The sequence below is a fragment of the Patiria miniata genome, unplaced genomic scaffold, assembly GCF_015706575.1.
Source record: "Patiria miniata isolate m_02_andy unplaced genomic scaffold, ASM1570657v1 HiC_scaffold_29, whole genome shotgun sequence".
NCBI lineage: Eukaryota > Metazoa > Echinodermata > Asteroidea > Valvatida > Asterinidae > Patiria > Patiria miniata.
Genome location: NW_024037068.1, coordinates 2,960,077 through 3,031,771, shown reverse-complemented (window position 1 = coordinate 3,031,771; position 71,695 = coordinate 2,960,077). Strand labels below are relative to the sequence as shown.

The 71,695-nt window shown below is 39.7% G+C and overlaps 2 protein-coding genes, 2 long non-coding RNA genes and 1 other non-coding gene across 5 annotated transcripts in view; all 5 read left to right on the top strand.

Annotated features, from left to right (window-relative positions):
• Positions 1-16,766: 16,766 nt before the first annotated feature.
• On the top strand, positions 16,767-23,608 carry LOC119735871 (T-cell surface protein tactile-like). The gene is made up of 5 exons (XM_038209814.1): positions 16,767-16,797; positions 17,049-17,339; positions 21,248-21,562; positions 22,312-22,635; positions 23,559-23,608. The coding sequence occupies exons 1-5, from the start codon at positions 16,767-16,769 to the stop codon at positions 23,606-23,608; spliced, it is 1,011 nt and encodes a 336-aa protein (XP_038065742.1).
• Positions 23,609-24,312: 704 nt separating this feature from the next.
• Positions 24,313-25,528, top strand: LOC119735366. Its single transcript, XR_005272153.1, has 2 exons — positions 24,313-24,602; positions 24,893-25,528. It is a non-coding gene; the product is annotated as an uncharacterized LOC119735366 (long non-coding RNA).
• Positions 25,529-30,034: 4,506 nt separating this feature from the next.
• LOC119735367 lies at positions 30,035-31,243 on the top strand. The gene is made up of 3 exons (XR_005272154.1): positions 30,035-30,053; positions 30,637-30,722; positions 31,127-31,243. It is a non-coding gene; the product is annotated as an uncharacterized LOC119735367 (long non-coding RNA).
• Positions 31,244-37,103: 5,860 nt separating this feature from the next.
• On the top strand, positions 37,104-37,176 carry Trnal-uag. The gene has a single exon. It is a non-coding gene; the product is annotated as a tRNA-Leu (tRNA).
• Positions 37,177-62,137: 24,961 nt separating this feature from the next.
• LOC119735870 (fibropellin-3-like) overlaps positions 62,138-71,695 on the top strand; it is a 19,265-nt gene continuing 9,707 nt past the window's right edge. The window contains exons 1-6 of the mRNA XM_038209813.1: positions 62,138-62,158; positions 63,059-63,212; positions 64,143-64,256; positions 65,357-65,530; positions 66,110-66,198; positions 66,417-66,564. Of these exons, the coding sequence (XP_038065741.1) occupies positions 62,138-62,158; positions 63,059-63,212; positions 64,143-64,256; positions 65,357-65,530; positions 66,110-66,198; positions 66,417-66,564 (700 nt within the window). The remainder of the gene's footprint in view (positions 62,159-63,058; positions 63,213-64,142; positions 64,257-65,356; positions 65,531-66,109; positions 66,199-66,416; positions 66,565-71,695) is intronic.

Sequence of the window (71,695 nt, the reverse complement as noted above, 5' to 3'; positions counted from 1 at the left end):
ATTTAACGTCAGAATTTGACATAACAACAACGTCACAATGTAGTAGGAATTTGGTCACAAATAATACGTAACATAGTTTCAACCATGATATGACGTTGTTTTGTCAACGTCTTTACAACGGCCTGAAAAACAACGTTGTATTATTGTCATTATTATGGTTCCCTTCAAGACGTCACAATTATGTCATGTTTTCAACCAAGATATGACGTTCGCTTTCTAACGTCGTTTCAACAAATCAAAACACGACGTTGAATTGTGGTTGGCCGTTGGTTATAATATCTGACGTCGTACATATGTCATGCTTTCAACTAAAATGCAGCGTCCGTTTTTTACGTTTTTTCAACTACTAAAAAATTGACGTTGAATTATGGTCGGCTGCTGGTTACAATATTTGAAGTCGTTATGAGGTCATGTTTGCATCTAAGATATTACGCCCGTTTTCTAACGTCGTTTCCGCGATTCAAATAACGACGTTGAGTTCTGGTCAGGGGATGGTTAAAATATTTAACGTCGTTATTATGTCATGGTTTTCACCAAAATATAACGTCCGTTTTTGACGTTTTTTCAACGACTCCAAAAGCGAAGTTGAATTGTGGTCGGCTGCTGGTTATAATATTTGACGTCGTTATTAGGTTATGTTTTTAACCATGATATTACGTCCGTTTTATAACGTCGTTTCGACGATTCAAATAACGACGTTGAATTCTGGTCAGGGGATGGTTAAAATATTTAACGTCGTTATTATGTCATGGTTTTCACAAAAAATATAGCGTCCGTTTTTGACGTTTTTTCAACGACTCCAATCGAGGTTTTATTGTGGTCAGCTGCTGGTTATAATATTTGAAGTCGTTATTATGAGGCCATGTTTGCATCTAAGATATTACGTCCGTTTTCTAACGTCGTTTCCACGATTCAAGTAACGACGCTGAGTTCTGGTCAGGGGGTGGTTAAAACATTTAACGTCGTTATTATGTCATGGTTTTCCCCAAAATATAACGTCCGTTTTTGACGTTTTTTTCAACGACTCCAAAAGCGAGGTTTTATTGTGGTCAGCTGCTGGTTATAATATTTGACGTCGTTACTAGGTTGTGTTTTAACAATGATATTACGTCCGTTTTCTGACGTCGTTTCCACGACTCAAATAACGACGTTGAGTTCTGGTCAGGGGATGGTTAAAATATTTAACGTCGTTATTATGTCATGGTTTTGACATTTTTTTTCAACTACTCGAACAGTGACGTTGGATTATGGTCGGTTGCTGGTTATAATATTTGAAGTCATTATTAAAGGTCATGTTTTCAACCATAGTTACGTCCGTTTTCTAACGTCCTTTCGACGATTCAAATAATGACGTTAAGTTCTGGTCGATGGATGGTTAAAATATCTAACGTTGTCATTATGTCATGGTTTAAACCAAAATACAACATCCAAACGTACGTCTTGGCTCCGAGCCAAAATTCGTGCCCCGCGCGCCAAATGACCAAAACATCGCGCGCGCACCGCGCGTGCGTGAGCATTATTTACGCCCTGTGTGTGACCTCTTGCATTCCATCCAATGCTACACGAGTCTAGCAACTTCGAAACAGCTCAGTTCGGGAAAAGACGTGGTGGGTCAAATGTCGAAGTTTTGTGGGCACATTGCAACAGTCATTGTCCTACAGTATATGCCACTTGATGACAAGATCATGTTCCTGCTAATCTTAACTTCAAGTCAAGATACGACATCAGGATGTATGGGACAAGCACAAGATTCGATTGAACTGCAATTATCAAGATTAGTACGCAGGCGTACAATATGGTCGGCTTTTGCAATGTACCGGTCTGAAAAACGGTAAGTTTCTAATGCGATTGTTTCCGAGTTAGGGATTTGAAATTTCTTTTAAGGACGGGATCGAGTAGTCTTGAAATGTTATCCTGACAGTGATATGTACAATGGGTTCCCTTCTGTAGGCCTACTTACTTGTATAACATAAAAATTCAATGGAAAAATACTTCAACTTCTCATTGTTGAAAGTTGTTAATGTTTGACGCTATTGTCAATTCTTATTTCAAATTCAAAGTTACACTTACGGTGCCCTTTATTTAAACATTGAAATCTAGACAAGCTAAGCTAATCAGCAGTCATGCATGTTCTGCCCGCCTTCCATCATCATGTCCAAGCTGCATTTAAGCCTAAAACTGCTGTCATTTAACGCACATGTCAACATGAGACATATTTCCTACACTATGTTGATCGATAACTTAAATATTCCAAATCTCACTACCGCACTAACTCAAATGAGGACCTTGTGATGCTTGCAGTTTTTAAAATTTTTATATTCTTCGAATTTTTAAGTTTTGTTCATTTTCTTGGAATCGCATGGAACTGCCCAGTATACTTAAAATATGCATGTCTTCTTCATAAGAATAATTGTTTTCTTCGGATCTCTGAAAATAAATTTGCCGCTGCACTTAAATTGGCTTACATAAAGAATCTATTTTGTTTTAATTATTTACGAGTCACAAAAAAATATTTTTGAATGTGTTGGTATTCAAGAAAATTCACAATTTCATTCATCTCCTTTTAATTTTCCAGCTCATCTCTGCTCTTTGCAATTGATGGAGAAGAAACATACTACCCAAGCCCTACCATACGTGTCAACAATCATCAGAGAAAACATCAAGATCGACGGCCTGATGTCTTCTACCTCCACACATATTCAAAAAAGAGATTAGATCTCATGTCTGTGTTTTAGACGTCTAAATAAATTACACTTTCAACCATTAACTGACCTAAATTCAACAAAGAATCTGACGTCCTGTCGACGTCCATTTAACCAGTTAATCATGGTCAGACTGACGTCATGATTTGACCATATGCGGATGTTAGATTTTGGTCATGTTTTCAACGTCTAAAAAACTTTCAAAATCAATCATTAGATGACCAAAATCTGACCATGAAATCAGACGTCAGATTAACGTCAATCAAACCAGTAGGATTGACGTCACAACCCGACCATAAACAGACGTTATTATTTGGTCAGATTTCAACGTCTAAATAACTTACAAAATCAATCATTAGATGACCAAAATCTGACCATGAAATCTGACGTCAGTTTAACGTCAATCAAATCAGTAGGATTGACGTCACAACTCGACCATAAACAGACGTTATTATTTGGTCAGATTTCAACGTCTAAATAACTTACAAAATCAATCATTAGATGACCAAAATCTGACCATGAAATCTGACGTCAGTTTAACGTCAATCAAATCAGTAGGATTGACGTCACAACTCGACCATAAACAGACGTTATTATTTGGTCAGATTTCAACGTCTAAATAACTTACAAAATCAATCATCAAATGACCAAAATCTGACCATGAAATCTGACGTCAGTTTAACGTCAATAAAACCAGTAGGATTGACGTCACAACTCGACCATAAACAGACGTTATTATTTGGTCAAATTTCGACGTCTAACTGACTTTCATAATCAATTATAAAAGGACCAAAATCCAACGTCAGTATTGGTCAGAATCAAACGTCGCTTGGACGTTAAACCGACCAAAAATGCCTGCTGGGATGTTTAGCCTAAGGCTAATGCATATGACTGAGGTCATGGAGGTAGGCCTGCCAACTAACTCAGCAATGCTTTCTTTTACTTTTTGTGTTAAATAACCATGAACCGTTTCACAACACTCAGCATCAAATACTTCAAGTCAACCCCCATCCATATGATAACAAACAAATTAGGCCTACACTGGAGTGGAGGCACATGGGCCATGCACTGTGATGCAGCATAGTACGCGTTATGACATGCCTATAACTTAAGGCCTCGTACATGATATGTAGGCCTAGTAATTGTGACCCACTCATTGATACACAAACTTAATTCGCCCATTCCGAAAAAGCCTGTATCAGAATAAAATTCAGGTTAAATAATACAAGGTACATAATGTACAACAATGCAGTTCATATCTTGGGCAACTCACCGTATTTTCCCTTCAGGGCAATAAACTTTCTGAGACTGTATTCCTCTTTCACTGCACTTTTTAATAGAACTTAACTCGAGTAGCTTAATTAAACTGGCGCCAGTTGACTTGCACATTTGTACTGCATATGTTTACACACATAATTGACGCTGGCAATCGGGGCACTATACGCATAGCCTAGCGACCACACTGAGGCACATGTATAAAGCGCGCGTCATGCAGTGCCTAGCCTAAGCTTACATACACTACAGGGTCTGACCGTAAGTATAGCGCGGCAATGCCAAAAAAAAAATTAAAAGTAAAACTAAAAGTCGCTAAAAAGCTCGGGTTTTCAGTGGAAAAAGTCAAAGTTTCTAAAAAAAAAAACATGTGGTTTTGTACTTTTTGAAAATTTTCAAGATTTCGTGCTTTTTCATTTTTTTTTTTCAAGTTTTCAAGTTGGGTCTAAATTTTTCAAGATCTTGAAAAATTTTTCAAGCAGTGGCCACGCTGCATACAATATATCACTTAGCAGGATCTGATTAACTCTTGAGCATGTTAAAAGCTCACTTCAAAAATGTATACATTGTAGTAGTGGCAGGTTAATGTAATTCTCCAAAGGGATTAGCACATGGTAATGAACTTAGAAGTAATGAAACATGGTTAAAGTGCAGAGCAAAAGCAAACGCCTTGTGGTGAAGATGCTTGAGTCAAACATGTAAGTTGATGTTGATGTAGCACAGCCTTCAAGATCTACAATTTGGCGACATAAAATTAAGAACAAAAATCCAGAGTGGTAGGAACATGTATAATTATGTTTACTAATTGTTTTCTTAATTTGTATAATATTTAGGCAGATTTTCACGCATATTAATGTTAATTATTATTAGGTATGAAGAGCTGAAAGAGAAAGATAGAATATCCGTCAAGACGCAATACCACCAAATGAAAAAGGACAAAAGCAGAGCGGGAAGGCACAAATGAAAGAAAATCAGGGACAGGTAGCAGCTCGTGTTCGTTCATTTAGAGCCCGACTCGGAGAGAGCCTCAAGCAAGCCAAGAAGACCAACAAACAGGTAATGATGGTAAACGAAAATCAAGAAAAGAATACATGATGGACTATATGCATCAGAGACGGGCACATCTCTTAAGACAAAAGAAGCATGACTTAAAAATCAAAGATCGGCAACGGACCTCTCTCCAGTTCGTGTATCACAGCCACTAATTACTTCCACTCCAAGCTCATGTTCGTCTGGATATGCAGGTAGGAGTGCAGCGACAAAAAAGGCCAACAATGCGCAATCCTCAATGCCAGGCAGTCCTCACTAGTATGCTGATGTCCTGCAGTCACTATTTGACATTTCCACTCCAAGGAAGAGAACAATCTCACGTTAAAGGGGAATACTGCATAGAGCATCAAGGAAAAGACAACACTTACTGGCACAGCTTGCAAATGAAACTCAGCAGACAGCAAATGCAGTACGAAGAGACAGCAGTACACCATCCCGCATTGTAAGAGCAAGAATCTCACGATCTGTGGCCAGGATCGTAAAGAGGAATTACAAATACAGGCATGACAAGCGCTGTATTACCTGGAATTATGCAGCAAAATATCTCAACTTTCATCGGAGAAGAAAGAGGATACAAACAACAAATACGAACCCTCCAAAACGCAACAGACTAATAACAATTTGTCGGAAGCAGCGCAAAGATGCAGTTTTGCTACACCTTAAGAATGAGGTTGAAGCATTTTATCGTTCACCACAAGTCAGTCAAACAAGACCAGACAAGAAACTCGTGGAAAGCGGTACACCTACTTTTATCATGGAGAAGAGCTTCATGATAGCTTTAATAACTCAACTTGGAAATCAGAAAATCGAACATCAAAGCTTGGATTTACTAAGTTATATGAACTGAAACCTAAGAACGTCAAGTCGCTGTCACATTCAAGACACATAGCATGTTTGTGTGTTCACTGTGTCCATGTGAAAGAAAAGCTCTGGGTCGTAAACAATAAGATCAATGTTCTTGTCCAAAATTTACAGGATAAAGGTCATCTGTTGAATTGGAGAAGGCCCAATGATGAGACAGAGTACATGGAGATGCTGATGTGTGAATAATCCCATGCTAACAGATTTTATGAGCCAAATGCATCCAAGGCAGCTGCTCAGCATGTGGAAATCTGGAAGGCACAATCCTAGACTTTTATGATGGTTTCGTTGAAGCTTTTGGAGCCTCGGACGTAACCTGGTTGAAATGGGAACGTGAAAAGGTAACTTTCTCCAAGAAGCAAAATGCCAAAATTGTTGATGTTGAGGCCACGAGAAGGGCTCTGACACACAAACAAGAGACAGCTACGGATCTTATCGAAGATCTAACAAATGACAATGTTTCTCCAACAGTTTTGAAGTCATATGTTGGCCCATCTCTTCACAGCTGGGTGCAGTCCTTCCAAGTTGAGAAAGTTCTGAAAGAAGCAGTAAGAAATGAAGTTGTCCCTGGTTTGATGATGTTGATAACAGATTTTGGTAGAAATTTGTCGGCCAAATATCAGGATGAAATCAAGTCTGCTCATTGGGTGAAGAAAGAAGTGACCATTCACCCCATCGTAGCCTCGAACGGCTTGCCACAACGGTGCAGGTGACATCACCTTAGCACTACCCCTGAAATTCAAAAATGTACAATCAAGTCCCGTAAGATCGAAAAATAAACTGTTTGAGTCCGAGTCACCTCTCTCGAGTTCGAATCAGAGTCCCCAATCATGCAGGTTGAGAAACATGACAGCCGCACATGCTGTGTATATACAGTACTTACATGTTCATGTACACGTAGATGCGTTTCTTCCGTCCCCCCAAAAATGTATGGCTTCCTTACGAAAGAAACGTCTTCTTAATACAAATTTATTGTTGCAGCTTCTGCGGGACTGCTGACGAAATAGCCCTCTGTGGTCATCGACGCACCCAAATATGACAGATGACACATGACACAAATATGCCTGTCACCAATTGGGGTGTTGACTTGCCGTTTAATCTGTGTATAAATCAATAAAATGTTTTTGACATAAATTCTGAAGTGTCCGTGATACAATAAATCAAGGATACAATGCAACGTACATAACCCAGCGATACAAAGCACATCATTAAAACTGTCCACAATTTGGCAAGAAATTAGACTAAAACAATCAGACTTATAAACTTATATGGACTTACGACTCTGCCGAGATAACCGGCTATCCAGCGGCAGAACTGCAGCTACAAATCGGTAACTACATGTACATTAAGTCATGTTGACATCGACAAAATGTCTTCACAAAAACAACAATGTCTGGCGAAGCTAAATACGAGCCGTTGTAGTTAACACCGCACCGTGTGCCTAAACCCGCACACGTGAACACGTTGTACATGTACAGATTGCATGACACACTTAAAGTGACCTGGAAAGTATATACATTTTGGGCGCGCACTCCGATAAACAGTGCATCGCTAGGTGACGTCTACAGACTAAATGAATAAATTATGAAACCAAGGTCAAAGGTAAGTCTACTACAGTTTGACAATGTGCGCCTGCGTTACATTTATATTGTTGAAAAAAGGGCGATTTAAATGGTATTTTTGGTCGAGTCCCAAGTCGTGCAGGTCGAGTCCGGGTCCGCAGGGTCAAGAGTCGGACTCAAGTCCAATTCACGAATCATACGAATCTGGTCATTGTAAAGCAACCACTCGACGAAAAGTGAAAATACGCCGTTGGGTAAAACGTAAAGTTTATCGTATTTTCCATTATCAGAATACATGTAGTATGTGTTCGAACAAAATCAGAGATTTCAAACTCCAGTTATCCTAGTTTTTTCCAACCGAATAATTATTAAGTATTATAATATCCAATTTCACTGGAAGGTACCATGCCGCCCACCTTCATACCCCCAAAAAGTGGCCTGTGAGATTTTATTTTCAATGCGCTCAACTCTACAGTCGGTCAAGTAGTGAGCAGACTTTACAATGTATGATAAAGACCACTAAGGCACTATCACTGGAGACCATGGTCTCTTTGCAGCACCATGGAAGATGTTCCACTTATTTTCCTTTTCAGTGTGACACAAAAATGGAGGGCTGAATTTGTTCGTAGGTTTATTTTGATTATCCAGTTTTGAAAATGCAAACTTATTACTGGAATTTAATCCAAGTTTTCCAAAATGTGTATGTTAATAATTAACCACCAGTCCTAAATGAAGTGATTATGATTTAGATTATGGCCTATGTGGCTAAATAAATACCCTTGAAGTATTGTATAGGCCTGAATTAATATGTGTAAATTGTACGTAAACTGTAAATAGGCCTTTTGTACGTCTGTGCAAACCTGATGATGACGTAAACAATAAGGCCAACCTCCATGCGTAAACTAAAAATTTTAGGGTATGCATTTTATTTTAATTACCACATGACACATGCATTACGTAGGCATACAAATACATAGCACACGACATGTGCAAGAAGGAACGGCAGGGATGTATCTTTAGATCAAAGTTTGTGGAACTAAGAATGTGCTAAGCTTAAATAGTACTATAATATTATGGAGGAATAAGAAGTATTAGTATAACTTTTTGGCCAAGTTTCATTTCATTTTTTTTTTAGCTTATGTTACTTTGTTAGGGTCTAGGCCGACTAATTATTACCAGTGTTGTAGTCGAGACCGGATAGTCCGAGACCGAGACCAAGACCGAGACCTGAAGATTCGAGACCGAGACCAGCCCCGTCAAGGCGGACCGAGACCGAGACCAATATGGTCCGAGACCGAGACCGAGACCGAGACCGCTGATAATAAATAACAATAGTCGAAATAAAAAACAAGACACGTTATTAAAGTTGAAACTTGTAACCTTTCTATTCACAAAGATTACAGACCAAAATTTTGACCAGTGGCAGTGTTGACAAATTGATACATGACATGTTACTTGAGCAAAAAGTATTTATACTTAAGAAATATGGGCTGCACCCAGTCTTGACAAAGGTAAAAGTTAAAGGTAGATGTTTCATCTGTTTTAAACCATTGCTATGACGTCACACTATTGTTAAAAGTGTGGATTCGGATCTACGAATCTCTTACACCGGTCACAAAGTGTGGATTCGGAACGAAGAATCTGTCGTAAAGTGTGGATTCGGAATTACGAATCCACACTTTGAACATGTCGGACAATTATTGTTCCCCATAATGAGCCTGAATAGGACCGTCTGCGTGAAAATTTGTTTTCCGAAAATTACCAATGCATCTTCACTGTCAGATTCTCCGCTGTCACTGCAAAAACTACTTTAAATCAGAAAGAAATCGTCGTCTGAATTATCCATTTTGTCGTAAGGAGCCTATACACACAAAATGGCTTGGTTGTACGGGTGTGGCGATACACGTGCTAAACATGCCAGGGACAAATGTTGCAACCTGACGCCACTTCCACGCTTGTGTACGAAGTCTATGGAGAGTCATTTCAAGTATTTACTAACAAAATTTGAAACATTTCTCAGTCACAGATTCATGTCTTATCATTTTTGCAACGAATGACCTTCATTGAGATGATATATGAAGCAAAAAGTGGCGTCAGGTTGCAGCATTCTTTCCAATACTTCTGTTGACGCCAATGGTTTAAGTCGAAGAATACACTCGCAAGTGTGGATTCTTAATTTACGAATTCACTCGGCGCTTCGCGCCTCGTGAATTCTTAAATTACGAATCCACACTTTCTCGTGTATTCTCCTTAACATAGGAACTCGGATCCTAAACTCAACAGTCACCCCTTGGTTTCAGCTATGACTTCTAACGGATATTTAAAGATGCAATTTTAATTTTACATTGTGCCTCTTTTTTCCTAAAATAAATATAGGACCTAACTTCTAACAAGACTTGTGTACTTGATTTTAAAAAATGGGAGCTAAAAAATGTTGAATCAATTTTTAAATTTCTGTCATAGCATGTGGACTTGTACATGTAGACCCACAAGTTGCGAGGTGGTAGCCAGAATGTGCCAGATATGGATTTTTAATTTTTTTCTGAACAGGATTTTAATTTTTGAGGAATAATGGGGTACTTCAAACTGAGCAGCCAGAAAATGGGGTCTCATCATACACTCTCGTGGCAACAGTGAGTGGTAACTGGTAAGAGTGTGTGAGTTCAGTGCTGGAAAATCAGGTAGAAATATTTACTTTTTCTTCAAAATACTGTCCCAAATTAAAAAGAATCATTGTGTGGGGTCGAAAATATAACTAATTTGAAGCACCTCATTTATTATCAGAATACAAAATGCAAGTGATTACGCCCACAGGGGTGGGCTAAACTACACAATCCCCGAAAATGGTTGACCCTTATTGCATAAATTGTTACAAGTTTATTCTTTGCTTTATGTGCCCGACTCAACAGATAAATGCCGAACTTGTTCCAAATCGTTCAGTGACTGGTATTGCTGCAGCTTTACATGTACTTTGGAGACTTTCCAACGTGCAGTCGAGTCCAAACCGACCGCGATATATAACAAGCTTGATGTACGGGCTAGCAAATGTTCTAACTATCAATATTGTACTGAACGAAGTGAACAAAATGTAATCGATCGAGCTGTAAAAGCTACATATTGCTGGTCTCGACCCGAGACCAGCCAAAATATCGAGACCAACCCAGCAGGCACCGACCGTCAGACTGACGTTGTATAATGGTTGTATTATGGTCGCAACGTCGGATCAACCATACATAACCGAAAAGTAACGTTGTTTTAGTCGACCAAAAGACGACGTTGTCATTATAACGTCTGCTGGACGTTGCTTTAGTGTCGACAATTTAACGTCAGAATTTTACATAACAACAACGTCGAAATGTAGTTGGAATTTGGTCGGGAATATTACCAAACGTAATTTCAACCATGGTATGACGTTGTTTTGTCAACGTCTTTACAACGGCCTGAAAAACAACGTTTTATTATTGTTATTTTTGTGTTTCCTTTCGCGACGTCGCAATTCTGTCATGTTTTCAACCAAGATATGACGTTTGCTTTCTAACGTCGTTTCAACAACCCAAAAAACGACGTTGAATTGTGGTTGGCAGTTGGTTATAATATCCGACGTTGTACTTATGTCATGCTTTTAACTAAAATGCAGCGTCCGTTTTTGACGTTTTTTCAACGACTCAAAATGTGACGTTGAATTATGGTCGGCTGCTGGTTATAATATATGACGTCGTTATTTGGTCATGTTTTTAACCATGATTTTACGTCCGTTTTCTAACGTCGTGTCAACGAATCAAATAACGACGTTGACTTCTGGTCGTTTAATGGTTAAAATATTTAACGTCATTATTAAGTCACGGCTTTACCTAAAATATAACGTCCCGTTCTCTGACGTCTTTTCAGCGACTCAAAAATGACGTTGTATTGTGGTCGGCTGCTGGTTATTTTACATAACGTCGTTATTATGTCATGCTTTTACCCAAAATATAACGTCCGTTTTCTAACGTCGTTCAAATGACTCAAAATCGACGTTGTATTGTGGTTGGCTGTTGGTTATAATAACTGACGTCGTACTTATGTCATGCTTTAAACCAAAACACAACGTCCATTATCTGACGTCATTTCAACATCTTAAAAAGCGACGTTGAATTGTGGTCGGCTGCTGGTTATAATATTTGACGTCGTTATTAGGTCATGTTTTCAACCATGATATTACGTCTGTTTTCTAACGTCATTTCAACGAATCAATTAACGACGTTGATTTCTGGTCAGTGGATGGTTACAATATCGTTATGTCATGGTTTTACCCAAAATATAACGTCCGTTTTCTGACGGTCTTTTCAGCAACTCAAAAATGACGTTGAATTGTGGTCGGCTGTTGGTTATTTACATTACGTCGATAGTGTGTCATGGTTTCGACCAAAATATAACGTCCGTTTTTCACTTAATAAAATTTAAAAAGTCATTAAAGAATGCATGTGCAACGTCGTAATTCCCAAACGAAATTATTGATGTCCGGTCGTTAACATCATTGTTTAAACCAAAATATATCGCCCGTTTTGACGACTTTTTCACTTAGCTGCGGCGCGCGCCAATTATAATTGTCTTGGCCCAGAGCCAAGTGCCGCGCGCGCGAAAACCGTATAGCCCAAACGTATTACACGTAAGCATATGTATGCCCTGTGTGTGACCTCTTGCATTCCAACGAACTCCACTACTGTACGACTCTGGCCAGTTTGAATATCCGTTAAAACAACAGTCACAACTGAAGCAGCTTTGGGAAGAGACATATTGGCCCAAAGTGAACAAGTTTTGTGCACCTTTCAACAATATTGTCAAGATCTGGTTCTGCGATGGAGTACTGTTAACTTTGGAGATGTTCCCACCCCCGATCTTAACTTCAAGTCAAGATACGACATCAATATGTATAGGACAAGCACACTTCAAGATTTCGATTGAACCGCAATCAAGATGATCTGATTTTGCAATGTCTGAAAATGGTAAGTTTCAAACGTGAATGTTTCCGAGTTAGAGATTTGCAATTTCTTTGAAGGTCAAAAGTTTGGAAATTGTATCTCTATTATATCTATATTATGTTCCCTATCAGTCATGTCAGTTGTAACATTAAAATTCCATGGAAAGGACCTTAACTTCACTGTAGAAAGTTGTTAATGTTAGACTAGACATGTTGGATGCTATTGTCATTTCTTATTTTAAAAACAAAGTTACACTGTTAACGGTGCCCTTTATTTAAACATTGAAGAAGTAGAAAATCCTAACTAATCAGCAGTCATGCATGTTCTGCCCGCTTTCCATCATCATGTCCAATCTGTATTTAGGCCTAGGAAAAATGAGGTCATTTTAAAGTATATCTCAACATGAGACGAGTTTCCCACACGTACTGGGTTGATTGAAGATTTAGAATATTCAATTTCTTGTGAATTTAACTGCACCGCAACATATTCCGCATCCGGCCTAACTCAACTTACTTATTAACTTATACTAACTTATTTTTTACAGATATTTTGATACAGATACGTTTTCAATCTAGTTTTAAAAGTGTTCAGAGTTTGGGAATCACGTATGACGATACATTATGCCACTTTTCTTTTGTTGTGTACTCTATGTCATGTTTTGTTAATACCACGGCGTGTGAGGTGCTAAATAAATGTTAATTATTTTTTATAATTATTAAGAAAGTTACGGTGCTTGCAATTTTAAATTTTTCATTAATTAATTTCAGTAATATTCGTTTCTTAGAATCGCATGAAATTGCCCATTAGACTTAAAATAGGCCTATGCTTCGACTTGTCTTCTTCATAAGAACTATTTTTAATACTTATTTCGGATTTCTGAAAATTAAACTTTTGTTTTAATTATTTACGAGTCATCATTATTTTAAAAATGTGTTGGTATTCAAGAAAATTGACATTGTTGTTCATTTTTTTCCCTTTTCCAGCTCTCTGCTTTGGTCAGTTGAGGGAGACGAATACACTACCTAAGCCCTACTTTACGTGGCACCATGCACCATCAGGATCAACATCGACCGCCTGATGTCTTCTATACCTGCACAAATATTCACAAAAGAGATTAGAGATCATGTCTGTGTTGGTTGTGATTCAGTGTTTGATTCAACGGCTCAAACCGACGTCTATTTTTTTTTATTTCATGTCCAAATTAAGTTGAACTGTGGTAATGAAATCTGATGTCAAAATTGATCGGCCCATCAACATTGAACATTTGAAGCGTCTAATTGCCATTGTTTAAACCTGTCAGACTGACGCCACTATTTTGACTATTAACTAAAGTTAGAAAACTTAACACTGTTATTTCGGTTGTGTACTATGTGAACCTAGCCAACCAGTTGTGAAAAAAAATGAACAAGTTGTGTAATATTTTTACACTGTTGTGTAAACAACAGTTTACACAACAGGTTGCTAGGTTCATATAGTACATAACCGTTTGATTTTTACACAACCGAAATAACAGTGTTCAACGTCTACAAAAATTACATTTGCAACCATGTACTGACCTAACTTCAACCATGAAATCTGAACATTGAAAGGACGTTATTACGACGGTCAGATAGACGTCAATTTTGACCTCACTCAGACGTTATAATGTGGTCATTTTTCGACGTCTAAATAACTTCAACCGCGACGTCCTGTCGACGTCCATATAACCAGTCAAATCACGGTCAGACTGACGTCATAATTTGACTATATTCGAACGTTAGATTTCGGTCAGGTTTTCGACGTCTAAATAACTGACACTTTCAACCATATTCTGACCTAAATTCAACCAACAATCTGACGTCCTGTCGACGTCCATGTAACCAGTTAATCATGGTCAGACTGACGTCATAATTTGACTATATACAGACGTTAGATTTCGGTCAGGATTAGCAGTTAATCATGGTCAGACTGACGTCATAATTTTGACCACATACCGACGTTAGAATTTGGTCAGGTTTTCAACGTCTAAAAAACTTACACTTACAACCACGACGGCAACCAAAAAACAACGTCGGAGTTGGTCGGAATCTGACGTCAGATAGACGTTAAACCGACGAAAAATGCCTGCTGGGAAAGGGGACCGAGACCAAGACCGAGACCACAGCTTCCGAGACCGAGACCGAGAGCAGCAAAAAGTGGTCTCGAGACCTACAACACTGATTATTACTAGGCATGCTAGGGCCTAGCTAAGCTTTATTGTCATGATTGTTTTTGTTCCGAGATTACTTTTTACTACTTTTCCTTGCTCCATGTTTTTAATTAAGGCCCTGCTTAAAAAAAAAAGGTATATTTGAATGGGTACATGACTTACATGTTGCAACTAGCATGCTATAGCTTTTTAAACTTGTATCGCCTACCGAAACAATAAATATGACAAACTGAGACTGTTCCTAAATCTATCCTACTTCCTAGCAATATTTCGACTACTAACTGACTGGCAGTGACTAATCATAATTATGATGTACATGTACGTACAGTACATGTAAATGTACACTGTACACCTACGCGTGTGAATGTACAATGTACATGGTGTACATGTACATGTACAATATACATGCACTTAAGCAAGTTGCACAGTAAGGCATGGCTCGCATCATACAAAGAAAACGAAATTGGTCCCCTCAAAAACCCATCATTATTTGAAATGTACCGCTCCCCTTATAATTACCTGCAAATTTCTCTGGGTGATGGACAGATGGTTAACTTCAATGTAGGCATTGGTTTTAGCCCAACAAAAACCTCGGTTTCAAAGAAAAATAGGCTTTCCGGCGCGTATTTTGTACACGTGATTCTCACAGGTGGCCTCCGAGTGCGCAAGCACACCCCCTATCCAGTAGCTAACCACGCGACAGGAAGTAAACGTTGAGACCGTAGAGTTGAAAGTTGTACTCTTGTCTTTATTCCAAGAACTACTTTGCTCTTGCCTCGGCGGTAAAACTATATAACAGAGATTACAAAAACCTTATGTCAGTCCTCCATGTTAATAAGCACTTCAACTTCTTGTCAATAAAATTAAAAGGCCCTGAACATTAAACGGTCTCATGCTTAGACATTATAAACACACGTGTGAAAATGACTCGTTCATGAAAACCTAATGTAACACAGTTCACAGAAAAATGAATGTTATGTTACACAAAATCCCAATACAAGTACATGTACAGTATAGTCCCAAACCGTTTCATAAAATAAAGTGATTACATGTTTACCATGTCCAGCCATCTACATTAGAGAGGCAATAACGAAGACAACCACCTCATTGCATACAACGCGCAGGTTGAAAGCCTGGTACGAATTAAACACAAGAGGGCGCTATTTTTTCTACGCACGGACGTGTCATATCTTTGTAGTCCAAATAATGATATCCTACAATGTCCACCTTTGGATCTCTGATGCTGTGACATTTTCAAACAGGAAGTTAGGTGTTATTAATACAAACAATTACGTTTCTGATATATTTTCATACGTTATTTTAACTTCACATATATAATTTTTCCTCTCCGAACTTTATCAGTATTAACTTACCGTTTTGACTGATGACGCCATCAAATCCGAAATAATACTTCTTCTTTTTTTGCGCACATAGAATGTTTACTAAAATTTATCACACCGCTCAAGATACATTTTTGTAACAAAACAGTTGATTGTACTGGAAGGGATCTAATTTCGTGATCCTTTGTTTCTACATAAACATATCTTTTTTTTATTATTTTTGTATTGATGCCTGTAGTTTGGATTTGTGTAGTCGTTAAAATAAAGTTTTTGTATGCGTTTAAAAAAAAATCAGTTAAAAAGGCCATGGAATTTCCCGCAATTGGATACGTATCGTATCGTGTCGTATTGTATCGTATCGTATCGTATCTCATCTCATCTCATCTCATCTCATCTCATCTCATCTCTGGGCCATGACATGCACTCTGGATGGCATTTGGAAAGAGCATCTATATAATTGCTTTCCGGAAAAAAACATCGTCTTACTTTTTTCTATTCCGGCATATTGGTCAAAGTTTTGGTTTTCATAACTTTGTAGTACTAGATAGGCAATAATTTTTCTGAACACTTCCTTTCTGCACAGATTCACGTGACCGTGCATGACATGCACATAACTACATAACCCGCGACAAGTATTGTTTATACATTAGAAGCCACTGGCGTAAGTTTCGTCGGTGACTAGCTTGATATGTAAGTGACGTTCCTAAATTGTTTGGCTTCACTTCTTTACTTCGTTGCAACGCGTTGTAGTTGGTTCACTGATTTGGGACTACCGGACAAATTGAAGCTCTTTGGAAATGAATCAGTTGTGCGGGTTGATTTTTGTCTGCATGTTTGGTACTGCATGCCACGTTTCATGTGGTAAGGAAAATAATGCCGACAACATTTAGAATATTTGTCAAAGAAAAAAAGGTTTTGATCAGTATAAAAAAAAAAATCATTGAGATTTTTAAAATCCATTTGGATCAATTTAGTGTTAAGTCAACTGTTATTCCAACAAAAAGCCATAGATTCCGAAACAGGATAAACCATTTCGTAAATTCGGATTAGCGTTCACCGATGATGGTAATTTTGTCTGATTTTAGAATGTTGTTTCTTATATGTTTGCATAGAGACGATTTTGACGGCCGTGAAGGGAGAGGATGTGGTCCTGGAATGCAAGTTACCGGATTTGGCTGAGACTCCACCTTGCAGTAATGCAGGCATCCAATTCGAATGGCTTGCAGATAATGGGACCATTGCCGGATGTGCAAACACCAGTGCAAACTATACACTTAACAAGACCAGTGGAGCTTTGACGATCCCGCATGTTTCAGGGTCATTGAATGGCACACATTATCACTGTCAAGTGTTACAAGGAACGGGACCCCGCAAATATGCCGTAGAACTCATCGTGTTTAATGGTAAGTATTTCTATTATATGTTCATACTGATGGGGAAAAATAATGAATCACTATTTTAATTAATTATTCCGTTAATTTTTAATTAACGGAATTTTAATATTGACATAGTAAGGGATGATTAGCAAGCAATCTGAACCAGTCATTTCCTACAACAGGGTTAATGTTTTTGGAATCCATATAAAAGTGCTGTAGAGATGGAAATGTCATTATAAAGAGCACATGTATCATATGGAATGTTTAACTGAAGGGTTCATATGGTCGTGTCATAGTGCAAATAACGTCGTAACTCAGTTTTGAGTCAATCAAATTAGGTTTTGCCCTTCACCGACGTTTTTTTTTCAGTTTTGAGTCGTTTTGAGAAAAATGCATATGTTTGCGGCGGTGCGCTGAATGTTTGTGTTTCATTTAATCTGGAGATAAGGTTACCTAAAAATAAAGTGGTTTTTACTCATGATTTTAAATAAAGAATGTTTAAATGAGTGAGATCAGCATACAACGTTTGCTTGAGTCGACGCGCTATGTATTTTTGTCAAAACGTCGTAACTTGCCGAGATACGACATTGCATTAAAAAAACATTGAAGCCTCCTTACTTTAGTTCGTAGGGCTTAAATCGAGAAAAATCACGAAATATGTTTACTCTTATGGGGTGCCGTATGTTAATTTAAATATTTATTAGCGCATTTTGGACATGTTTTTACCATGGGTAATACCAATTAAGGCATGTAAACTATAAAATAAAAAAAAGTGTTGCCAAAATTCTATTTTGAAACATAGAGATAAGTTGTGAATGCATGTTCACCGAACAAACACGCAAGAACGGGATGCAGATTTTTGTTTCCCAAACTACATCCGCATACATGGTTGTTTAAAGCCCTCTACGATACTTTTATGATACGTAAGCAGGTTTACAATATTTTTTCCCTACGTTTTTGCAAGCAGTGCGATAGCTCAGTCGACACAGGGTTGTGATGTTGCAGCGCGAGGTTGCGGGCTCGAATCACCGCTTTCTACTCGATTTGTTTTTGTTGTTTTTTCTAGCCTGTGGATTCGGAGGATTTTTTTTAAATGGAAATAGAATCGATTTTTTTTTCTACTTTTATAATTTCTCCTCATAAATTCTTCTTACTTCATCTCAAGTAAAGTTCAAAATGCCAAAGCGTACACAACATATGCGGATGTCGTTTGGGAGAAGGAAAACAATCGCGGGGATGTCAATGGAATCATAACAATTATCCGATAATCCCCTGACAATATTCACAGATGGTCTGCATTATCTTTTGTTCACTGTTCCGTCGGTTTTCGTCCCTTGACAAAGTGACACTAGACGGGCGGGTCTGTCTTTTGTCTATCGTTCTAGCTGTCCTGGTCTATTCCCCATAAATAGCTGAGCACTTCTTGATGAGCTCTGGACTCCTATCATGACCTTGCATATTGCAATATTCAGAAGTGAAACCCAGACCATTATTATCAGAGACTAGAAAACCGCACAAAACCGTCGGGTACCCGGAGGTTGGATAAAGATGTCGTACCTAAAAGAACATGAATCTCAGTGACTATTAAGCAACCACGACCGTATGGCACTCTTCATACAGGGTGAGTCAAAAATGCGGAACCCTAACCCCAAACATTATATTTCATATTGAAAAAATGTGTAGCACCACAAATAATAATGATTGGAAAGCCAAATTCATAATCTACTTTCGGATGAAAAAAACATACTGAAATTGGTCAATCCGTTCAAAGAATATCTCCATTTAAACACAATGACCCTAAAACCTGTCTCGTCCAAAATCTTAGTGTAAACTTTAACAATATGCAAGAAAGTCCTTTTGAAGGCATTTTTTTTTAAGGAGATGTTATAAAGCATATTGTTTGCCCAACCAGGGTTGTTAATGAAGATATGTTGTACTACAGTTGGTGACAGTTGTTGAAACATATCGTCACCGACACCACAAAGTAACACTCCACGTGTTAAACCATTTTTTTTTTTTCGATTTTCTTTTCTTATCCTTTTTTAAACGGGGCCGTATCATAAGTCCGACGCCTCGTTAGTCTGAAATGTTGGGCTTATGAGGCGTCGGGCTTATGAGGCATAACATTTATTTATTTCGCCTCATAGGTCCGACGCCTCATGGGTCCGACGCCTCATAAGTCCGACGTCAGAAAAACGCGTCGTTTAGTTTGTTGGACTGACGAGGCGTCGGAGCTATGAGTCGTCGGACCTATGGGACGTCGGACTTATCGTCACCGTCACCAAACGAAAAACTGTGTGCATTTTCAACACTTTGTGTACTAGCGTAATTAACGAACGATGGAATGTTGTGTCTCGAAATTTGGTAATCATGTAGAGGACATCATAAAATGTTAGAATATTCAAAAACCTCAGATTTCAGAAAATCTCGGTTTTGGACGGATGTGTCACTTCGTCAAAACGGTGACGTTATGGGCCTTTATTTGGTTGGGGGATGCGATTTTGTCAGACTTATGAGGCGTCAGACCTATGAGGCGTCGGACTTATGAGCGGACCCTTTTTAAATGTTATTCATCAAGGCCTACCATTGCACGAAGTTTCAAAGCTTTAAGAGCTATTTATCCATGGCAACTTTTGCGCAAAAGTGATAATTTTCGTTTTCACGAAGTAACACTCAGGTTCCATTTAAAATTCAATGCATGGCGCGCACTCATGCTCAAATGTGAGCAAAAAACGTTTTCACGAAGTAACAATCTCCTTGTATGAGCGCGTGCGCGCTGACCTGAAGTTGCACTTTCCTCGTGTTATATACATTGAAGGGTGATACTTCGTGAAAACGAACATTTACAGTTTCGCAGCTTTTTCGGTTTCACGAACTAACACTAATTTTTTCTCTTATTTCTTGTTGAATTAATACACAAACGGGTGAAAAACAGCAGCGTTAATGAGTTCAATTTATCAAGTGTCTACAACGAGAAACCACAAAGACGCCAAGTGTTGTTTTAAAAGGCGTTCAAATTTAGATGCCGTTTTCTCCGATTGCTAGTTCTTACTGGTATACATGGGTGTTACTTTGTGGTGTTGCTGACGATATATTCTGTGACATTTTCTTTGCTGTTCCAAACAGTCAAAACACACAATATAATATATTGTGTGTTTGACTGTTAGGAACAGCAAAGAAAATGACCTTTGGGTTTTTATGTTGGACTGGACGAGACAGGTTTTAGGATCATTACGTTGAAATGGTGATATTCTTTGAACGGATTGAGCAATTTCAGAATTTTGTACATCCTAACGTAGCTTATGAAATTGGCTTTTCAGTCATTATAATTTTTTTTTTTTTGGTGCTACATTTTTTTTTAAATATGAAATATATTTTGGGAGGTTTGGGCTCTGCTTCTTTTGACTCACACTGTATAATTACGGAGAGACACGACGTTTTTGCTTGCACGTTCAGTCTCGCAGTCAATATACGATCTTATGACTTTAAATCCATTACGTCATAATGACGCACTTTCTTGTTATAATCTATGGGCAAATCTTAACAAAAAAGAGTACACAAAAAGCAGAATTTTGACAAATGCGGCAGTTACGACATTTTACGCTGACACGACGATATTATGTTTCACGGAAGAAGGACGGGGGAGTTCCCACTGCCGACTGGTTTCTTTAATAGAACCATAATAGAAGTCAATGCATTTATTTAAACGGGTGCCCACTCATGTCCATTTCCTTCATTGAATTGTGGATATGAGTAAAAGGAGAGATTGGAAAAGGGGGGAGGACTCTCTAAAGCTTTAAGTGTGGTCCAGCTAACCGGCCTCTCCGTATAAAAAAATATACAAAGCTTTTGATGGCCGCTCCTCGGTGTTTTTATCGTAAAGTCTCGCACAACTTGAAGATTCCCCATTAGCATATTTGTGTTCCTCCATGCAGGGACAGCAATTACTGAAACAACTTCCATGTTGAACGGGATAGTAGGAGGGGGTATCGCTTTGGAATGTTTCGTCAAAAGAGTTCCATTGGGCTTTCCGCACATTACCTTCAAGTGGTTGCTTGGAAACAAACTCTTGCACGATGTGTGCACAGACGAGGGCAGCACTAAGACAGGGAAGTATGACTATCACCATGACAACTACGGTTGCAATTTGACGATTAACAACCTTGAGTTAACTGATGAGGGGCGCTACAGATGTGAAGCTCGGTATTCGGCTACGACGGTGTGGAAAAAAAAATCATTGACAGTTAATGGTAAGTCGAAACTGGATACAGCTGTTTTAATTGAAACATGGTATTCCCATTGTGTAGTTGCTGGTGATAATCTTGCGGTCTAAATCTAGGTTGGATGGTCCAGCAGCCTCGATAAATGACATAACTTAGGTGACACGATGTTCCGTAAAAGTTTTTATGTGCGCGCGCTGATCTGACCTATAAGGAGTTTAAAACTGTATAGGTGCGCATGCCGAAATTCACGCATGCCTCCAATAAAAGTGAAAACGCGTGCAACAGAATTGTGAGGGTGACGATTTCCCATTTAAACTTTCAAAGTCTGGTCGACGCATAGGTCGACCAAAGAAAATCGGTAGTTGGCTTTCTATGGATTGCCTTGAAAAAAAACCCCTAGTTTTACTTAACAGAGAAGTGGTTTTCAAAGAAGGTGTTCGCTGGACGTCTAATCAGTATGTTTCGAAATCTGACCACTATCCATGTTTCTCAGTCAATGTAGCAAGATGATAGGTTGCTTATACTTTACGGAGCACACTGTTCTCAGAACCAATTCACTGTCCAGACGCAGTCATGTATGCGCAAGACTATTGTGGGTTGCTCTTTTGCGACCTTGACTAAAAACATGGATACTATAATTCAGAAGACTTGATCGATACATTGAAGAGCCTATTTGGCAGAGTTGCTGAATGCTGTATTTCTACTGAAGTTCTCTAATAACTATTGCCGTTCCTGTTGGTTTTGTCCTGATGCAAGTTGTAATGCTTTTCCCGCAGTGCCACCCAAAGATGTGTACATCATCAACGCCAACACCGGCGAAGTTTATAGCGGATACGTGCTCATCAGACTGGACACCGACCAGCGCTTCACCTGCCTGGCCACAGACACTAAACCCCCGGCAGAAATCACCTGGACACTCGCTGGAAAGAACAGAAGCGGCGAGACGAGGGTAGTTGGTACGAGATTGTACAACACCAGCAGCACGTTTACCGTGCCGTCGTTTCAGCCTGGTCAGCGGGAGAATCTAACGTGCACGGCAACTGGAGCAGGAGGGAAGGTGGTCACGAATATTCGGTTGCTCGGCCACTATGAAAAAACAGGTATTTTTGTTGTCCTTCTGTCTATTCTTCGTATTTTTGTATCGTTTTCTCAAATTCGTTGAATAACCCGGTAAAACACTATTGCGGGCGACTACGAAAAAAGCTTATACGGTTGCACTTTAAATAAGTCGCACGTGTTCACAAGAGCTTTTAGTGTTGTTTTTTTTTTGTGTTTTTTTAGAGGGGGGGGGGGTTCTGGGCAACATTGTGTTATGTATATATTTCGTTACAAATGAACATAATGTGATTAAACAATTTTCAAAACAGCAACTGTAATTGTTAGGAAAGATCCTACACTCTTAAAAATACGTGGTTATTTTTTCCGTGGTCAAATTTATTTGACCACTTCCGTGGTTGATTTGCAAAAAATTTGACATCCACTTGGTCAATGTAGTAACCCCGAATAACCGTGGTCAAAAAGCATACACTCACGCATGCGCACAGTGCGCGGCGCGGAAATTTCCACTTCATTGTCCGCCATCTTTGTTGCTCGATGTGCCGATGTTTCGTGGATCAGAATCAGCTTGTTCAAACAATGTAAGTCAGTTTTTATATTTATTTCGAAGTAATACAACTTTTCATTGAGTAAAAACGCCCGAGCCGTTAAGGTCTTTAATGTAACGCCGAAAAAAAGGGACATATATTCGTTCAAAGTTCCGCTTCTGTGCTGCTGCGGGTAGGCTAGGCCGCGCCTATGCTATGTTCATGATGGTCAACCATGTCAACAGCGATTTAACATACATGACATAGGCCTACATGACATAGGCCTAGCTCGTCATTGATTTAACGTACGTTACCGTCATGCATAATGTGCCTCCGCATTGACAGTTGAACTTACGTTATCAGCGGGCAAATTATTCCATTTTGTGTGCCTCGTTTACCGAAATTTGTTGTAAATTCAAGTGTAAGAACTGTCATCGTAGCCTACTTGGCCACAGACCTGACGTACAAGCCTACTTGGCCACAGACCTGACGTACAAGCCTACTTGGCCACAAACCTGACGTACCTGACGCTCGTACGCGAGCCAGCTCGTACGCGAGCCAGCTCGTACGCGAGCCAGCTCGTACGCGAGCCAGCTCGTACGCGAGCCAGCTCGTACGCGAGCCAGCTCGTACGCGAGCCAGCTCGTACGCGAGCCAGCTCGTACGCGAGCCAGCTCGTACGCGAGCCAGCTCGTACGCGAGCCAGCTCGTACGCGAGCCAGCTCGTACGCGAGCCAGCTCGTACGCGAGCCAGCTCGTACGCGAGCCAGCTCGTACGCGAGCCAGCTCGTACGCGAGCCAGCTCGTACGCGAGCCAGCTCGTACGCGAGCCAGCTCGTACGCGAGCCAGCTCGTACGCGAGCCAGCTCGTACGCGAGCCAGCTCGTACGCGAGCCAGCTCGTACGCGAGCCAGCTCGTACGCGAGCCAGCTCGTACGCGAGCCAGCTCGTACGCGAGCCAGCTCGTACGCGAGCCAGCTCGTACGCGAGCCAGCTCGTACGCGAGCCAGCTCGTACGCGAGCCAGCTCGTACGCGAGCCAGCTCGTACGCGAGCCAGCTCGTACGCGAGCCAGCTCGTACGCGAGCCAGCTCGTACGCGAGCCAGCTCGTACGCGAGCCAGCTCGTACGCGAGCCAGCTCGTACGCGAGCCAGCTCGTACGCGAGCCAGCTCGTACGCGAGCCAGCTCGTACGCGAGCCAGCTCGTACGCGAGCCGGGCACAAGTAATGGACATGCGGGCTAGGCTTATGTGTAATTTTAGTCAGTGAAATGGTCTTCCAATGTCCCAAGAATAACATTTTTGACAAAAACATACTGTGTGTGTTTTTATTTTCAGCCCTGGCTGACTGGTGACCATTCCTGCAATGATCTGGATGATTGACTGATAGATGCGTCCAACATCATGAAGACAACCTGTAGAGGGCCAGCTGTCATGCTGGTTATTGCATGCTGTTCAGCTTGTGTTAATGCTACTAAATTTAAGGTAATTATTCTTCATGTGTACAACAATGAGGTTTTCGAATTAGTCATACGACTGTGGATACATTCTGAACATCAATGAAGTAATTTTGTATCACAAACATGAACATTAAATGTACACACATGTTTACAATGCACATGTAATTTTTAGATTAAAAAAGTGAATTACTGAGTGAAAGTATTTTGTCTATCAGTCATATGCAACTCAAATTTCAAACTGATGCAACAAAAACATTAAATTTACTTCCAGAAGTATTTATTAAGTTCCCTTTTTTTTTTTTTTTTTTACTTTAGGTGTCCAAACAGTGAGTGAATGTCAGCGACAACCTTCAACACGAGGATGCAAACCAAAGATAGACGGGTCCTACAGTGTTCAGTCAGTTCAAACCAAACTCTCTACTGTAAATAGACCTCACAAATTTTGTTTCATTTTTTTTTAAATTTAGCAGAAAATACTTAAAGAAATTCTAATTATTGACTGAAAACCATTTTTGTTTAATCCTGACATTATCTTTGATTATGTGGATTAGGTGACACAAGTGTTAGCTTTTGCATACTTGAGATTTTTAAAATGTACTGAAAATGTACCACAATCATTAAATAATTGCAGCTACATGCACAACCTGACAGTTCATTTTCAATGATTACAATGCATACATGTATGTACCTGAATGCTGTATTCTGTGCAAGTTGGTTAAAATAATCAGCTATATAATAGACTGGTGAAACAAACTGTTCACACCATCAATTTATTAATGAAAAACATCTGTGTGCTGTTAAATTGTACTTGTAACATTTGGTGCTCATATGTCTCTAAAAAAATGAAAGAATTGTTTGTACTAAGAGAGTCAACTGCATTCATTTAAAAAAAGTTAACAAATGTATAAGGATATTCGGAATTTATTAAAGAAAAATGTGTATTGAAGATAACGCACTCTTAAAGCATTCTTTCTCATGTCTAAGTTTCCCTTCGTTGAATTTTAGGTGTTTCATTTTAAGTGCACCATTTCAGGATTACTTGTAGAATTATTTAGTCCATGATTTTTTTTTTTTTTTTTTTTGAACTCGAAATCGGGTTGCGAAATTTTAACCACGGGAATTGGTCAAAATGGCTGACCACGGTAATGGGGTTAAATTGACCACGGAATTGGGTTAAAATATGACCACAATGGGGTCAAATATCGACCAAAATACGTGGTTATTTATACTGACCACGTCAGGTGGGGTCGTTTTGACCACGGATATCGTCGGTGCATATTTGACGACGGGAACGTGGTTAAAAATGACCACGACGTGGTTACTTTTTAACCACGTATTTTTAAGAGTGTACTTGATTGCAAATAACAATATCAAACATCCTGTGAATCATAGCGCCTGGTATGCTGTTGCTTTCAAGAAAATATTACTGGTATATAGTAACGGACCGAAACATCTTTCAACTGTTACATATCTTGCAAGCAAGCAGCTATAAATTTCTTGCATATTCTCGTACTCATGTACATGTAGGGCTATTTTATGTTTTAGATAATAATATTTGTACTTTTTAATGCAGTGGTAACACTGATTATCTTTTGGGTTTTTTTCTGAGTGTATGCGTTCTGACAGTTTTGTTGCTAGCTCCATTTCTTTCTTGAGAAGAAAAACAACTGACAGTGTTTGGAAAAAAGGCCATCACATTGTTTGTAGAATTTTAAAAAAGGTTTTAAGAACGGTTGGATTTTAAAAACATAATTATTAAGGTTTTTTTCAGTATGAATTGCAATACTGTATTGTCACCAGCAACCTGAAAATAAGTTATCAGAAATACGTTTTCTCAGCAATGTAAAGTATGTGATATTCTTTGACATTTTGACTCGAATCTGATTGACGTATTAAAGATGGAAGGGGGGAGTTTGAAACTACAGGGCCATCCCAAAACAACAACGGAGATTCCGGATCAACAATTAACACACCGAGTGAGTTTATGTTTTAATTTGTGCCTTACGCTTTTCACGCATTTTAAAACGGCTAATGTTATCAACTAAGGATAAACGCGGAAACTGGGTGTAAAATGTAAGGACTCTGATTGACCATACAAAATATGAGCTTTTAAGCCCGCGGCACACTAGAGGAACGTGCTGAGCAAAAAGTCATTCGAGGCCGTTTGCTCATTAGCACGTAACTCACAAAATATAACCGTGTTCGGTGGGCTGGGTTTGCTGAGTTTTCTGCCTGGCGAGGCTGAGGCTAAAATATATTTCGTTTGATTTCGTTTGCATCGCAAGGCGAACAAACTCACCGTGAACTAGAAGTATTAGCTAGCCAATGAAAGCACTCTATTCTTGTGTGTCGGTCGCGTGATTATACATATTGGGACAAACGCACTTAAGAGGATTTGCACAGACTTGTATGACTCGTGACTCAGACTCGAGTCCGACTCGAGTCACATTTTTATTGACTCGGACTCGGACTCGAGTCACTTTGACTTACAACTCGGACTCGGACTCGGGGCTACGGACTCGGACTTGGACTCAAACTGATGACTTGTGGCTCGACGGAAATTACCGCACTGCACACACGTTCAAGTCGATCGTTTTCTCTACTGTGCAATACATGTACAGGGCGCTCGATGCGGAGCCTGCGTGGCCGTGGCCGGTTATCGATATATTGATTAAAGAAATCAATGTACCGAAACTTGTACCCCGCCGTCCGCACGTAATACTGCATGGGTGCAAGATTGATAGGGTAAGGTACCAGACTTCTCTTGTCAGACGTGCAGTCGTTCACACGTGTATTGTTGTCGCATCGCGATAACGCGAGGTGACTCGTGACTCGGACTTGGACTCGACCTTCGTGACTCGTGACTCGGACTCGACCTGGATGACTCGGGACTCGGACTTGGACTCGAGAAATGTGATTCGGACTTGGACTCGATGTTTCGTGACTCGAATACAAGTCTGGATTTGCACAAACAAATGTCACGTGTACAGAGTACGCAATTACATAATATTGGCTAGTTACTCTTTGTAGCTCGGCATGAAGATCAGCTTGACTGCACACGTTGAGGTTTCGCCTCGCGAGGCAACAGAAGGAAGCTCTCGATCGTGTGCGGCGGGCTTTTTGGCGAAGAGTATCAGCCTGACTGGCAAATTGCCTTTAAGTTAGATATTTTTGTAAATGTTGTATATACCTTTTGCTCTATCGAACCTCGTTTGTCAGTATTTATCTTCATTGTTACTTCAATAATGTTGCAACAGGTGATATATGGTTGACATCTGCTCAAAATAATGACATCGTTGTTAATAGGCAAACAGCAAAAAGCAATACCATTGGGATTAAGAGTCACTAAAGAAATGTGGTTTAATGAACGCGCATATCCATGTATGTTTATTTTTATTTTGTTTATAAATTGGTTATTTATAGGCAGTGTATAGGCCAACATGTGTAATTGTATATGTACGTTTTAGTTGTTTTTACTTTGTATTTGTTTCGTGTCACGTCGACGTCAAACCAGTCCAAACCTCGATTTCAAAACAGTGTTTTGTGATATCGTAAGCACAGAGATATGAACTTAAATACGAAGAAGTTTCTTTTTCAGTAAGCTTCAAGAGAAAACCGGCAGTTTAGGTATATTGATTATTATAGGATGACTATTTTTGGCTATACTTATGACATTTTGTTAATTTTGAATCCCATTTTATATTCAAACAATGACAATGCTTTCAGTTAACCAATATCGGGCTGCTATTGTGTACCAGTACATTGTTGACCCTTGTTCTCACAGATTTGTTGTGGCTAGCTTGTAAAGCAGATTGTCCGACACAAATCGCGACAAACTAAACTTACAGATTTGGCAAATGAACGTGGTTAAAAATGATTTTAAAAATGGTGATCAATATGATATTCTATTTAAACTGTCATCCTTTTGATTGGTTTTTGACAACAGTTGTCCTGGGGGTATTGAATAATAAACGACTGAGTGATTTGACAAATATAGGAATTGCTTAATCGCAGGTTTACATCGCAATGGGTATCAATTAATTGACTCTGTGTACATTGAAACGATAATCATTTATTTTATTTTTTTTTCCAATTCATTTTCAGAGCCCTCGATGGAGAGTCAGTCGACTTTGATTATCGTTGCGGTCGGTATTGCAGCTACTTTGCTGCTGGTTCTTGTTGCGGCGATCGTCTACTGGAATCGCCAAAAGAGTAAGTTTATTGTAAACCAGGTTTATCGTAAACCCTTCTCTATTGGGTTCTTACTATCGAGCTCAGTATCTACTGCTGTTTTTATACTAATGTACTGCAGCCCTCTTCTGATATGCTTCTCCTGTGTACCTCTGTCGCTGTGTTGCACCGTAGCTGCTAAAGAATAATTGCAGCAGCTCTTCTGTTCAGTACCAGCTGCTAGTAATAATATGTTGATATTCAATACCTTTGGACTTATACAAACGTTGCGTCATCAAGCAGTTGAACTACGTAGGAACCTCGTGTTTCTTTTAAATCTACGGTGGACATTTAAAATAGTCCTTTTTGCCAAATACTGGGGACGCCACATATTAAATGAATGTGATAGTAATCAATAACAAACAAGTGCTTTTATTTGGTGGTTGGTTACAGTAGTTTGGGTATGGGTGAAGTCCAATCCCAAGTCAAGGCAAATATCAGGTGCAGTTGCCTGTTACTTCAGTCCATATAGCAATCTTGAAATGTTTTACTTGAGGCTTGAAAGCTAAACAAAACTGTGGATAAGGCCCCCCCCCCCCCAAAAAAAAGTCTCCGGTTGCTGGTATGCGCGCGCGTCGCCGTAGCCATGCGCGTCGGCAAAATGAAAAAGGTTTTTTTTTCAATGAAAGATGATGTCTCAAAGCCGCCAAACTCACTGGTTTGACTGGAATCCTGCTGCTGCACAATTTGAACGTGTTTTTAGATTGGATTATGGTCGAGAATAAGCTTTATGTGGCCTCTCTGGACTCCCATATATTTGCACTAAGTTTAGTCGGGCACCATTTGCAGTCATCAGCCGACATTTGAAGCAAAAACATTACGTAAAAAAAATAAAGCCGCGTCGCGGCACCACTTTTTGGGCAAGCTCCATACCAGAAACCGGATACTTTTTTTGGGTTGGCCTAATCGAAACAATATTGTTGATTTTCCAGAATGTGCTATAATCATAGTTGCGTTTTGAATTAAAAATCCATTTGAATTCGTTGCACCAGGAAACGGATTCATCTGGTATAGGCAATTGTCCGCTTACAAATCGGATCTGGAGCTGATTATAATTTTTTATGAGTTTCGTTTATTGTGGGTTAAAGTGTACCATCGAAAACTAACGGAAGTGTTTACCTTTCATTTTGCAATGGATCGAAGTTAAAAATAAGGTAATAATAACAGAAAACAATGTAGGTTTTTGTTTTTGGTTTGATTGTTTTTTATTCTTATCTACAGATAACATTCCCACCGATGGAAACCAGTAAGTAAAATATAGTATAAATACTGGCAGTGTACAAGGGGTTGACAGTGATTTATTTGAATAAGTATTTCGGCTCAGTTTCTTTTTGCGCTCACACGATATAGGTCTTCCAGGGTATTACATCTCTTTTGGTGATCGTCATTGCTGAACATATTTTTTCCATCATGTATGTATTTTCTGATGACAAACTATAAACGAGTATAATCAGAGCATGTTTTCAAACATTGCATGCCTGATGTTACAAGCGATTCCTTCCTTATTAAAAGCAGAAGGAAACGATTGTAACTCCTGTCCCTATTGATTCCCTTGGAACTATTAATTCTTTGTGGAATGAAATCTGGTGCAAAACTGCTGCCTGTAAAATAAACTACCTAAAACTGCTGGGACAAGACAAACTTATTACACAATTGCGCCCTCATTGATGATAGGTCTTTGTGAATTTACTTTTTTTTTTAAATGTTCACAGTAGAGTCGTTTTATTCTAATGTCAAACAACGTCACGACAATATGTCACAAGAACACCAAGAGTATGACTCTGAAAGCTTTATTTTTATAACGATGTTTGGGTAACATGCTATTGCAGGCCTGTAGTTCACTACACACGGACTGGAACCGACAGGCCCACGGCGTCTGTGAGTCCTGTCTTGAACACAGTCGTGGAACCATCAGGTAAACTTATAAGTTAAGTGCCAACTACCAAGATTGGGATATTCGTATTCAAAACTGAAACGGAAATAAGAAATGTTAAAGGGACAAAGCCGTTGGAATGTTACCTTACGCGCATTGACCAATGATAACGATCGTGTCCAATCACTAAAGAATGGCGATTCGCTGTTTGATTGACGTTGTGTTTCAGGATTCAAGTTTGCTTCTGTATTTAATCAAATTTTCAAAATACTTTCCCTTTTTTTGATACAAAATAAAACCAAGCTTCTACCAATTTGGTTAATAGACTGATGTCCCCTTCCACAATATATCCTTTCCAAAAATGAAGTCTATTACTCGTTTTACCCTTAAATATATGGTCATTTTCAGAGATGGTTAATGCAGGATTTTCTTTAATTTATTTCAAGATGCTGAAAATATATACGTAGAAAATCATCCTTGCTTTCCAAGTAGCCATCGGCTTCCAGCTGCAACAACGCCCTCTAGCAGTGGCATTCCGGTAACAAGGAATTTTCGACGTTACCATCCCGGTAATCAACTCAAAGACTTACTCAATAAATGTATTAACTCAGCTTTTCGGTTAGTTTTAACCGAAACGTTCAGTTTTAACCTGCTTCACGCCCGATCTGTCTGTGTTATTGTTAATAATAATAATACTACAATGTACTGATAAACGGTGAATGTAAAGTGCATTTTACACAAAGTCCTAATGCGCTCAACAATACAAGACAGTAGTAAGACGAAGATTACCAAGAATTTCGTGTGGACTAGTGTGTTTCAGGGGTGATTTGAATTTTCCAAGGGTTGATACTTCTATGATGTGAGAAGATAATTATTTCCACAGGGCAGGAGAGGCGACGGAAAAGGAACGATGTTCTTTTACAGTCCGTATACGACCCTGTAGATGGGGATACACAGGTATAAGGACTGTGAGCTGGAGCGGAGGTTTCTTCGTGATTCATATTTATTGATCAGTTCCTGGAGGTAAGCAGGGACGAGACGTTGCGTCGCACAGCCTACATACCGGCGAATTGACAATTTTCGCGATTTTGTTATTTGTAGGGTTTGTAAAGGTTGCTCCTTCAAGTATTTATGCCAACATTCTTAATTCTTGCCTGGATTTTGAGATTCGGAGCACCCCCCCCCCAACATAATTCACCTTTATCGAGGTAAGTGACAGGTTATCTATGCATGCATGGGCTTGATTTAAAGAGAGAAGTGCCTAAATGACATGCCACACGTTAATCAACAATGAATTAAACAGTATATGCGTGAGGGTAAAGTATGCAGAATTCCCCGTTACAAAGTTCCATGTAGCGCTACACACAGCAATCCATGTCGTTTACGGTACATCACCAAAAGTTAACGATAAAACAACCTCAAATTCCTTATTTCCCACTTGCCAATATCTTCCATTATTAATCTACGTTAAGAGGGGAACCCTATAGTTTCTATTAGCTCAGCAACTGTTGCATTCCTGGGGCTATTAACAGGACATTTGATGAAACCTTCACACTTTCATCTTGACATCTGAACGCAGAATTTTTTAGATCTTGATGTGAGGGCGCTATTACAGATTTACGCCGTTACAAATAGCGCACAAACATTACGCTGGTAACCAGCTTATGTAAGGTGTGCGTTCAAAGTCGGTGTGTCAGCTCTGCGACCATTTGTCGTAAAGGAGAAGCAGTTTGAAGATTATCCTGTTTTCGGTTGGAACGAGGAAAGATTACGAAGAATGGGGAATATTTGCGTATGAGCATGTGACAATATGACTAGCCTGGTTACTGAATTCTGAACACGTTGTAGCTTTGCGATTTTTAGACTCTGGTAGCCCTTGAAAAAGACTACAGTATTGCAGAAATCAAAACGAGGTTTAATGAAGGCGTGTACAAGCTTCTTTGTGGTTAGCTTGTGAAGATATTTTCGGATTTGTCCAATTACTTGAATGCAAACATTGGAATGAATGTCCAATTTAATGTTGTCTTGACCTGCAACTCTTAAATCGGGAACCACAAAAACAGGGCCGTATCATAAAACCGACGCCTCATGGGTCTGAAATTTCGAAATTTCCGACTTATGAGGCGTCGGACTTATGAGGCATAAAATTTATTTATTCCGCCTCATAGGTCCGACGCCTCATAAATTCGACGCCTCATTAGTCCGACGTCGCGAAAGCGAGGTGTTTAATTTGTCGGATTAACGAGGCGTCGGACCTATGAGGCGTCGGACCTATGAGGCGTCGGACTTATGAGCTGACCCCACAAAAACAGGTGGGACAGGGGAACTGCCGATGAGGATGGGAGGAAGCTACGAACGAATCATGTGTCGTGTTGTTATGCGGAGGATTTCTGTTTTGTCCGTGTTTAGTTTCAGCTTATGTATGATAGAAAACGTGTACAATGTCTATCATACAAAGTTCTTGATTGGGAAGGACACTGAAACGATATGCTCTTTGAGGATACCATAGCTTTTGGTGTCATCTGCATAGATCATTTTCCCTTAGCGCAACTTCGCGAGCTTCAATGATGACTTCAAATCGGGACGTGTACAGAATACAACAAAGTGGTCTGAGCAGAGATCCTTGGGGGACGCCAACATCAGATGATATACAATTCATGCGGTGCATCCGGAAACAACTTCAAAAAATATGATTTGCATGGTGATTTTAACCTATGTCAACGACTTTTGGATGTATTTTAGTTTTTAAATTTATGTTAGATTTTTTTGTTTTTGGTTGGCTTTTATGTTTTAGGCAATAGTACAGTGGGGAATGTTGTTCTCCCCGACCCCCTGGCGCAAACCAATGTCCCTTCTACCAGCATCCAACAACCAGCCGTCATCATTTCTAAGGAGGTATGTAAATTAATGAATACATTCTGTCAAGTTATGTAAAAGTATTAATCCTGGTTTGATTTCCTTCAAATTAAAAAAAAAGAAAATGGAAATACTCAAAAATTAAAAATTGTCATATCTACGTGCTGCGTTTTAGGAGGTCCTCTACGCAGACGTCCACCACACCAAGAGACGCCCATTGAAAGCACCGCCCATCCGCACAGAGCCTCCAACCCAACACGCAGACATCGACAACTTCCTGATGTCTCCTGTCGAGACCCCGCCTCTTTTCAGAGACAACGCCCCCAGCTTGGGTGTGGAGGGGCAGAGGGTTGACGGTTCGGAGGGAGAAGGCAAAGAAGAGAGAGCTCCGCCCCGCCCCTTCCGGGGTAACCCGATCCCTCCTCTGGTTCGGGATTGGCAAATGTAGGCCCAATTCGGGCGATTCACAATACAGTGCGCCACCAAGAGTTCGCCACGTAGAGTTCATTTTTTCAAGTGCATTGTGGCAGATGGTCGACAATTCGCAGCGCAGGACATTTGAAAATGTTAGTTTTTCCGGTCATTAGTTTCGTAAGCGTATAATTCGAGTATAATCTCTTTTTTTTAATATTGTGTTTTTCGTAAGGCGGCAGAACAATATGCCCATATTACAAATAAGCTCAAATTGTCGACTGACACTCATTCAAATGGGTTGTGTTTTGTCAACCATAAACTTGATAAATGAACTCTCCATGGCAAATTCTTGGTGGCTCACTGCATTTTAAATCGCCCGAATTAAGTGTGAACATATAATATTGAAACGCACGATAAGTGCCAAAATGTTCAGTTTGAGGATCAGGGGGCGAGCAGCCCAATTAGAACCGTAACAGTTAGAGGAATATTTCACCGCATTGTACATTTTTCTCGCTTTTGTAAAATTATAAGTGGCAAAGGGTTGTTAAATATGTTGGTGTACTCTGCAAAAACTGCAGTGTTAAATTTACACCATTGGTATCTATATAGGACCATCTTGGGTTAAATTTTACTGGTGTTGTCCTATATAGATACCGAATGGTGTTAAATTAACTCTACGGTTTTTGCAGTGTAGTAAGCTTTTTTTCTGAAAAAAATAATACTTAATATTGTTACAATGATAAAAAGAAAGTCACGGAGACTGGAAATAATTCACATGAACAGAATTGCCTGAACATATATACTCAGGATATCTTTAATAACAGGAATTGTGATTATTAGAGTTTTTGTGCTGATGAATAGGGGCCGCAAGTATTACTCGGTTAAAAGACTAATCGAAGTTTAGATCATTTGAATACCAAAATCGGAAACATTATTCCATGTAGAGCTGGACGATTTTGCGATAGCATAACCGCCATTATGATATTTGTTTTAAAAAAAAATTGGAATTTCCCAAGTTAAAAAAAAAAAAAAACATAGAGACGATGGTGAGATCGTTCTCAAAACGTCGCTTTTTTAATTTTGCATTTTTCGGAAAAACAATCTTTATTTGTTGTTACTCAAATAAATTGATTTCTGTCAAGAGAACAAAATAATAATAATAATAATAATAACACGATTTATAGCGCGAATTTTCGCAAGTATCAATGCGCGACTAAGGACAACTTCAGAAGACAAGTTACAGATTATGTGGAGAGAACAGATAAGTTTTCAGTCTGCCTTTAAAGTTGTCAAGAGAACTGATGTTGCGGATGTTGTGTGACAAGGAGTTCCAGCATCGGGGATCAGACACTGAGAAGGCCCTGTCCCCTGCCTTTTTTAATGTGCGTGGAACAAAAGGTTTACATTATTTGCTGTGATACGTACATTCACACAGTTTCAAATCTCTAGATGGCTTTTGCAGTCTTGGAAAATGTAAAACACCAAACGAAGAAATCACGCGAAATGAAAATTTAATTAAAAAGCAGTAGGCTTATTAAAATACATTGCTTTAGACACACGGGCTATTACGACGAAAGAAAATTGGCTGGTTCCATTCGCCTGATGTCGAGCATTTCACGACCACGAGGCACCAGTGATTTTTCCAGAACGGCACGCATTGATGCGCAGCCTCCATCAAATCCGTTCGTGTGCATGCACATGTACCTAGTCTGGATCCATGTGTTCGTTAACGAACACAATATTAACCGGTGGTTTTTCGTCTGACACAGGGCAGATGATGAATATTCATTTCGTCCTCAAACCAAATCGCGGTTATGATAGGATGACAGAAATAATCATTCACAAATTCGGGCTTTGTTTGCAACCGTGCGCCGCACGTGTTCTGCCGTGTCGGGAGTCATGAAGGCGTGCAGGTAGAAAATAATCCTAGAATTTTTTTCTTAGGAAATTCCAAACGGTGAACGTAATCATTATCTGCACTACTGTTTGATAATCTGTACTCGAAAAAAAGTAAGCGCTCTGTTCCAGCTGGTAACTGGTAAACTTGCATGCATTCTAAAACCTCTTTAGCACATAAATGTGTTTTCGAGGATCTTTAGATGGACCGCATGCCTATTTAACATTGTTAAAAAAATCTACGTCAAAAAAACTTGAAAATAAGCTTTCGAGACTGAAACCGCAATCAAAAATGAAAATGATTAATTGATCAAAAATAATCACAAGCTTGTGGTCCTATGATGAATTACATTTACTCTACATCGTGTGTTATCTGTAAATATGTGTTACCTATATCGTGCACTTCTTCAGTTTAAGAAGGCTTTTTTGACAATATCCGCTTGTATACTTACACATTTGTTACTTAAAGAATGAAATGAACTGTTTATTCGTTTGGTTAAATTCTATTTACATCTGATAACAAAGTCGCAGGTAAAGTCGAGAGGCGTTTATGAGTAATATGTTTAACTAAAATTGAAAACTGTTTCTATCTTGAGAATCAAAAAAGTAGCCAACATTAGAATTTAGTGAAATACAAATGTTGGCTACTTTATTGATGAAATGTCATTTTCCAACTGCACACAAGTTTAGGATGATTATTGTGAAAATCGTTATTCCATAAACAGTCCATGAATTCAGTCTAATGCAATATGAAATTTAATCAAGGAAGTCATAAAGGAATATAATTTTGGCGACTGCACTGTAGATTGAGACTTCACTACTGCGTGTAAAAAGTAATAAATAGTAAAGTTATAATTCGCTATCTTAAATTAAAACGTAAACGATAATGGCATAATATTAAGTATTATTAATGACATACAACCCCACCATTTTTTGATAGAATATCGATGTTCTTGAATGTATGTACACCTAACTATCACTAGCTTTTTTGTTTGCCAGAGTGACGTTAAAGCCAAACAACTATAAACCCAAAAAGAAGCTTATAGACTATTATAAGATAGAATTTTGCGTCGGGGTGATATAAATCAAAAAGTGGAAAGATACTTAGACACTGAGTATACAGTGTTCAAAAAAACGTCGGTGAAGGGCAAAACCTTATTTGATTTATATCACCACGACGCAAATTCCATCTTATAATAGTTTATGCGGTACCCGCTGCTATGTACCTCAGATTCGAACCGGCCAACCGATCCTGTTAGCTCGGTTGTCGAGTGGTAAGACATCTGCATTAGAAAGCAGGAGGTCGTGGGTTCGATTCCCACCCGAGTGATTTTTACCAACTTTCACTCGGGAGGTAACACACTGAGTATACCGTGTTTAAAACAAAAACGTCGGTGAAGGGCAAAACCTAATTTGAAGATTATAGACTACTCTTTTGTAGTTTTGTTTTTCAGAAAACATTTGGAGTCAATGCTCTGCACTATTTGTTTTGTGAACCACCAGAAATTTACCACTACAATTTAAAGAAGATTCAACAAAACCAATTTGAGAGTGCGAAGTCAGTTTCTCCTACTGAAATGGAATTAGGACGCGCGTTTAATCTCAACAATGTTTTAATTGCCATGTTTAGAACCGTTGAATGTTATCCGTCTCTTTGAACAATCAGTTGTGTGAACGATGAGTTGTGTAAAAAAAAAACGTTTTGATAATAATGCAGTAACTTGTCCTGAAGGATATGTTGTATGTTGAGATGCCATTCCACATCGCCATTTTGGGCTTTTACAATGTTGATAACTCACACAAACGGCAATCTACACTGTAATAATCTCGATCTAAAGTGATGTTTTCGACGCATAACTATTTTTTTGTGATTAAGATTGAGATTTGAAGGTTTGCATGGTGAAAAGATACTAAGACAAGATAAGTTTACGGTAGCATCATGTGAATACATCTTTTTTGTGAGTATGTGTGGTTCTGAAAGAAACCGGGGGGACTCAGCGTTTAGAACAATATGCTTTGCCCGTCGTCGTCAGTTTCTCCTGACGACGGGCAGAGCATACTGTTTGAAACGATGAGTCCCTCCGGTTCTTTTCAGAACCACACATACTCACAAAAGAGATTTATTCACACGGTGCTACCGCAAACTTATCTTGTCTTTGTGATTAAGATTGAAGTTCTTAAAGTAGTTATCCCGCTTATTCCCAGATAACTCGTACCAACATTATGAGAGTCAACCTTTTTTTTGGTCGAAATTTTGACTGAATTTATATTGCCTTCCAGTACAGCTTATTGTATATGGACACTTTCTCTTTATTGTATTTTTGGGTATAGGTATTGCATTTTTTAACATGTAAATGTATTAATGAAGATTTTAAAAGATACTGCAAAAATGAATCAAAACAAGTTTTGTCATGGAAACAATTACGAATTCCAACGACCACCGATGAAATTTCCCAAGGATGTGCTTTCTTACATCAAAGACATAAACTCGCTCTCCTTCGTAATAACCAAGCTGTCAAAACACAGTGTTTCTTATTTGCTGTCCATCGGGCAATCAAGACAGACGCCCAGACCACAGAAGTCCATGGCAAAGTACATCTAGGAAATCAAAAGGAAGTCTGGGAAATATGGCGGCGAAGCTTTTACAGTTCCTACCTTTTGACTGATTCATCCATGGTTTCCTTGAATATGTTTTGCATGTTGAACGTTCTTTGAAATGTGTGATAGCTTGAACGGTCCATGTTTTAGAATATCCAATTGTCATTGATGAAACTAACTTTGTCATAGTCTTTTACATTTTACCTGTTATTTACACATATTTACATTACCATGTAAAGGTCGGGAATAAAATATCCAGCAACTTTAAACGGTTTGTTTTAAAGAATTTACTATGCCACATGTTAAATTAGTCCCTCGTTACAAACCGTCTGCTTTAAAGTGGTTGTCTGGATATAAGACTCTTAGCTGGTGCACCAGAGCCTTCTATAGAGGGAGAAGGGGCGGAGCCCAAAGTTGTGCACGGAGGATGTAATTACTAAGATAATATTTTGTGCTCGGCATAATACGTAAAGCATCACGCGATGACCTGATTTTGATGACCGGAATTGAATTGATGTGGGCATGCACAGATTATGATTTTGTTCTTAGTTTGGGGAAATTTTTAGAAGTGCAGACAAGTCATGTAACAGAGTTAACATGATGTTTTAGAAGAATGTTGACGCCGTGTGACAGTATAAAGACGTTTGGTGGTTGTACCCATTTTGGGGCATATTGCGCATGCCCAAGACGTTGGAGTTGGCTGGCGACATGTTTTTGGTATAACATTTTAAAAGAGAAAAGAGAAAAAAAAAAGATACGTACTGTAAATGAATCATATCAAGTTTTGTCATTAAAAAAATTACGAATTCAAAAGACCACCGATGAGATTTCCAAAGGATGTGCTTTCTTACATCAAAGAAATAGACTCGATCTCCTTCGTAATAACCAAACTGTTAAAAATGCAGTGTATACTGTTTGCCGGCAATCCAGCCTGACGCCCAGTGGAATTGACATTTATGAAACTTACCTAAAGTGTGTCATGATCTATTACTTTTTACCTGTTATTTACAACCATGTTAAAGGTCGGAAATAATGATAGTTTGCAATGAATTAAACTGCTTCAAAATGCTTCAAGATGTAGAGACGTTGGAATATATATTTTTTCTTTTAGAGGCAAAAAGACATACAAGAACATGATTGATTAGGGGACAAACCAGTGTGCGTAAAGGGAGTAGAAAGACGAACAAAGAAGTCTGGAGGTGGGTAACGGGGAGGGGGTATACGAGTGTTAGTGGAATGGAATAAACGAAGGTTATAATTTGGAAGAATCAGAACAGATGCATGAGGCAAAGGGTAGAGTATATTTGCAACTGTTACGAAGGACATAACTTTCGCCATTATTTACAGTCACACCAAATAAAAAACTGAATGGCGAATAAATATATATTTACATATTTATTTATTTATTACTTCTGGTACTGGAACCAAGGATTCCCAAAAATAGTGCCCTAGCCACTGAAAGTTCGAAAGCCTGAAGAAACCTGTAGAGAGAAGTGAATGAGAAGAAATTACAGTAGTAGAGGTGGGAGAAAAAGTTCAGAAGAACATTCTGGGGAAAACCCACAGAATCAGGTAGGGACTGAAAACCCAATCCACAACATTGGCCCGGCCGTTATTCAAACCCGGGTTACAGCGGTGGAAGGCGAGGAAAGTACCGCTACGCCAACCTGACTCCCCCAAAAACTATTTGCACCATGAGCATAACCCGGATGCTGTATCCTGTGCAAGTTGGTTAAAAGATTATCAACTATATAATAGACTGGTGAAAAAAACTGTTCACACCATCAATTTATTAATGAAAAAAACATCTGTGTGCTGTTAAATTGTACTTGTAACATTTGGTGCTCATAATTTCTAAAGAAAGAATTGTAAGAGAGTCAACTATTCAATTTAAAAAAGTTAACAAAATAATGTATAATGATATTCGGAATTTATTAAAGAAAATTGTGTATTGAAGATAACAAAGCACTCTAAAAAGCATTCTTTCTTCTGTATAAGTTTCCCTTCGTTGAATTTTAGGTGTATCATCTTAAGTGCATCATTTCAGGAGTACTTGTAGAATATTTTAGTCCATGACTTTTTTGGGAATTTTGACCACGAAATTGGGTTGCGAAATTTTAACCACGGGAATTGGTCAAAATGGCTGACCACGGCAATGGGGTAAGCTTAAATTGACCACGGTATTGGGTTAAAAATATGACCTCAATGGGGTCAAATATCGACCAAAATACGTGGTTACTTATACTGACCACGTCAGGTGGGGTCGTTTTGACCACGGATGTCGTCGGTGCATATTTGACGACGGGAGCGTGGTTAAAAATGACCACAACGTGGTTACTTTTTAACCACGTATTTTTAAGAGTGTAGAAACGTTTGGGATGGGGGAAAATGTCTGCTCACCACTGCTTGGCAGACATCGTTCTTAGCCAATTTCAGCTAACAGTCTATCAATTTCAGTTACAGTCGGACTCTGACTTTTGTTAATTCGTCAAAAGGATGTCATTGGTGCGCATTATTTTGGCAAATACGTTTATTCCAATTCGTATGGTCGTTATTTATTTGTCGAAACAATAGCAAGAGCCTAATCAAGAATTCGATATGCACATGTTTCCTCATGTGTGCAATGATTTTTTTCCTGTGGCAGGAATTCGTGCCTTCAGATAAACACTCCTATTATATTATGCTTAACATTGAAAATGTATTCTACACTGAAAGATTATTAGGACACAAGTCTAACTCTCAATGCTTTTGTAATATAGATGTAAATAAGACAAGTGACCTATGTATATAGGCCCTACTATAATGGGGAAAGCGTTATAGAGAACAACCCCGGCTAGCAATCGTTTGAAAATACCAATAAGACTGGCGCGCGTCATTTGAAATAAACAAAAATAGAGTTCAGAGAATCCTTTGAAATCAACCAAATACATTACAGATGTATTAGGTGAATCAACCGACATGGCAGTATGTACATACAAGTAGCGTTACATTTATACCGAACATTTAGGTTTCAAGCAAAAAAGCAAAATGCTTGTCAGTGCAATTCTTTTCGATATACAGAGCAGATAAAAAAATATAAAAAAAACGAAATAGTAATGCTTATTGGAACAGAAGTAGGGCACATGTTAATCAAAGGGAGATATCCTCTGTTAGGGTTCAATCTCTTCTTAAAAATGACACCCCTATCATCTCCTTACATTCATGGTCCACCCAGCAGCGACCAATTTTATGAGAGGGTCTATTTAGAGAATTGCGCCACTTTTCATGATGAATTTGTTCCCCTACCTCCCTTGATTAGAAACCACAGCCTTTCACTCTGTGACAAACGACATCACAAAAAAACACAAATTTAAAAGTGGCGCAATTCTCTTAATAGATACCTCCATAAAGTTGGTCACTGCTCAGTCAACTGTGATTATATTAACATGTTCAGGGTGTCTTTTAAAGAGGAGATACAAAACTACCAGAGGTTATGCCCCTTTGATTAACATGTGCCCTACTTCTGTTCCAACTACCAATAATATCTCGGTTTCGTTTTGTTTTGATCCACCCTGTATTACTTTCAGTGATGGCCATGGTTACGTCTCGATAGTCCTTAGTCCCATTGGTCCGAAGTCCCGATGGTCCGAAGTCCCATTGGTCCGAAGTCCCATTGGTACGAAGTCCCATAGGTCCGAAGTCCCATTGGTCCGAAGTCCCATTGGTCCGAAGTCCCTTTGGTCCGACGTTCCATTGGTCTGAAGTCTCATTGGTCCGAAGTCCCATTCGTCAAAAACATAAACCTGTAGTTCCACTTGTTCTGGGACTTCGGACTAATGGGACTTCGGACCAATGGTACGTCGGACCAATGGGACGTATATACCAATGGAGCGTATATACCAATGAAACGTATAGAATAATGGTCCGTCGGACCAATAGGACATCGGACCAATGGGACTTCGGACCAATGTGACTGCGTCCCCATTGGCTGTTACCGTTCATGGTTAACACAAAATGTTGCCAGTTTACAGACTACAGGTTTTTTCAGGCCTCAGTCAAACTGAACGAATCCTCAATCTACAATATGGTTTTTGAACGGTTTCTTTTTCCATGCTCCATATTTCGTCGCTTTGCTCACTCAAAAACCTCGAAAATCGATAATTATTCGCTTTTGAGTTTTACTAGCCATTTTATTATAGTTGTCTGAAGGAACAATTTGACCAAGTTTCAAGGCAAAATGTTGTTTACTTTCTTAATTATTGGAAACAAACAATTGACAAAATGCCTGAAATCGGTGATTTTCATTTTTACGAAGTGTTAAAAAGTGTAAAATCGTCACCGACACCACGAAGTAACACTCTACCGTGTTAAAGCATATTTTTTTTTCGATTTTCAGTTTTTTTGATTTTTAAACGTTATTCATCAAGGCCTACCATTGCACGAAGTTTCAAAGCTTCAAGAGCTTTACTTTAATAATTACGCTAAGTATCCATGGCAACTTTTGCGCAAAAGTGACAATTTTCGTTTTCACGAAGTAACACTCAAGTTCCATTTTCCATTGCAATGCATGGCGCGCACTCTGCTCATAAGTGAGCAAAAACGTTTTCACGAAGTAACACTCTTCTTGTAACAAGTTGCATGAGCGCGCACGCGCTGACCTGAAGTTGCACTTTCCTCGTGTTAAATTTATTGAAGAGTGTTACTTCGTGAAAACGAAAATTTACAGTTTCGCAGCTTTTTTTCGGTTTCACGAACTAACACTCATCTTTTTTCTATTATTTCTTGTTTATTTAATAAACAAACGAGTGAAAAACAGCAGATTTAATAAATTCAATTCATCAGGTGTCCACAACGAGAAACCCAACTGAAAATACTTTGTCGTTTTGACGCAAAGTGTTGTTTTAGAAGGTGTTCAACTTTAGTTGCCGTTTTCTCCGATGGCTAGTTTTTACTGGTATGTAGATGGGTGTTACTTCATGGTGTCGGTGACGAAATGTTCTCACGAAGTGACAAAAAGTCACCTCGTGAGCAGTGCCAGAAAGTATACATTGGTCAACTGGGCAGGATGGGAGCACACACGCGCGCGCGAACGATGTTGAAAAAGAACAGACGAGCGCGCTCAACTGTCGTGACGCGCAAAAGTAACAAGTTTGTTGCGTCGAATAAAGTACAAAATAAGTAAAGCCTCCGCGATTCATGATCCCATGCACGAAGTGACAAAAACTGTGTACAAAGTAATCGGCAAAATATGGGGGCCAAAGTAGTGATGTTCTCACGAAGTGCAAAAAAGTTTTATTAATAAATTACTGTTTAATTACGAACTATTTTTAACAAACAACTATGAATTAACAAAGAGCAAATCATATCCTATTGGACAATGCAAAAATTTCCGAATTCTGTTACTGCAAAGTGGTCGAAAATGTCTTTTGAAAAAATGAATAACTTTAAATGCGATTATCTCAGTATGAACTTTTGTCTAATTTTGAGGTTTTTGTCACTTCGTGAGCAAAGCGACGATATGACTGTAGCCAACACTTCAGTCAGATTTCAGTTGGTTTAGGCCAAACTATTATGCTACTTGTGGTTAAGGGTACATGTGTAACGTACACTGTAAAAAAATGCGTAATTTAACAGTTGTTTTTCTGTTGAAATTCTGTAAATTTACAGTAGACGTTACTGTTTTCGGATTTTTCTGTAAATCTGCAAATTTGTTACTGCCTACGTACAGTTTTCTCCATTTCTCTGTTTGGTTACGGTATATTCGCAAATAAACTAAAATTCTGTGGACGCACAAGGAACATCATGTTTTGAACAAGCCCCCCGTTTCGAATCTGTTAGAACACAGTTTCATCGCTGTCGGTCAACAGAGAATTATCTTTTTTTGTACAGGGTTCGGCCGTATCGCATGATTTTTCCCTGGTAGGCGGTAGTAGTGCAACGTTACTGAGGCATAAACGCTGAAGGGTTCCAGTATGTTGTCAAGGAAGGCGCGCACGGGAGTCGGACTATACAGTACCATATAAATTCCTGTTGCGTCCGTGCGTATGCGTACCGTGAGTGTGATGTTGTAGCATCTTGGAGCAAATTTACTAATCCGTTTCTGCTTACATGTTTGTATTTTGTATTGTAAATGACTATTACTCTCAAGGAGAAGCGCTATATAGAAGCGGTTTTAGTTTGTAAGCCTGATTGTCAACGACAACACATTTGAAAGTTGCCTGGTTGTCACTGCAGCGTAACTCGCCGTAATCCAACGTGCAAGTATCTACATTCGAACCTTCATGGGTTTTATCGATAGCACCGCCATTACATGACGTATTACAAGTATCTGCATGTGAAGTACGTTCATTATGCGACAATATCTGTGTACTTGGGCTCACACAGGACCTGTCATTCGCAATCCTCGATACAAACATAAACACTTTGTCTTTTATCGGCCCCCATCAAATAATCCCCGTTTAAACAAAAACAACCTTTTGTTCAGCAACAGAGAGTTGTTAAGAAACGCAAAAAAAAACTTAATCATATGTTGCAAAACAGTAGAATCCCTGTAAATGAACAATATCAAATAAAGAAGAATCTGCTGTTAATGTACAGAGAAAAAAAAACGTTAGAAAATACTGTGCAAAAACAGTAACTCCTGTAATGCCAATTGACAATAGAATTAACTGTTAATGAACAGACATTTTTTTTAACAGTGTACATTTGCGTCACCGTGTGCCTCCATTTCAACGTGAATCATGTCTTTTTTTAGAATAATTTTGTTCGGTAAAAATCAGTTTCCTTTCTGAAGCGCTTCCGTGGGATTTACGTGGCTTGCAACATGGCACAATCAGGCAGCGGAGCCCATGATGGACCATTTGCTGACAAGGTGCATCAAATTGCAGCTGCATTAGATCTACACTTTGCTCTGCTCCTCTTAAATGTGGATGTATATGTAGAAAACACTTATGCATTATCCTCTCAACAATTCAGGAGCAAGTTCAAAAATCGCTTGACAAGGTATCAGCTGCAAGTTTTGTTAATTTGTCATTTTTACACAAATCGGGAAATAGTTTTGTCCTTATAAATGTGTCAAATATATTTCAGATGAAGTTAACTAATCAAAGTAAATGTAAATGATCAATTTTCTAGAAGACATATTTGGTCTTGCATAGAATTTGTTTTGTTTTTTTTAACTGAAAAAGAGTAACTCAAACAGTATTATTTAATACAATGGTAGCAACGCCAACTCTGCCATCCTATACCATGGAGAGGGTACTTGTGCACGGGACTCATTAGGCCTCTGTTGCCTATTTTACCGCATGAATATCGTCTGGCTATATCTCAAAACGATGTCGACTTGTTTCGAGGGCTGGACTGCCTGTATGTGCCAACTTGCATGTGTGAACCACGCAAGGGAAGCAACAGGTGCTCGGGTTGACAAAACCTTCACGAGCAAAACTCAAGGGTTGCGTGATATCGCGATTGTAATTTCCTCGTTTATCAATTTTGAAAATTTGCCACTTGGCAATTTCGGCTTAATCTATCACGGCATCGATAAGGTCCACCAAATCTTCTCAACAAGATATAGCTCACGAAAATATTATGTCCCGTTTGGACATGATAATGTGACTACTTACTCAACACAATGAAAATCAACCATAAAGCCTTTGCGCGATTCAAAATGTGGTACTCTACTCCATGCAGACTTGACTTGTGTTTTGTACCCCTGACATTGCAGCCGGTGCCGCTCCCATGCATGGTAAGTACAGTCCAGCCATAGTAGAGGGCGGTACCAAAAATGTGAATCAAGTCAAGTCTGGGGAACGTTGTTACTCCGACCCACCCATAGCACTCCGATACTGTGAACTCCCAAGAATGGGTTCAGTTCACATTAAGGAATGTGCAGCTTAGCCAAGTATGCCAAGTACTCGAATCGGCAGCAGTACGTAGTAGGGAAATAGAATCGAAATCCGGCCTCAAACATATAGGTTTACATTCAAAAGAGTGAAGTTAGAGACTAGACGTTTTAGAGTGAATATCACTCTCATTTTTCGAATGATATAGTCTGAAAAATGAACCACTTCAGTCGAAGCTTGAGTGAAACCTCGATCTTTACGGTTGAAAATCACTCTCATTTTTCGATTGATATAGTCTGAAAAACGAACCACTTCAGTCGAAGCTTGAGTGAAACCTCGATCTTTACGGTTGAAGAAATTTCACTCTAAAACGTCTAGTCCCTAGTTTCCAACTGCGGGAGTGAATCTTCACTCAAACGGAGTTTTAGAGAGCAGTCTGCTAGAGTGTCGAGGATATATGAAACAAGTCGTCACCGACACCACCTGCATCACATGTGTACACAAAATGTAAAAAAAAAAAAAATTTGCACATATTAGCAGTTTTTATCATGAAGTTTAACATGACAAAGTTTCAATTGCTGAAATCATCTAAAATAAGCAAATTTTACTCATGAATTTTCAAGAAATTGGTCAATTCTGGTATTTTTTTGTTACCACGAAGTGACCCTACACAGGGTGCCAGTTCGTGAAAACACAAATTTGCGTGTTTTCGGAGAGTGCGCGCATGCAATAGCGTTAGGGAGTGTCAATTCGTGAAAACGAAAATTGACGTGTTTTGGAGAGTGCGCGCACGCATGCGCAGTGCGTGTGCGCACTCACCGAAAACACTCCAATTTTTGTTTTCACGAACTGACACTCACTACCGCTATTGCATGCGTGCACTCTTCAAAAACACATACATTTTCGTTTTCACGAACTGACACCCATCTTAATCATTTAATTGCTAATTAACTAAGCAGATTTTCACAATATAACGTTTATAATTTGGTAGCTTAAGCATTTTCACGTGAAGTGATACTAAAACGTCAAAGATAGATGGAATATTTTACTGAGTAAATTCGTGTCAAACCTTTAAAAGCGTTTTTCTCCGATTTGAATTTCTGCAACGCTGACCACCGGGTGTCAGCTCGTGGTGTCGATGACGAAGTATGCAGTGTGATTTCGTAGGACTAAACAGTACTTGCATTAGCATGTTTCTGTCATTCCAGCCTTGCATGCTATCAAAGAATGCAGAAACACAATTAAGATGCTTTTAGGTTAATTACTAGAATGCAAAAACACAATTAAGAGGCTTTTTAGGTTAATTACTAGAATGCAAAAACACAATTAAGAGGCTTTTAGGTTCATTACTTGATCAGTTTTGTGGAAAAGAAATATCAATCAACCACCTGCCAGCAGTGCGTCAATTTACAGTAAGCAAACAATGCAACTGTAAAAGCGCCATAACTTTATCTAATCTAGTTAATGTTTGGCAAAGACTTTACAGAAAGGAAACTTAAGGCATACTAAAAAAAAAGTCAATCATTCCAGTAGCAATTTCGATAAGTTGCCTTTAGAATCCGATAAATGTACGGATGGGAAGAAGAGAGCAAGCCAGACCGTTGGCGAGTTTCAAAATGCAAGGGTGTAGATCTGCTCTCTGTGTGTTCTTCGTAGCTCTGGTTACCGGTAAGTGATGTACAATAGGCAAGTTCAGTATTCCAACAGCGCAAGTGCACATCACGATTTTAATAATTCGCCGTGTGCGTGAGAATCATTGCCAGTACCAGCTGGCGAAATTAACGAAGTTTACGAAATTATTTTCTACTGAAGTATTAAAGCACAAGTTCCCACAAACTTTGCACACCTAATATTTTGTAAGGCGCTCTTAAGCTTTCGCCTGACCTTTAAGAATGTCACGCGCAAAGTGGGAATCTTGATAAATTCGGAATTTGCCAAGGGCAAAGTGAGCATTCCAACACTGCACTGTTAAGTAGGAATGTCGTCTTTATTTACTGTTAACATCAACATTCTTCATAAAAGTTTTGGATGTATTCCTACCTAACCGGGCATGCAGTATTGAAATTACCACTTTGCCCAGCCAGACAAAGTGGGATTTCCAAATTTCTGCGGATTCTCACTTTGCCCACGACAGGTGCATTCATCTCGAAGTATAGTCGGATCTGGTTATAATTACGCACATGCGCAATCGAATACTGAATTTGTTGATTATTGCAGGACACTATTTTGTACTGCACAGACCAGTGGCGGTTATACGAGGGGGGTAGCCCCCCCCCCCCCCCCAAATAAAATAAATATAAACAATTTTTTAAAAATGCACTAGCAAAATGTAAGAATGTGACGTACATGCCAGCGGTCTCCCCCTAAATATATAGTGGTGAAAGGGGTGCATTTTGTAAGCTGTTATTATTGTGTGCATGATTGTAGGATTTTATCAGCCCTCCCCACTGAAAATGTGGCACGAGCCAACATCCTACTGCTCGATTTGTTTTTGATGATCAAACTAGCTGTTGTACACCGAACTCCCTTGGCGTGGTTATTACAAGAAAACATCGTTTAAGTTCCAGGAGTGTGATTCTGCGTTATATTATCTTTCTAAATGCATTTACATTCCGTGGCAAACGCCAAAGGGTGCATTTCGCTCCTTTCGTGCTCCTTTCGTATAAACACCTCAATCGCTTCGCTCGTATCCACCGTCCTGCAAACAGGGCGCTTGGAAGAGCTGATGTGCTTCACAGAGTCTTGTGAAGGCAGTGACATATGACCTTTAATAAAGCATCTGGCTGCAGCTGTTCAGGTACGCAGTTATACAATGCGCGCAAATGCTATTCAAAAACTTTTTCATAGAAATGCACACATTGCATACCGGATGTGATTTCTTTTCCATTGCGGACCGTGTGGAGAAATTTTGAGTGTCGCATAATGCAATCATTGACTCTTCGTGAATTCGAAACCGAGCCTTAGCAAGTGACGGAAATTGCAAGTTTTTAACACAGATACATTTTCCCGATTTTCCTACATTATAATGCTTTTCTTCGAAAACAAAACATTTATGAATTGAATAAAAAGTGATAAATTAGTCTTAACGGCGTATGAAACATTGCAGGGGTCGTGGCCGTGATGACTTGCAAATCTATCCAATCAGAGTGTGAATTAATCATATATCATATAAGCGTATCCCAGCGTCCTGTTTGCAGGGCGGAGGGTACGAGCGAACTCAATTGCTCGTACAAATCGCCCCATCCCAACGATGCTGGATGCATATTTGTTTCATATCATATAAATTAAGCTCAACCGACCATTTCGTCAGTGTTTTCACGAAGTGACAAAAACCTAAATATCATGCAAAAAGGTCATTCCAAGATAATCGCCTTTGAAGTTAATTTTTTTTGCAAAACACTTTTTCGACTAGTTTTTAGTTATGGATTTAAGAAATTCTTGCATTGTCAAGTAACGCATGCTTTGATCTTTACTAATTCAAAGTTGTTTATAACGAGTCTCTCTTAATTATACTGTAATTCATTAAAAAAGATCAATAAAAGTTTTTTTTTTCACTTCGTGAAAACATCAAAACACAGCAGCCTCACTTTTTTTCCCATTAAGTTGTACACCAACCTCGTCCCCAGGGTGTCGAGCAGTACGCGCCCACCACTACCTGCTCTCTCACCCTGGTATTGGATCATTTGCATGTGCAAGATTTTTGCACACGTATGCAAATGAGAACAGTCTGGTGCCTGGATATGCGTTAAATATTAGCGGTTGTTTTTGTATGCGGTGTCTGGGGTAAAAACAGAGTCAATTCGTAGCAGCGCGAGCACGGCGTGAGTTACGAAAACACGATTTTTGAAATCAAACTGTTACGATCTTATCGAGACAACATGCAGTATCATATTTCAGGCATATTTCATATTAATATGAGCAAATTGGAAAGGAAATTAGTATTTTCGAGAAGGCGTGGACGAATGATCGCGAAAACACGTACTGCACGTTGTGAATATATAGCACCAAGTACACGATAAAAATCCATTACTAGCCAATTGCGGTATCCAATCAGGATACAGGAAGAATGTTTCCTATCCAGGGTTTACTATTGGAAACACGGTTGGAAATAAAGTAAGCACTGGGGACGAGGTTGGTTGTACACACTCTTTGTCACTTCGTGAAAACATAAAACGTTCTAAGAAATTGTTACATTTGCGCATCTGACGTCACTGCACCGCGCGCGCGTCTGTTCTTTACAGACTCCGTTCACGACGTGCGCGTCCAATCCCGTCCAATCCCATCCTAACGTGTGTTTAGAGTTTAGAAAAAAGCTTTATTCCTCTGGCCCTGCTAACGATTTTAGTTTGTGTCACTTCGTGAAAACAGAAAACACAGATTTTAGGCATTTTGTCAAATGTTTGTTTACGATAATTACAAAAGTAAACAATATTTCGCTTTGAAACTCAGCCAAATTCTTCCTTTTTGTCAAATGCAATAAATTGGTCGGCAAAACTCAAACTCAAAAATTAACTGGCCGATGTCGTAATTTATTTTTCAGCTATCGTTGTGTGTGCCTTTGCCGACGACACTCTTGCAAGTGGTAAGGCCTTGTACAATTTGATTACTTTTTTGGTAATTCCAAATTTCCATTGGAAACAGCGTTTATGTTTGTAAGATTTTTTTTTTGCTTTTTTCTACTGTTTACGTTGTTTTAACTTTGGTTGATTTGTAGCCCAAGCCCCATAAAAAATCCATTTAAACAACGCGCTCTTTCTGTATTAAGTGCAGCCAATGAGCTTGAATTTCTTTGTAATGCCGTAAAATACTTACTTCGTTGTTGAATGTTGTCTTTGGTAACTTAAGCTTGCGACCAAGGATGGCCTTACTTCGACGGGCACTGCTACTTTTTTGGCACGGATATTGCAACTTTTATTAAGGCCAGAACGACATGCAAGGAAAAAGGTGGCGACTTGGTCAGTATCCACAGTTCCCAGGAGCAAATGTTCCTGTATAGTAAGTATTGCCTGTACGATGTTCATTTGGCTACAAACCATTCCAAACACAACTGTAGAGAGTTGTATAGATGGTGACGTCAATACCGTTCTTATTGAATTACACAAAATTACTGTATAATATATACAAGTGCAGTTTCTGACGAGTCACTGTAATCACAGGCGTCGCTCCAGGGAGTCCTATCAGCTCCGTTTACAAGTACCTCCTCACTGGCTAACAAAGTACAGTTGGGGGTGACCGACCGACGCCATCTTGCCTGATTTTGTCGCGACGCGCGGCTGTACCACTGCGTGTACATCGTACACATTTCCTTGTGTACGTGCGTCACACACGAAGAACTTTGCGCACCAACCAGCTAAATGTCCCGCCCATGGGACGTCGTTACTAGGTAAAAGGGCGCCCTCTTTCGTTGGCGCACGGCGCTCATTGCCCCTACAATCAGGGGTGTGAGTGACCACTGATTGAAATAGCAAAAAAAAAAAAAAGGTGTAAAAAGCTGAACTTTGGAAATCTCCTATACTTTGGTACACAGCTAGTGAGGGAAAAAAAGCTGAAGTCCAAAACAAAAAAAGCTGAAATCAGCTTTAAAGCTGAGATTTTACACCCCTGACAATGTGTCCGTCGGCACATTTGCCGTAACGAATCCAGTAGTATGGAGAACATCTTGTTATCTTTGAACGACGCCCTGGAAGCAGTAGTATTACACCTCATGTGGTTAATATGCGTGTGAGCATGAAACTCATAGTCTGTCTTGCTGGTTGCTACTTCCATATAGTAAAGTACATGTAAACCCAAAATGCCGAGTTTCCACCAGTTCCTATACACAACCGCACAAACCAGAAAAAAGATATTTCATACTATGGTTCTACCGTAAACGTAAACTTAATTTAATTGTTAATTGGCAGCAGGGTGGCAAAAAAAAAACACTTAAAAGGGTTTTCCCCGAAAGGCACCAACAGCAATAATCTGTCTCACATCGTGCAGAAAATCGGCTTTCGGCTTTTACGGGTTTTCATTTTCAAGTTTATATTAAAATAATAACGTAGTTATCAGAATTGCCATATGCAAATAAGATCACAAATGAATTCACACGAGACATGACATGTAATTTCGTTGAAGCTTCCATTGGTATTTGTTATTCCAGACAATCGACGAGTAGGAGATAGGTACTGGTTGGGATACAACGACTTCGATACTGAAGGTGATTATATCTGGACTGACGGAACCAAGGTGAGATGTCTTTTCAATTAGTGTCATTGGAAAGTCTGGCGTTGATCACGGAATGTGAATTCAATTTGGAAGAGGGGCTGAGGGTCTATTGCTTTAAAAACAGAGGCTTATAATTTAAGATTATTTACGATGAACAACCCGCGCTCTTTCGGGGTTTGACATCGAACAATGTATTGGATTTTTTGCAATTTGCGAAAAAGCCTTTATTTTTGTACCGACTTTTTTTCCGTATTTCTTCGTTTTGTTCCATGCAAAATCCCATTGACTTAGTACACAATTTTAGAACACGCCACTTTTGGCATTGAACTTTGTCATACATCCTTAAAATTAAGTGTGGCGGTTGCGATGCGAACCCCCCTCTATTTATTTTTACATTACGTAATCGTTATCTGTTATTTAAATTGGCGAGCGCCCTCTTGGTTTTGTAAACCAGTTCGCGCGCTTTCCACATTTCGTCATTCTGTTTTCGGTCGAAGACCAAGTAACACGTTGTCTTCGTTCCTCAACAGGTAATGATCTTTTTACATTTTACCTCAATCTTTCTCATAATAATAACTTATATTAATTCACAGTTAACAGGTACTATCCTTGAGTAGATTTAGATTGCTCTTAGGTCATTTTAGTTGATTTTGGAAGCATATTCGATTATTTCAGGATATTGATTGACTTGTGATTTTTCATGTATTCAAGAATTCATTTAATTATCTTATCGTAAGAGTGATAGATATTTCGATATTGTAGAAGGAATTCAGCAGTTCATTTCTTCATTATTATATAAGATTGGATTAATTATCTTGTATTTATTGGGTTTTCACAGTAAAATTCAATATGGCGGACGCTGCCCGAATTTAGGCGCAAACCGCGGGATCTTGAGTAAATATTGATGAATCCTTTTTGGTATTTAGTATCTAGATTATTTCATAAGTATTTTGTACAGTCATTCTTTTGTATTTTGTATATTTGATTCTGTTTTCGGTCGAAGACCAAGTAACACGTTGTCTTCGTTCCTCAACAGAAATAAACCAGCACAAACTGAGAATCAGCCGTTCAGCCCGTATTGTTTAGAAGGGTCACATTTGGTGGAAGATCCGGGTACGGGCTTACCAACGGCAGGCAACGATCACCCGACAATCCTGTACCTTGTCGACGGCCAAGACATCTATCCTGTAGACGACCGGGAAGAGGATCTCGCCCCAAGGAGTGTGACGGCAGCATCAGCCGGGGTGCGGGTAGCACCGCAGACAGGGTAGCTGCAGAGCCCTGTTCCAGGCCGACCCGTACCCGACTCAAGACGTGAAGACCAGCCCGAATTCCTCACCGTCCAGTATCACCAACCAACACCATCATCTGTTGAAACGGACCGCTGTGTTTCCCGTATTCCAGGACGTGAAGGACCTTGCCAAGCCATCCCCATACCGTCAGCGAGCCTTGAGCGCCAGCCTATCGGAAAAGTCAGCAAGCTGACCCGTCTACCGAATACTGTCACCCCGCCTGGAGCGCCCGTCTAACGGAAAAGTTCGTCCATCCACTAGCAGAACTGTTGGATCGAACTACTGGCCGACGCTGACATTCACAAGTCAAGAACTATTTACCGCGAACTTTCTGAAATCGCTGATGATCGGAGTCCCATGTATATTTCCAAGATTTAAACATTTTAGTTTGTTTTCCCACGGACTCCCACTGTTTGAACATAGATACGATCGCAAAGACACGCACCGTGCACCACCGTTGATCCATAGTACTTCACAACGATCAAGACTACATTGGGCTGATTAACTACGCTGTGTAAGTTACCCTAGTAACCGTTGTTATAAAAGACTACGATTTAATCCAAATACTCACCTGGTTCTTAACCCCCCGTTGTATTGAGAATTCCGATTTGATAGAAAGCTCTTTCATTAAGTAAGTCGTTGACAATCATTGATCTTGCTTTGCATTCTTGTCTAGCTAGTGTACAAATTGGATTTAGTACTTCAGTGCCAACACTTGGTAGCAGATGCTCACTGTTCTTTTGCTTTTATTGACATAATCTTGGTGCAAAACAAGGCAGCGCACACACATTTAGTTTGTGTCTGACAGTTTGATCGTTTGTGAATTGATTGTACTTTCCAAATTTTCAGTTGAGTTGGTAATCGAATTTCTTTTTGTGTGTATTCTATTTGCATTGCTGAGAAATTTACTGTTTCATTCGACTTCAATTTCATTTGCTTGTGTAAGCTGGTTCTGGTGTATTGTATTTGAGTATCGTTTATTGTGTTATCTCGAATTGCTTTAACTATTTGTTTTTCATTTTCTGATATATTTGTGCATTTGTTACAGTGATTGAGTTACATAATTGCTGTATTGTACTTACTTTCTGATTGATTGAGTATTTTGATTATCATTTCGCTATTTTCACCCTTGAATCCGTTTCCTTATCTGATCCTCAATTCCTTTTCTCTGATTCATCTCATTTGATTTGCATTCGTGAAATTTTTCATATGATGACAATTGCTGGTGTTATTTGTGCATTTTTTCTCGTGCACATTTTCCCCTTGTATATCTCCCCTTTGGACTGTTTTCTCGCAAGTTCAGATTGTCTCCTTCAAAGCAAAATGGCAGCCTCTAGAATGCATTTGTCCGACGACGAAATCTTCCCATCAACCACCGCACCAATTGGTCAAATGTCGTCTCGTCGACCTCGACTCAACCTCCCTCAAGACACCAGACCCAAGGAAAGACGCATACCTCAACAGGCATCTCCCTTTCAAGAAGATCTGCGTAACATCCAGCTCACCACAGACCAAATGCTAACGCAACTGGAAGACATCGAGAGACGACTATCTCGCAGCACACCCCGACAACCAGTACAAGATTCACATATACAGCGTTCAACCCCCATAAGGCCTACCCCCATATTGAGACGAGGTTCTACTTCAACTGGTTATCCAGTGCTTACACCACAGGATCAACACAGACCTGACCGTTCGTCTCCCATGCCTACATCTCAGCATCGTCTTCTTCCATCGCATCAGGTGAAAACTGTACCGATCTTCACTGGGCGCGACCAAGGTGCAACCATTGCCGTTGATGATTGGGTACGAGACGTGAAGTACCTCATCGAGACCACGTCTATGCCTACAGAACTCCAGTTTTCCACCATCGTCAGATACCTCGGCGGAGCCGCCAGAAAACTGGTCCTCAATCTACCTCCGACACACCAGACCCCTAGCCACGCTTTCGTAGAACTCAACGCACAATTCGGAGATGTATTTCTAACTGGTGATCCATTGGCCAACTTCTACGAGCGTGTGAGACTTCCCAACGAGGTACCAAGCATATACGCCGTCGAGCTTGAAGCAACATTGAGGATCATCGAAGAAAGATCAAGTCTTAGACGCCCATTTCCAAACAGAAACAGCATGCTCACGCAACAATTCATGAGAGGCGTCAAAGATGAAAAGGTCACCCAGAGACTGGCACCAATGAGACCAAGGGAGATGACATTTAGAGAACTCCAAGTTGAGCTTCGTCAATTGGAACGAGAATCTCGAATTGCTGCAGCTGTGAAGACAGAAGCCAAGATCCAGTCCCAGCAATCCCAGCAGATTCGTCCTCAGTACCATCAGCGATCTTCGTCAAGCACGCCAGATGCGACTGACCATCAACGAAACCAACTGGTGGACAATAAGCCCAAGTCCAGTACCGATCACGACGTTTTGCAAGACCTGCTCCTTACTGTACATCAATTAGCACAGAAGGTTGAGCAGATCTCTACAAGACCACGGCGATATCAGCACCCGAAGGAAGACCAACAGCCTGCTGGCCAACGGGTTTTCATCTGTCATAGATGTGGTAACGAGGGGCACATTGCCAAAGGATGTAGAAGTGTTCCTTTAAACCCCAAGGGCCCGCGGCCGATGGGCAAGCCGTCAGAGGCCAACAACCAACAAGCCCAATGAAGTCTTCTTCAAACAGCGCATCTCGACAATCAACAATATTCCAACATGATAGCAAGCCTCACCATCAACAATTAATTGGTCCTAACAATGAAGATGTAGTCAAGATAAATGGCGTCAATTATACTGCCTTGATAGATTCTGGTTCGCAGATCACTTCAATAACAGAAGACCTTTGGAAGCGACATCCTGAGCTCCAGAACAGAGAACCCTCTCCTACAGAAGTTTCCATCGAGAGTGCGAGTGGGCATAGTGTACCTCACTTAGGCATCGTACCAGTTACCCTTGATATAATGGACGTTGTTTATGAAGATGTCCCTGCATTCGTGGTACCAACAGATAGTTACCGCAGAGATGTTCCAGTCCTCATTGGTACCAATGTGATCAGAGCTGTCAAGAGGGATCAGCAAATAGCAAAGAGTAACCAATTCACGCGACATCTTCAGACGAAGAGCTCTGCGTGGCATGCAGCATTCAGCAGCCTCACCGCTTCGGAACCTGGTAACCACCATGATGGTACTATCGGCTACGCGAAGTACATCGGGCGAAATCCCCGAGTGATATCACCAGGTCAAGAAGAAGACATCATTTGTCAAGCACCCCGTGGTCAAGGCCTTCCTTACACCGCAGTCGTCGAGAATTTTCCTCAAAGCTCTTCATGCTTGAAAGTCAGCAACCTAGTCACAGATGTTGGACCTAACTGCCAAGTACCTGTGAGACTGTGCAACATTTCTGCAAAACCCATAACCATCAGACACAATTGTAAACTGGCACAGTTATCGTCCATCTTGCGCATTGATGATCTACCACGCCATCAAAATCAAGATAAGTCACAATCTAGACGGAAAGATAGAGACCATGAATGCACAACTCCGACAGATCAGAGTCAAGTCTATGATGATCCATCAGATGTAAGATTTACGCCTCCGGTAGACCTCTCCACTGCGAAATTTGACAGCGAGTCACAGAAGAAACAGCTGGAAAATCTTCTTCAAGAATACTCTGATGTATTCTCATCTAGTTCACTTGACTCCGGATGTACATCAACGATTAAGCACAGCATTCCACTCATAGATGATCAACCATTTCGACTTCCTCATCGCCGAGTCCCACCTTCGCAATACCAAGCTGTCAAGGATCACCTCAAGGCCATGGAGGAAACAAACGTAATTCGTAGAAGTAGCAGTCCCTTTGCCTCGCCGATCGTGATTGCACATAAGAAAGATGGCTCATTGCGAATATGCATCGACTACCGTCGTCTGAACAGCAAAACTGTACGGGATGCTTATCCACTCCCACGCATTGACGAAGCTCTGGATGCTCTTGGAAACGCCCAACTCTTCACCACATTAGACCTTACATCAGGCTACTGGCAAGTCCAAATGGAAGAAAAAGACATACCCAAGACAGCCTTCACTACTCCCATGGGCTTATATGAATGTAACCGGATGCCTTTCGGGTTAGCCAATGCTCCGGCTACGTTCCAACGCCTTATGATGACTTGTCTAGGAGAGCAAAACTATGTCACATGTCTGCTGTATCTCGACGACATAATCATTTTCTCTACCAACTTCGAAGAACATCTTGACCGTCTTGCCAAAGTATTCTCTTGCCTGAGACAACATGGCCTAAAACTCAAGCCGTCTAAGTGTAACCTCCTCCAAGAAGAAGTAAAGTATCTTGGTCACATTGTTTCGGGCAAAGGTATCTGTAGTGATCCAGTACAACACTGGCCAACCCCCACTAGCCGCAAAGAATTACAACGATTTCTCGGCTTCACCGGCTACTATAGGCGCTTCATTAAAGGGTATTCGCACATTGCCTCACCTCTCTACAAACTCACATCCGGTGACCCAAGACGGAAGAAGAGGAAGATCAGAAAAACCTCTACATCTGTAACCCCATCATTCATTTGGACGGATGATTGTCAGATGGCAATAGATCAATTGAAACAACAGTTGACATCTCCACCGATCCTCGCCTACGCCAACTACTCACTCCCATTCATCCTGCAGACTGATGCGTCTGGAGTCGGGCTCGGAGCTGTTCTCAGCCAAGTACAGGAAGGAACGGAACGAGTCATCGCATACGCCAGTAGAGTTCTCAGCCCCGCCGAATCTCGCTACCCAGCGCACAAGCTAGAATTCTTAGCGATGAAGTGGGCAATTACTGACAAGTTTCGAGATTACCTACTGGGCAACCAATTTACAGTGCTGACTGATAACAATCCTCTCCTGTATGTCACCACCTCTGCCAAGCTAGATGCAACAGGCCAAAGATGGATTGCTGCGTTATCCCAGTTCAACTTCACCGTGAAGTACAAACCAGGCAAGAGCAACGAAGCAGCCGATGCGCTATCTCGCAAACCACATTCTGATACCTCGAGGACTCTCCTGACATTCCAGAAGGACGCCATCACCATCCCACCTCACATCGTGCAAGCCATCTGCAACAGTCACCCACTAGAACCAAATCTCTTTGTACAGCCTCCAGTAGCTAGATGTGAAGTCACGACCGAGAGTCACATGCCAGGACCAACCAATGACTTGCCTAGACTATCGAAAAAAGACATCATTTCAGCCCAGAGAAGTGATCATAATATCGCCAGAGTCATACACTACATGGAGAAGGGCAGAAAGCCAACCAGAGAAGAGAGAGGTTGCGAACAGCTTGGATGTCTCATCTGTTTACGACAATGGGCAAAGCTCCAGATGAGGGATGGCGTGCTCTATCGTCTGAGAAAGAACCAGGATGGATCAACAACAGAACAACTTGTTCTTCCTCAACAATACAGAGACACTGTCATGAGATCTCTCCACAATGACTTCGGCCACCTTGGCTTCGACAGAACGCTCGACATGGCAAGAAACAGGTTTTTCTGGCCTAAGATGGCACAGGACATCAAAACCTGGTGCGAGCACTGCAAGAGATGCTGCCTGAGGAAGACTCCCTCCACAAAAACTCGTGTACCTTTGGTCAACATCAGCACAAGCGAACCTATGGAGCTACTTTGCATCGATTATCTCAAGTTGGAAAGGAGCAAAGGCGGTTATGAAAACATACTGGTCATAACCGACCATTTCACCAAATATGCTCAGGCGTTCCCTACTCGCGATCAAAAGGCCGACACGGTTGCCAAGATACTCTGGGAGAAGATAATTCAGCACTATGGATTTCCGGTGAGAATACACGCGGACCAGGGTCGTAATTTCGAAAGTCAGCTCATCCGGGAACTTTGTAAGATCTCTGGCATCAAAAAAAGTCGAACAACCCCCTACCATCCTCAAGGGAATGGCCTTACAGAACGCTTCAACCACACTCTGCTGAACATGCTCGGTACACTTGAAGAAGACCAGAAGAAAGACTGGAAACAATACGTAGGAACAATGACACACGCCTATAATTCCACACGACACGACTCTACCGGTTATGCTCCATTTTATCTCATGTTCGGCAGACATCCAAACCTACCAGTTGACTTGATGTTCGGACTCAAGTCCACGGAGAGAGAAACACCAAATTACGATGAGTATGTCGAACAGCTGAGGGACAGACTTCAAGCCTCGTACAAAAGGGCTAGCGACTTCGTCAAGCAGGCAAAGGCGAAACAGAAACGCCTTTATGACAGAGGTTCCTGTATCGCCCCCCTACGTATAGGTGACAGAGTCCTTGTCCAAAATAAACATCTGGTCGGAACTAGCAAGTTAGCCGACAGGTGGGAGTCACAACCCTACGTAGTAATATCTAAGCATCAAGACCTTCCGGTGTATACCCTCCGTTCTCTTAATAATGGAAGAGAGAGAACCGTACACAGAAATCTGCTGACTCCATGTATGTTTCTGCCCATGGAAGAGGCCAGCTTGATAAGAGACGTGCCCCTGACGAACACTCAAACAAAAACAGAGCCCGACACGGAACAGGCAGATGACCAACCTCAAAAGATAGGCATGGAAGAAAGTGAAACCAGCGAGGAAGAGGTGGACATAGCATTTCTCCCAGTAGAAACAGAATCACCTTCACCTTCACCACCTGTGCTTACTCCAATGATTGATCTTGGTACGAGAAACAGTGATGATACTTCTCCTTCAATCTTACCACCATCACTAACTCCTGAGGTACTGAGCACGCAGGCTAACGAGACCCCAGATGAGTTAAACATCTCTGACAGCACAGCTTGTCTCACACCACCAAGCCCTAGACCTACCAGAACCAGAAGACCTGTCAGTAGGTTGACATACGACTTCCTTGGTCAAAACAAACAGCAGCGAGCACAGTACCAATCACATCAAGAGAGAGTCAACGCCGGAAGACGACTGTTTGAAAAGTGGAAGGAACCAAAGATGGCCGAGACAAGAAGAAAAGCTTGTCTAAGACTCCTTCTGCGAGAAAACAGTCCAATCTAACCATGGCTCTATCCCAAATATAATTGTATATATTAAATTTAATTTGCTTTTAATAATGATGTAAGATTATCTTGCGAACACTGGTGACAGAGATCTTGAAAAGACGAAAATTATGATCTCTTTATTTTCATGTATATTATGCATTATGCTATTACAAGGTTGATCTTCGTAATCAAAGGTGGATTATATTGATTTCCTTTATATAGAAAGTAATGTTACCATGTATATATCTTCTGCATCAGAATAACTTAATTGTCCAAAACGACAGATTTTCAGGGAAACATTTTGATATTAATCTAAGTGATTTTGGATAACTGGTGTTCTAATTAAGTTAAAGAATACTTTTTTTGACTTTGAATTTCCGGAGGACGAGGAGCCGATCGGATGTTTGATTTAGTGGTTATAATAATGACATTAGAGAGTAGAAGTCATGATTCTGTTTATCTTTATTTAATTATTTAATACTTTCTTACATTATCATTGTATAAATAGTGTACTGTTAAACAAAATGTCGAGGACGACATTTTCTCTCGAGGGGGAATAATGTGGCGGTTGCGATGCGAACCCCCCTCTATTTATTTTTACATTACGTAATCGTTATCTGTTATTTAAATTGGCGAGCGCCCTCTTGGTTTTGTAAACCAGTTCGCGCGCTTTCCACATTTCGTCATTCTGTTTTCGGTCGAAGACCAAGTAACACGTTGTCTTCGTTCCTCAACAGGTAATGATCTTTTTACATTTTACCTCAATCTTTCTCATAATAATAACTTATATTAATTCACAGTTAACAGGTACTATCCTTGAGTAGATTTAGATTGCTCTTAGGTCATTTTAGTTGATTTTGGAAGCATATTCGATTATTTCAGGATATTGATTGACTTGTGATTTTTCATGTATTCAAGAATTCATTTAATTATCTTATCGTAAGAGTGATAGATATTTCGATATTGTAGAAGGAATTCAGCAGTTCATTTCTTCATTATTATATAAGATTGGATTAATTATCTTGTATTTATTGGGTTTTCACAGTAAAATTCAATATGGCGGACGCTGCCCGAATTTAGGCGCAAACCGCGGGATCTTGAGTAAATATTGATGAATCCTTTTTGGTATTTAGTATCTAGATTATTTCATAAGTATTTTGTACAGTCATTCTTTTGTATTTTGTATATTTGATTCTGTTTTCGGTCGAAGACCAAGTAACACGTTGTCTTCGTTCCTCAACAGAAATAAACCAGCACAAACTGAGAATCAGCCGTTCAGCCCGTATTGTTTAGAAGGGTCACATAAGTATATGCATTGCCCTTATGGCAAAGTTGTGTCCCAAAGTGTGACGTCATGATTACGTCATCGGGGTCACGTGACGTCATCAAAACGTGCATATTTTGAAGTCCTATTTCTACAGAACTGTAAGTCCGATTGGTTTGAAACTTGGTATGTGGGTAGACCAGGATGTATTAAAAATATGAGGTAACGTCATGATGACATCATCATGCAATTTTATATGAATAATTGAATTTTTGGACCTTTGAAAAGTGTATGACCTCATCATGACATCAAAAATGCCATTTTTCAAAACACATATAAGGAAAGGTCTGATCGTCATGAAACTTGGTGGGTGGATAGATAATGGTACTAGTATGCAAAGTCTGAAGTGACGTCACAATGACGTCATCGTTTGATTTTTAATGATTTTTTTATTTTTTATTATTTTATTCTGCTCTCAAATTGCACACTTCCTTTCATCGGATTAACTGTAAACTTGGTTCACGCCCAGACCAAAATGACAAAATGTGCATTGAGAAGGGTTTTCAAGATGACGTCATCGCAGGGCATGTGACGTCATGTGATAAAACTTTATTTTTGGAATTATTCTAAGCATCGTGAACAAGCCTTTAAAGGTATTAAACACTCTAAAAAGTGAATGCAAAGGACAAACATAGCATAAACATTTGTAAAATGCGAAAAAATCCCTGTGTTCTGTTTTCAAACAGACATACAGCTCTAGTTTCTTTCTTCGATTGCTTTCTTCTTAGCAATCGCTCTTTTCCAATTGTTTTACTTTTGTTTGACATACAAACGAAAAAATAAACCATATTCCCAAATTTCCCGAAGGTCTGCCACATATGGGAGGGAGGTCTTCCTAAAAGGTTGGAGTACAAACATAAGAAGGAAAATATAGAGGGTCCCCTATTGAAGGCAAACGGGTGTGTTTGTTTGTGTTTTAGAGTGGCTACACCAACTGGGGTCCCGGGCTGCCTGACAACTACGGCTACGAGGACTGTGCCTACATGGACCCCGGGTTCTACGGCGCAGGAGGCAACTGGAATGATGTCTGGTGCTTTCAATACTACAACTACATCTGCAAAAAGAGGATCACACGTATGTCAACGAGTCACGAACTTTGAATGATATTCGCTCCTTCCTATCGTCCACCAAGGCCAATGCACGCTGACCTCGATATATATTTCCCTCAGATTTTGTCTTTGAATCACTACAAGACATTCCCTTTGGTTTTCGAACATTTTTTTCCCTTATTTTTTTTTAATTATCCCACAGATACGTTTTATGAAATTCAAACAAACGTATGAATATTGGATGAAAAATGGGCACTGATGAATTCGAGATAGAGATATGTGAGACTGTGGCAGATAAACGACAGCCTTTTAAATTCTTTAATGGAGTAACTATAAGCAGTCATGTGACATTCGTGGTTTTCCTCACCATAAAAAATCACTTTCCCATCGAATCTCCTCCATATTGGTTCGCTGAGAGGCGTTGTAAAAGAAGGAAACTGATCTGCATCGGGACCACTAATTACTTTTACCACTACTTCCTTTCAACACCCCCCCCCCCTTGCTTACTTTATGTCACTGGCTGTAAAAAATATTGTATCAAATGAGAGCCATGGTTGTAATTCACGGTACGCGGACTATTATGTCCCCCAACACACACTTTTGGATCAGAGGTAGGGCTGTTGGATCACCCTCGTCCCCCACTTATTCGTTGTGAGAAACAAAAAAAGGCGGATTTTGATCCCCCCAAAAAACTTTTGAACAATGGGAACGGGACGTTTGAATAAGAAGTCGGACCAATGGGACGTCGTATGGACCAATGAAAAGTATAGACCAATATGACGTCGGACCAATGGGACGTCGGACCAAAGGGACGTCCCCGTCGCTGGCTCCCCTTAAAGAACAGTATTATAGCTTGTGTTATGGGTTTGAGTGGTTTGTTTGCTTTTTTGTTTCTTTGTTGCTTGGAGGTTTTCATCTTCATTTGTTTTTATTGGTTTTTGTTTTATTCCCACAGCCTCAAGTTGTGATGACAAACCGTGTCAAAATAGTGGAGTCTGTGAAACCGATGGGACTGGCGGTTACCAGTGTAAATGCAAGGCAGGTTACACCGGCAAAACCTGCCAGGAAGGTACGGCCTTTGCTCTAAGCTTATACGCATCGAATAAAGAAAACAATGAATAATTCTTTGTTGTCTGCATGCCCTTTGCTGTGCATTATCCCTCCAGAATAACCTTTTTCCCTTCACTGTATCACTGGAATGCATCACGACAGCAAGTTTTTTATGCCAATCCCCCCCCCCCCAAAAAAAATATTTTTTTGTTAACACATTATTGTGAACATACAGATTTTGTACCCTCCTTTGCCTCATAAAAAAAACTACATTTACCTTTTGATGATTTACGAACATTTTGATGGCTGACCACCCGCCTCCCGTCAACTGATTGATATTAATCATTTTACATAATAGGAAAGAACACCCAAACTTTCCTTAAGAACCCGGATTAACGTCATTCATTCTAAAGTATAGCAAATCTTCATTCAATGCTTCATGCCCTTGGATGGGCTTTGAGCACTTATTTAACTTTTAATATCTACCTCTTCATTAGTGCTACGCAGCACCTCATTGTGTGTTCGAATGTATCGCCTCGTCTTCCTCTGCCTTTGGAATTGGACTTTTACATCCGAGTTGCTCCTTTAAAAATATCCTGGATCCGCCACTGTGTCTTAGACACTAAGCAGACAAGTCCCACTATACTCTCGTCGATTAGAATATTGTGCCTTCGTTCTTTTGTTTAATCGTTTGTCTGTTTTTATTTTTTGGATTCGTGCATTTTTCAATCAAATTCCGTTTAGTTAGCTCAAACACGTGGACACGTGTGGTTTAGCGGAGGAGCAAATGATTCGTGATCGTGAGGTTGTGGGTTCGAGCAATTGATGTCCATTACTAATGGTGATCAATGGTTCGGGCCCTTGAGTAAGGCGCTTTTACTCCTCTCAGCCCAAGTGTTAAATGGGTACCGGCATTATTCAATGCTGGGAAGGTAACAGACTCGCTGTGGAGGAGGTGTGGCAAAACCCCCGCAGCCGCATATGAGTTGGACCCAATCGCTAAAGAAAGAGAGACGGGCACTCCGTTCCTGTTAACACAGGTTCCTCCTTTTTTACCTTTTCGTTTTAGTTCACACAATATAAAGATTGTTTTCTTCCCGTTCCTATGTCTTTGCGCAGACAACTATTGCCAGTCTGGCTGGAACCATTACGGAGACTTCTGCTATCGCTTCTCGGATGAATATTTACATTTCGACGATAGACATACCTGGCAGGGCGCTCTGGCGAGATGCCAGTCGGACGGGGCAAACCTAGTCAGCATCCACAGCAAGGACGAAAGCAACTTCATTTTCGGTAAGAAAAAACAAAACCAATGGCTTCAAAGAAACCTAATACGCTTTGTTTGACTTTGTTTGGTATGATAGAAAAAAAAAGACGAATGGTAACAATGGTACCAATAGGTCTCCGCTAATTCCAACTACGTGGGAATATCGTAACCCATTTTGGGACAGGCCTATACAAATATGCCGCACGAATAAAGACAAATGGTTACCAGAGCCCAATTCAATGGCTCTGCTTACCGTTAGCGAAAATTCCCCGCTTATACTGTAGCCGATTTTTTTTTAGCAGGAAAACTGGCTTCTTCGCATGCGTACATCCAAAACTAAGGATTGTGTACTTGCAGGGTTAGCACGTAATGTTTGTGCTCTACAGCAAGGCATTTTATCACTTTCAAATAGGAACTTTGTAAAAAAAATATACACAAACTACTATACTCGGGATTTTAAAATAAGGACTGGGAAATCATTAGTAACGTCCCACTGTGGCAACGTAAAAAGTGTAAACCGGATTATCATCAGTTTAAGAACGCCATTACTACCGTAATTACTTGTTATTTGTTTTAGAATAATGCGAGGTTTCGTTTGTGGATAGATCACATGGGATACAGTAGAGGCCGTTTTTGGATTGGTCTTACCGATCAAGAGAGGGAAGGGTTCTTCAAGTGGAGCGACGGAACAAAGGTATACTAAAGTCAATCAAAGCTTAATTAACTGATTATACACCGTTAAACTATATAATATTGGATTTGTTAGGATCGCTTTATGTAACAGTTTTTAAACATTTGAACTCGTTTAATGGGAGAGGCGTTTTTTACTAAAAGGCTCGATTAAAATTTCATACGATTCATTCTATCCTATAATGAAAAAAAAACATATACAGCTGTTACCCTTTTTTCCAGCTGGACTTCATCAACTGGAGCCCACGGATACCCGACAATGCTGGCAACGAGGATTGTGCGCACATCGATTCCGTATACTTCGGCTCACAGTGGTCGGACGTTTGGTGTGGCCAAATATATGGCTACGTGTGCAAGAAGGCTGCGGAAGGTAAGAGGGTTTATCGAACTACTTATGTATAAAACATCTGTGAAAAAAGGCAGATGGGCACGAGAAACTGGTTAATATTGCTTGTCTTTTTAGCAACAGTGGATCTCTTGGGGTCCAATTAGCACGGGCCATTCAGGATCCGTCGTTGTTTTTAAGGGGTGCGCGTGCTCAGTGGATATTATCCACCACAATGTTATTTTTGCTTCTCCCTATTTTCAACGAGTGGCATAATGACGGACTAGATTTCTCCTACCGTTCAAACGGTTAGCAAACACTTCAGGCTGCTTCCTATCCTGGTCCAGCATGTGTGCGTCCTCAATTGAGCATGTATCATTCATCTTCACCCAGAGTTATAACAACGTGGACACAATACACAACCCACTGCAGATGTATTTTTCTTTGCAATGACGTTATCATGACGTCATCATGGGCCACATGACGTCACCTCAAAACATTATAAATTTAATCTTAGAAATTCAATATAAAAATCGACCGTGAGAGACCAGAACTTGAATTTTGCGGGAATCGATATGATAATACAGGATCTTCAATTCATCTTGTGCGTGCAAAATCACGTGACCCTTCCTTCCGGTCCAAACCGGAAGTGCCTAATAATTTGAAAGTGGAAAAAGATATAAACTTGCTTTTAAGGATGTTAGTCTGTGGGTGGGTTGAACCTTCTAAAAAATAATCGGTGACGCCATGAAGAATTCGAGCGCCCTCTAGCGTCGGGTTAAATAATGTCCAAAACGCATTTTCAGTTGATGTCTGTGGCGAACTTTGCGGTAATCGCTTCAAAATTAATATACATGATCACCTTAATGCAGACAAGACCTGTGCGCGAAAAAAAATGATTACGTAATCAGAATGGAAGTTACAAAGAAAAGACCTCTTTTCCTTTGAAAATTGCTAAAAAATCAACCGTCAAAGATATCATCAAGTTTTGTGCTTTAAATGACACTTTAATAATAGGTCTAAAACTTCCCAAGGTTTCGTTACGATACATTAACTAGAAGATGCCCTGCAGCCCCTTGACATTTGAAGTTGAACGCGCCTTCGTCTTGAAACGCTCATTTAATGCCACGTATATTGTCTGTACAGTAAACTGGGGATTATTGCGTACAAAAGGGGAAATCCCGACAAAAAACAGTGTGCTCTGATTGCGTACAAAGAGATTCCCCGTGCTCGCTTCTTGAGTGTCTGGTTTTACGACTGTTGTATGTTAAGTATTAAGCTACATGTAACGGCTGTTTCATGGACCAATGCATTTTAAGTGTTTTATCAGTGTTTTGTACACGTTTATTATGACAACTTCTTAACGCAAGCACATTTTTTACTTCTGATGACGTCATATGATACTCAAAAATTGGGCTGGCAAAAGCGCCCGTTTGGGCGCTTTTTTAAATTGGGCACTCTTTTCTAAAAACATGCGCAATGTGGTGACGAGGGTATGACGAGCAATATTTTGTATTGCGCTAATGGTGTGCAACCTTTATTTTTAGAGATATGAACTATTTAATGGGTTTTTGTAACGATTGTGCTCGATAAGTTTAATGTCCAGCAGCATACGCGCGTGCAGATCCCTACCTGACTCTTTTAAACTATCCTTTGTATAATTACTACACGCGCTATTTTCCAACCCTCAACCCTCAACATCAACAATCAACTATCAACAATTAACATCAACAATCAACATGAACAGTCAACATCAACAATCAACATCATTAAACAACAATGAACATCAAGAATCATCATCAACAATCAACATCAACAGTCAACATCAACATCAACATCAACAATCAACATCAACAATCAACAATAACAATCATCAATAATCAACATCAATAATTATTAATCAACATCAACAATCAACTTTCAACAATCAACATCAACATCATTAATCAACAATCAACATCAACTATCAACAATTAACATCAACAATCATAACAGTCGACATCAATAACCAACATCAATACTCAACATCAACAATAACAACAAAGATCAACATCAACAATCAACATCAATAATCGTTAATCAACAACACCAATCAACTATAAACAATCAACAACTGACATCAACATGAACAACCACCGTCAAATTCAATCAACATCAACAATCAACATCAACATAAACAACCAACAATCAACATCAACAATCAACATCAATCAACAATCAACAATGCGAAAAAGCCCACCCTCTAGCCCAACACCGTGTGTTTGTCCTCTAACTGTAGTTTTTACTATTTTTATTCATTTTAGATGATGACTCAATAGCGGCCAATCATCGCAAAATTAATTAATGAAATTCTTGTTGATGCATCTTTTTAAGTACTAACGTGATTCTTGTAAACTTTTTAAAAAGGTTCACAATCATTAGTGAAAAAAGTCCCATTTCTTTTCCGCTTAAACGTTTCAACGTGTAACATTGCATCCTTGGAACAACTTCCATCGTCGCCGTTTTCTCAAACATCCAGACATGCCAAACGATGTAAACATTTTTTTATTCGATTTCGATTTTTTTCCCCACTATTTCGCTTTAAACATCGTACTTAACCATTTTGACATGCTTATGTAAAAAGCAAAACATTATTAATTTCTTAACTGCATTAATGATGCAAAGGGGCGGGCATCTTAATTAGTGCATATTGTGTTTTCACGAAGAGACACAAAGAGCCACACATCTTTATTACATTATCAGTTGCGGGCGCCTAACACGTGCGCCTCCTCCCATGTAAAATCACGTTGATCAGAAAGGGCCCAAATGTAGGAAACATGGATTTTCGTTTTCACAAAGGGACACACATCTAGTTGATTCTTGCTAATTATGTATTGTGCTGATAATAACTGGGTTTGCACAACAACTTACCTATCAAAGAATCATGTGAATGTTTTCTTGCAGTTTTAAAATGGGAGGAGCTTCTCTTGCGATTATCTTGAAAACCTTGTTTTGTTTTACAATCCACATGGGTGGCTCTGAAAACGGTGACGCAATAATCATCACAATACCTTCCCTTTTGCGCTGGTACCCACCTCGCTGCTGCTGACCTCTGATCACTTGACTCACCTTTTGATGTTGCCGATGGAGTTCCGCGCGTAAACCACTGACCTACGTGTATAAACAACTATTATACCGCGTGGGCCATTCCAAGCTCACGTACAAAAACCGCTCAGCTACACATTGGTTTCCTATACCTGCATTCCAATATGGGAGGGAACCTGTCTCAACCACTCCCGTTGTTTAAAATTACCCAAAGAATCAACAAGATCTTTAGAAGTATGGAAACTGTTTTTTTCTGAACAAAACTTTTATTACCATTTATTATTAAAATAATAAAAATAATAATCCAATAAGAGTTCAAATAATTCAAAAAATTCTGTGGGTACAAGAAAAAAACCTCCGTCGCCAAATATACACAAAAGTGAGTGCTCCGAAAAATAAGCCGGCAGTCACCAAATTTTATACTGCACAGAGACAGAATGGCACCTATAGAATAGCATTGTTTTTCTTCCCTTTCTGCAAATCTAGACTATTGTTATCCAACACATTCCGTCAATATCTCAGAAGCATTTGTGATATTTTTCTGACAGTATCTTTCCTCACAATAACGGTCAATGCAGTGGGTAGTCCAGTACTTCATGTAATACCAAAATTTGGATGTAAAAGTGAGAGTCATTTGTTTTATTGTATTTGTCAGTCTAATGTTGATGACTTTTTTTCAGATTTTGACCAATGCGCTTCACAGCCGTGTCAGAATGGGGCTGCCTGCAACAATTTAAAGAATGACTACAGTTGTCAATGTCTCGATGGCTTCGAGGGTAATGACTGTGGAATCAGTAAGTCACTTAGTCCATCAGCAAAGGTCACACATTTTGGCCATCGCCTTTATCAAATGAGGGAGTAGATAGAGAAGGGAGGGTTACTTGGAAAATATCATTGCAGCGGTGGCATCTTTATTGGTGTTATCACCCTTTTCCTTAAAAATGGTCACCAACCTGCTTGTTACCACACAAAAAATGTGTTTAGCAAGTAACCACAATAAAACAGTTTCTTGCCAGCACCTCATTCTAAAAAAATATGCATGTGCGCATGACTGTTTACAAACTTATGGCAAGAAACTGTTTTGAACCGTATTTACTAGATGAGCACATTAGTAGGCCAGACAATGATATCCACACAGAGTCAATTAGGCCACAATAATCAGAATATCTACATTTAAAAACTTGGTCCCATAGTCAATTTGACCACTCTTGGAAAATTACTCATTACTCTGTCAAACATTATCAGATTTGGACGTCTGATGTCTCATTTCAAAGTGAAAAAGCGTATCTTCCATACTATTTGTAATATCTATGATGGTTACACATTCCACGTCAGGCATTCCGTTCTATTTTTGTTTTAAATGTTTTCGATACACACTGTATATTTTGAAATTTATCTCATGCATTTTCAAGGGAAAAAAGGTATTTGTTCGGGTCAAATTTACACGGTTCATTTTCCAGGTCATTTTGACACAAAAACATTTGGAAAAGTGCCATTTTGACACAGATATTGTAATTTTGAACCTAAAATTGGGCCAAAATAATAGAGCACGGATTCCTGGTCGAATCTTACAAGGAACTTTCAAATGTAGACTCAAGGATAACCCTTACAATTTGCAATTTTTCTCAGATATTAATGACTGCGCCGTGCAGCCATGCCAGAACGGTGGGGCTTGTTCCGATATGGTCAACGACTACCATTGTAAATGTGGAGCTGGCTATGAAGGAAAGAATTGCACCGTCAGTAAGTACTATCCGAATCAATCATTTAGACATCTAATAATTTTTCCTTGGTTATTAATTTTGCACTTTGGATAGCAACGTTCAAGATTTAATAGGTAAACAAAATTGTCTTATGTACCTTTTTTTTGAAGAACAAAGCGACTAAGCGAGGGTTGTTTCGTGTTGACATAACTTCACTGTCTACCGAACTGAATGCATTCAAGATTCATCCATTGTTTTCAAATTTAGTATTGATTTTGCTTTAATGTTTCATTTTTTTAATGAATATTTAAATTTAATGTTACATCCATCACGGAAAATGACACCCATGATTTCCCTTTGATCTCCATTTGCTACTTTTATTGGTATTA

What these genes read in the sequence shown, in the direction of transcription:
- LOC119735871 (XM_038209814.1), top strand. Translation starts at nt 16,767, where the DNA reads ATGTTTGGTACTGCATGCCACGTTTCATGTG. An exon ending in AGAACTCATCGTGTTTAATG is followed by an intron (nt 17,340 to 21,247) that starts GTAAGTATTTCT and finishes TCCTCCATGCAG; the next exon opens with GGACAGCAATTACTGAAACA. An exon ending in CGGCCACTATGAAAAAACAG is followed by an intron (nt 22,636 to 23,558) that starts GTATTTTTGTTG and finishes CTGTCATCGTAG; the next exon opens with CCTACTTGGCCACAGACCTG.